Genomic DNA, 72089 nt, shown 5'->3' on the forward strand with positions numbered 1-72089 from the left:
CTTTGTTGCCCTTGTAGGGGCTTCTCTGGCCATCCAGTGGTTAAGACTTAGCATTTCCAATGCAAGGGGCTGGGTTTGATTCCCGGTCAGGGAACTAAGATCCCACATGCCACATAGCAAAAAAAAAAACAAAAAACCTATAAGTATGTTAGACCATATTACTTCTCTGCTCAAAATTGTTCAATGCTTCTCAATTTCTTACAACATAAAACAATGTCTCTACAGTTTTCTTAAGGCCTGTTAATCTAGCCCTTAATTACCTTTCTTCTACCATTGCTCTCTGTGTTCCGTCCATACTGGCCTCATTGCTGTTCCTCAAACATTCCAGGCTCACTTCCAGCTTAATAACATTTACCATTTACTATCTGTTTCCCCTACTGTAATATAAAGCAAATGATGGGGAAAAAAAAAAAAAGCAAATGATGATGAGGATTTCTTTCATTTTTTTTGCTGATTTTTACCCAAACATCTAAAATAGTGTGTGGCACCTAGTAGATCCCGTAAATATTTGTGGAATGAGACTCTAAACCTAATCATAGAGCATTCAGGGTATTAGTAAGGTTACAGAACAGACACTCAGCCACAAGAGACAAAACAGAGATCTGGTTATCGAAAACAGAGTACAGTATCAGAGTCTTGCCAGTAAAAAAGATTCTTAGAGGCCAAGTGTTATTGTTGGACCAGAGTTATTTAATGTGCTTTTACTAGAGATCAGAGTTTAACCTAGAGATTGGGCTAAGTGACGCAAACTGTGGGAAGCAGGATCTGATATTAAGCTCAGCCTGAAATGCCTCAAAAACATAACTTCAAAGGGTAAATATGTCTAATAGAACTTTAGGAGAAGCTCAGATGTGTACTTGGAAAATATTATTCCTACTAGAAATATTTGAAGACTTGCTATATAATACCATCAGGCTCCTTTAAAAACTGAATTCGTCAAGATTTTTAATGCCACTGAAGATGTGAAAAGGGGCCTTAGAAACTAACGGTAGAACTGTAAACTTTTCAATTTAAAAAAATGTGCTAAATTAAAGGAAGTGTAAAATTTACCTTTTTAGCCTCTTTAAAGTGTCCAGTTCAGTGGCAGTAAGTACATTTACATTGCTATGCAACCATCACCACTATCCATCTCCAGACGGTTTCAATACCACCCTTCTTTGGTTTTTTTTGATCAGTTTTTTCATTTATTTATTGGCCACACCACTGAGGCATGTGAGATCTTAGTTCCCTGACCAGGGATTCAACCTGTGACCCCTGCAGTGGAAGCTTGGAGTCTTAACCACTGGACCGCCAGGGAATTCCCAATACCACCATTCTTAAAAGGAAAAAAAAAAGTGCAACAATAATTTTTTTCTAAAAGTATTTATCTACATATATAATTGTTGGCTTAAAAAGAAACTTCTTCCTTCCGTATCCTGAAGGGATTAGTTATATAAGTAAAACCAGGAGAAAGTGTAAATGAAGCCCAGAGGCCCATCTAATTCCATGTGCTCTGTCTTTGAAGTAGAAAAACTCACAGCTCTGTTTAAGTAGAAAAACGTGTGCTAGACTCAACCTTTCATAACGCCAGATCTCATTTTTCTTTCAAATATACCTTACTAGGAAGGCTGCTTGGCAGGTCCTCCATTCTTTTATTCTGTGATAGCTGCCAATACCAGTTCTCCTGGCCTAGACAAAGGTGGAGCTCTACACGGAGGGCCACCTCATGTGAAGCCAGCAGCTGTCTGTGTGGGCTGAGGTCTCTTCTGGAGACAGAGGAGCATGCGGTACCCATAGAAGCTCTAAAACATGATTTCCGCTTTTCAGGGTAGTAATTACCTTGGTGTTCCCATTTAGGCCAGAGTTATAAAAGGCACAGAACATTTTTTGCCTGTCGTCCTTTGAGTGGCCCCAAATTGGCAAGTTCGATTTCTTAAAACACATCCCAGCTGCATGGAGAAGCTCACTTCTCCCTTGATTTCCAGACTTGACCTCTCTAAGTTCTCTCTTTCCCATCTCCCCACCACTGCATCATCTTGTCCTCATGCCTCAGTCTTTCTTATAAATTTGTCTCTACTGCTTCTCTTCAGACCTAGTCTTCGTATACATACAGTAGATTTTATCTTTCCTTTCTGGCCACACCACAAGGTATTCAGAATTTCCCTGTGTAGAGGTCAAACCCATGCCCCCTGCAGTGGAAGCTTGGAGTCTTAACCACTGGACAACCAGGGAAGTCCTTATTAGGTTTCTTCTGCTACATAACTCACTATCATAAGTTTAGGTATTTAAAACAACACACATTTATTATCTCACAGTTAATGGGTAGGGAGTCTGGGCACAAGTGGGCTCAGGGTGTCAGCAGACTGCCATCTCATCCCATTTGATTAATTTTTTTTTTTAATTTTTTCACTTCTGAATTATTATTTTATAATTTAGTGAACTCCTTTTTCTCTTTTACTTTATTGTTTTGGAGGCTAATTACTATACAATATTGTATTGGTTTTGTCATACATTGACATGAATCTGCCACGGGTGTACATGTGTTCTCCATCCTGAACCCCGTTCCCACCTCCCTCCCCATCCCATCCCTCTGGGTCATCCCAGTGTACCAGCCCCGAGCACCCTGTCTCATGTATCGAACCTCGACTGGCAATCCATTTCACATATGATAATATACATGTTTCAATGCCATTCTCCCAAACCATCCCACCTTCGCCCTCTCCCACAGAGTCCAAAAGACTGTTTTATACATCTGTGTCTCTTTTGCTGTCTTGCATACAGGGTTATCATCACCATCTTTCTAAATTCCATATATATGCGTTAGTATACTGTATTGGCGGAGAAGGCAATGGCACCCCACTCCAGTACTCTTGCCTGGAGAATCCCACAGATGGAGGAGCCTGGTAGGCTGCAGTCCGTGGGGTTGCCAAGAGTGGGACACAACTGAGCGACTTCACTTTCACGCATTGGAGAAGGAAATGGCAACCCACTCCAGTGTTCTTGCCTGGAGAATCCCAGGGACGGGGGAGCCTGGTGGGCTGCCGCCTATGGGGTCGCACAGAGTCGGACACGACTGCAGCAACCTAGCAGCAGCAGCAGCATACTGTATTGGTGTTTTTCTTTCTGGCTTACTTCACTCTGTATAATAGGCTCCAGTTTCATCCACCTCATTAGAGCTGATTCAAATGTATTCTTTTTAATACAATATTCCATTGTATATATGTACCACAGCTTTCTTATCCATTCATCTGCTGATGGATATCTAGGTTGCCATTTGATTAATTTAAAGCCAACTGATTGAAGGTCTTATAGTTACAAAGTCCCCAGACCTTTGTCATATAACATAACCTAATCACACAGTGCTATGTCACCATATACACAGGTCCCATTTAAAGAAAGGGAAATATAGACTTCATTGGTGGCCCGGTGGTTAAAAATCTGCCCGCCAATGCACAGGACATGAGTTTGATCCTGGCTCCAGGAACTAAGATCCCACTTGCCACAGGGCAACTAAGCCTGCGCACCACAACTGCTAGGCCTGCACACCACAACTACTAAGCACTCACACAACAACAAGATTCTGCATGCTGCAACTAAGACTCAGCCAAAAATAAATGAATGAATAAATACATGTTAAGAAAAAGATAGGGACTTCCCTTATGGTCCAGGGGCTGACTCTGTGCTCCCAATGCAGGGGGTCCGACTTTGATTCCCGATCAGGGAATTAGATCCTGCATGCCGCAACTCAAGGGTTCAAATGCCACAACGAAGACCTGGTACAGCCAAATTAATAAGTAATAAAAGTTTATAAAAACGAAAGAGAAATAAGAGCTTGCTTCCCTCACGGCTCAGATGGTAAAGAAGCTGCCTGCAATGCAGGAGACCCAGGTTTGATCCCTGGGTTGGGAAGATCCTCTGGAGAAGGGAATGGTAACCCACTCCAGTATTCTTCCCTGGAAAATTCCATGGACAGAGGAGACTGGTGGGCTACAGTCCATTGGGTCACAAATAGTCGAACAAGACTGAGCGACTAATACATACACACATACCAGAGGATGGGAATCTTGGGGGCTTAAAGGAAGAAATATCTTTCTTCTCTGAGTATCCAGAGCTATTCCAATTCATTTCCATTTACTAGATCTTCATAAAATAAACCAAAATTCTTCAAATTCCCACTATGACAACAGTGACTAAGGGTACTTTTTAAATACTTAGGCTTTGCTACTGTGTATCCATTGGAAGATAACTTAAATCTTCTAAATCTGTCTTAACCTTTCAAATATTGTATCTCCAGTAAAACAAGAAAATAATCTCTATATGACTATTCTCCATTTTCATTCCATTCATTGGCTCTTTTTAGAGAAGAAAACCACCCCCTTTCCCTTTTATTCTTGTGGAAAACTCATTCTATTATGTATTGTTGCTGCTGCTGCTAAGTCACTTCAGTCGTGTCCAACTCTGTGCGACCCTAGAAATGGCAGCCCACCAGGCTCCCCTGTCCTTGGGATTCTACAGGCAAGAACACTGGAGTGGGTTGCTTTTCCTTCTCCATTGCATGAAAGTGAAAAGTGAAAGTGAAGTTGCTCAGTTGTGTCCGACTCTGATCGACCCCACGGATTGCAGCCTACCAGGCTCCTCCATCCATGGGACTTTCCAGGCAAGAGTACTGGAGTGGGGTGCCATAGCCTTCTCCGTTATCAGATATAGGGTTGCAAATATTTTCTCCCATTTCTACCATTGATATTATGCAAATTTAATTGTTCACAATGTCTTTTCTTCTTTCCATCTTCCAGCTGAATTTTGGGATAGTGGAAGACAGAGATTATCACTTATAGTTCAGGGAAAAAGGGAGAAATTCTAGCTGAGCCATTTAGTATTTAGTTCCAAATGCTATTAGGCTTACTTTACAATCTAAGAAAAACTTGTCATTGATCATTTTCGCAGATGGAAAAATTGGTGCAAAGATAAATTCTCCACAATCACAGAATTAGCATGTGGCAAAGCTAAATATTAGACTCAGTTTTAACTTGACTTTGACAGTATTTGTCAAATGATTAGGCTAGGGTTATACAGACTATTGGACAATAGGCTTGACTGGTCTTACTTCACTTCATTGCAAATTCCTTGAACTTAGAAATCTGTATAAATCTACTCTAGGTATAATGTATTTGTGTTATCCTAAGTCAGGACTGGCCAGCGAAAACCAGCCCCAGTATATTTCAGGCTCTTTGGCAGAGATGACTTACAAAAAGTGGTCTGGAATTATGCTAATCCATCTGTTTACATATAAATTGAATTTATAAAAAGCTTATTACTTGTGCTAGCAAATATATATAGTTTCTGACTAATGTTGGCATATGTTTTCACACAAATGGGTTTTCCAGTAGATGGGAGTACATACTTAAAGAGATAATAAAAATTGTTTTGGAAATATTTAACTGGCAACTTTGTTTTTTCTGCTTTTAGTATAAAATACCCTAATTACGCCAAATATGGATGTTGCAAATATTCCATGTGTGCTTAAATACTCAAGTTGATTTTATTGAACTGGTACAAATGACTTCACTATCCCTATTACCATCTTGCTGCTGCTGCTGCTAAGTCGCTTCAGTCGTGTCTGACTCTGTGCGACCCCCGAGACGGCAGCCCACCAGGCTCCCCGTCCCTGGGATGCTCCAGACAAGAACACTGGAGTGGGTTGCCATTTCCTTCTCCAATGCAGGAAAGTGAAAAGTGAAAGCGGGACTCTGTGGTGGTGGTGGGGGGCGGGGGTGGGGGGTGGGGGTGGGGAGATGATTTGGGAGAATGGCATCGCCAGTCCAGGTTCTATACAGGATACAGGACGCTTGGGGCTGGTGCACTGGATGACCCAGAGGGACGGTATAGGGAGGGAGGTGGGAGGGGGGTTCAGGATGGGGAACATGTGTACACCCGTGGCAGATGCATGTTGATGTATGGCAAAACCAATACAATATTGTAAAGTAAAAAAATAATAATAATAAAATTTAAAAAAAATATCAATACTAGTATTGTGAGCATAATAAAAGCACTATATTTACAATAAATTTCAGAATATTTTTTTTAAAAAGTGAAAGTGAAGTCGCTCAGTCGTGTCCAACTCCTAGCAACCCCACGGACTGAAGCCTACCAGGCTCCTCCATCCATGGGATTTTCCAGGCAAGACTACTGGAGTGGGGTGCCATTGCCTTCTCCAACTGGCACCTTAGCCCCTGGTTATTAACTAGATCTGGCAATTCTTTAATCCTACCACATTCCTATTATGGGCCAGTGATCCTCCATCAGATCTAGTGTCACTCAGGCCAATCCAATAATCTGTCTGGCTTGTGGACTTGAGCCATTACTTTTTAAAACTCATGTTTTTCCCCCATCCTTTGATAATAAATCACATGATCAAACTGTGGCATTCTCTTTGAACATAACCATGGAAAGCTCCAGCTAGTGTTTTCCAGGGTTCACTCACTCAGTCATGTCTGACTCTGTGACCCCATGGACTGCAGCGCTCGAGGCCTCCCTGTCCATCACCAACTTCCGGAGTCCACCTAAACTCATGTCCACTGAGTCAGTGATGCCATCCAGCCATCTCATCCTCTGTCGTCCCATTCTCCTCCCGCCTTCAGTCTTTCCCAGCATCAGGGTCTTTTCAAATGAGTCTGCTCTTCGCATCAGGTGGCCAAAGTATTGGAGTTTCAGCTTCAGCATCAGTCCTTCCAGTGAATATTCAGGACTGATTTCCTTTAGGATGGACTGGTTGGATCTCCTTGCAGTCCAAGGGACTCTCAAGAGTCTTCTCCAATGCCACAGTTCAAAAGCATCAATTCTTTGGCGCTCAGCTTTCTTTATAGTCCAACTCTCACAACCATACATGACCACTGGAAAACCCATAGCCTTGACCAGATGGACTTTTGTTGGCAAAGTAATGTCTCTGCTTTTTAATATGCTGTCTAGGTTGGTTATAGCTTTTCTTCCAAGGAGTGTCTTTTAATTTCATGGCTAGAGTCACCATCTGCAGTGATTTTGGAGCCCCAAAAATTAAAGTCTGCCACTGTTTCCCCATCTATTTGCCATGAAGTGATGGGACCAGATGCCATGATCCTAGGTTTCCGAACGTTGACTTTTAAGCCAGTTTTTTCACTCTCCTCTTCCACTTTCCTCAAGAGGGTCTTTAGTTCTTTGCTTTCTGCCATAAGGGTGGTGTCATCTGTATATCTGAAGTTATTGATCTCTTTGCCGGCAATCTTGATTCCAGCTTGTGCTTCATTTTTTACCATTAGTATACATATTCCCCCCTGAAAATACTAGCTCTTCTAGCAAGGTTGAATTTATGCTCAAATTCTTTTCAATTGGTTACCCTAAGAAAAATCTATCAAGGTTTTTCTTCCTTCAGTCTCCTTCCCTGTATCATTAGTAGAATTCTTTGGTTGCATGTAACAAAAACATTAAAAAAAAATTTTTTCTGGCTGTGCCAGGTCCCAGCTGCAGCATGTAGGCTTTGTTTTAGTTGTGGCATGCAAACTCTTACTTGTAGCATGTAGGATCTAGTTCTCTGACCAGGGATGGAACCTAGGCCCCCTGTTTTGGGGGTGCAGAGTCTTAGCCACTGGATGACCAGGCAAATCCAAAGAAAAGAATATTTTTGTTATGAGCTAATGGGGGGGGGGGGATATAAAAGGGTTTTGTGTTTTAATTTATCTGGGCTGCAATGGGTCTTCATTGCAGTATGCAGGCTCGGTAATTATGGCGCTTGGGCCTAGTCTTGGCATGTGGGATCTTACGTTTCCTGACCAGGGATCAAACCCAGGTTCCCTGCACTGGGAGTCTTATCCACTGGATCACCAGGGAAGTCCCAAGATAAAAGTTGTTGTTGTTGTTTTTTAATATGAAATTCCTTAGCCAATGAAATGTGGAAATATGGAATAATCCTGTCTGTATTGAGAAATCTCTCACACACACACATATGCACACACATAGTGATCCAACCAAAAGATCATGTGTAAGGAGCTTAAATAATAAAACTGAAAGGAAATCAAGAAAAATTCAGATTCAGCAGGTCTTGAATAAGATTTCAATAACCAAAATTTACAGAATTCAAGGACAGTATTTATTAAATACTCAACTATATGCTAAGAATTATACATGTATTATAGTTTAGCTACTACTTAGACATTAATCTAGTAAAGCAAGTACAATTATTTCCATTTTTCTTATAAACACTCCTTTATGGCTTGCAGGTAACTTATCAAAGGCCATGTAAACAGTAAGTAATGAAATCAGAATTTGTATCAAATACAAAGGCCATTCTTTACCAAAAGTATGATAGCTGCCTCTGTGTATACACGTATGTTATCAGATCCCCTACAGTTTAAATAAACTAGGTCAGACATGGTCTCCAGTCACAAGATTAAAACGTAGTGAACAGTGCTATGACAGGTGTGTGCCAGAGCCTTGTCAGAATAATAGGAAAAAGGCTGCACTTCTTCAGAGACAAAAACATGGCAACAATTATTCAGCATGGACAGATATACTGAGATGAAAGGGGTAGGAGAAATTCCACATAATACATATTTTAGTGTCTGTCTTTCTGCCAAAAGTAATAATCATATCAGAATATATTATACAGAGATCAGTCTGTCAAGAACCAAGGAGTTTCAGCTTGCAAAAAGTGAAGAAGAGAAACAAGGAATGACCCATGTGGAACAAACCTAGAAATACGGACTCAAGTGAATTCACACAAAATGCAGTGGGCAGGGATAACTGACAGAAGAATGAATTACACCCCATGCTGTTTCATTCCCAGTTCTGGTGTTTTTATTTTAGAAATAAAGCACATTGAACTAAACACTGGAGAGCTACTGTTGCCTTGTTTTGTGTTACTTCTATCCTCCATTTGAAAAAGTATCCAGTCAAGATCAATCTTCATCCATTCTGTGAGACCAAAAGAACCTAGAGGGCAAAAACACATACAGCTCACTCAAACCACAGATTTAAATAGTATCTATAAATAGGATGAGAAAAAAGAAAAAGAAGATACACAGAGTAGCTAATGTAACAATAAAAAATAGTAAATTGTCTGCTGCTAAGTCACTTTCAGTCGTGTCCGACTCTGTGAGACCCCATAGATGGCAGCCCACCAGGCTCCCCGTCCCTGGGATGCTCCAGACAAGAACATTGGAGTGGGTTGCAATTTCCTTCTCCAATGCATGAAAGTGAAAAGTGAAAAGTGAAGTCACTTAATTGTGTCCGACTCTTAGCGACCCCATGGACTGCAGCCTACCAGGCTCCTCCATCCATGAGATTTTCCAGACAAGAGTACTGGAGTGGGGTGCCATCGCCTTCTCCAAGTAAATTGTCTAGACTGCTGCCAAAAACCATAACCATATCTTTTTGTAACCACCACATTTTACCTTGGTGATCTCAACTGACAAAAGGTCTAAGGTATATCATTCTTACTTCTCAAATTTACTTGACTCTTCTTCAGGATAAACTATTCTTATTTCCTGGAATTTTCTCTCTGCAATCAACAGTTCACTTATAGGTCCATTATTTTATCTATTTTTTTCAAGATGTTGCCAATACCACAGCCAAAATTTTGTTTTTGTCCCTGGAGTTTTGTGACTTATTTCAGTTAGACATCAAGTAAGCATATTTTTCTAATGACTGATTTAAACTGTACTATAGAGATATGGGCTTCCCTGGTGGCTTATAAGGTCTGCCTACAGTTCGGGAGACCTAGGTTCAATCCATAGGTCGGGAAGATCCCCTGGAGAAGGGAATGGCAACACACTCCAGTACTCTTGCCTGGAAAATTCCATGGACAAAGGAGCCTGGTAGGCTACAGTCCATGAGATTGTGAAGAGTCAGACACGACTGAGCGACTTCACTTTAGAGAGATATGTGCTATCTTACAAAAATCGACCTAATTTTAGACACTGAATTTTATATTAAGTTATAAATAACAGTTACACAAAAAATGTGTCAGTAATATTACTCCCTAACAATCCTATCGTATAGACAACAGTGTTTTATTTTAGTCAGCACCAAGAAGAGAAAAAATATCACAAAAAGTTACTGCAACAAAATGCCTGAACAAACAAAATTAAACTTAAAAGGTTCTTCCTCTAGTGCTCCAGACTACATTTTCTGTAAGTTATTCAATGAGCAATAAATTTTGGCTCTGATTAAGATCCAAGGTGTTGATTTTTTTTCATCTCTAAAGCACTGACATCTTCATATACTAACCAAAATGTGACAGAACTCTTTTTAAAAATTTAGAAACTATAATCTTATTAACTGAAGCCATGTATTCTTATGTTCCGTTCTAATATATGTAAAGCTGTGTTTAGCATTAATCGATTTTTAATAGGTGACTTTTTATACCATTTTTAAAAAACAGAAAATTCACTATGTATTTAAATGATGATATCAGTTACTTCAGCTTCATGTTACTGTAAATCCTTTATTCCAAGTATACACAATCAGTCTACTTAACTATCTACTTCTTCCATTACTAGCCTAGAAATCTGTCAGAAAAAGAAATTCAGAATATAATGTTCTATCTTTGTTGCAGATTGTTTTGTTTCCCAGAACAGAAACAAAGGTAGGCCAGAGGGGAGATGAAGTAAAATCCACAGGGACTGAGTGAGAAAGAGAAACACGGAGAGACAGAGGTAGGAGAAATACCAAACCAGTGGAAGCACAACCAGAGAAAGAGGAGAGGGAAGGAAGATCCAAATAAGCAAGAGAGAAGGCGGATGTGCAGAAGGGACTGATGGGCAGACAGTGATAAGGAAATGGGACTAGAAAGGAAAGAGATGGCAAGATCATTTTCGGCCCCAAACTTGACAATTACATAACTTCTGTAGTTATCCCCCTAATGCTCCCCCTAAAAATCGGAGGTTATATTTACTATGAGATAGCATAAATTTTTACCATCATTAAAGATCCCATATGGAATATGTTAGTAACTTGATGGGGGAAATCTTTTCACAATAAGTATCAAATTACCACATTGTACACTTTCTTAAAATTTTATCTGTCACTTATACCTCAATAAAGTTGAGATAAAAAAAATTTACATGTATCAATATACTGGAAATCTCTAATTTTACAAATATTGTTATTTTTCTCCCCTAATTTAAAGAATGATAGTAGTCTAGGACAAATTCATTCTACATCAAAAATTTATAGCCATTCATGGTTACACACCACAGTAATTTATGGAACACTGGTATCAGACTGAAAACACATTCTTGAAATTAACTTACCATTTTAGAGTCAAGATCAGCAATTGCAGTCCTGTTTCCATTTCTGCCCTGTTGCTGGACATGGTATATCACCTTCTCTCTCTTCTCCTATGCAGACTGCCAGTAGCCATCAATCTGAAGAATTCTTTCTTCTGCTGCCACCTACCAGTTTATTTCTCTGCTGCAGCAGAAGAGTATATAGAAAAGGTTCTCGCTTACTAGTCACATTAAAGAGAAAGCTTCCTTTGTTTAACATTTCATATTTTCACATGTGCATGAACTTCCTGTTTCCCTGAAACCTCCCCGCCAAAAGTTAAAACAACAAAGATCCCAATCACAGAAAATCAAAACAGGTATGATCAATGTTCATGCTGAGCTGGGGGAGGGGGAGGGGGAGAGATTCAGACACTCAGCAGTTGCCATCTCAAGGAGCCATTTCTTGTCTGTTAACTTTTCTTCTTCACCTGTCCCTACAAATAATAAATGCATAACTTAACATTTTGACTAGGTAGTCTACAACTCCTGCAAATTTTAAGTTCAGAGACTACCAAAAGACTCATGGAAGATGCAGCAATAAAGGAGTTTTTAAAAGTAATTCTAGAAACTAAGGGTGTTAGGTGCTTTACCTGCTTGAGTTTTCAATGTTCTGGACTGCTTATTGCCCAATGGCTCTGAATACATTAAAACACGAACACATACGCCACCTACATTTAAAATAGGGTAGCATTTGTATGCCCATATAAGCAATGGGTGTATATTTTTTTGCAAAAGAGTAGTAATTTCATTAGGTCTTTTTAAAAGGACCACCAAAAAAAAAAAAAAAAGGCACGTTTTCTCATACTGTAAACATACATAGAAGAATTAGGGCAAAAAAAGGGAGACACAATGACAAATGTAATAACTGTTGTAGAACTGGAAATTAATACCACAAAAATGCTTTTTCTCTTTTTTAGTATCCTGAGATTCACTTGTATTCGCATTCTCCTTGTTACTGAGGTCTAGGTTTCATTTATTCTTTATTAGCTACTGAAGAACAATATGCAAGAATGAGCTAGTGATAATAATGAACTAGTAAAAATGGCATGTTTTTGTTCCACCCTCCCACTACCTTTACTCCCGAAGTAAAATCTTTTTTGGTCAACTTAAAAAAAATAAAGCAAACACTGACATAAGCACTAAAGAAAGGCTGGTCAACAGTGGCACTGCAGTGACATTGTTTCTGCTTTTTCATTCCTTCCCCCATCTCAAGCCCCACCCTTTGACCTCTGTATATGGGATGAGCCTGAGCAGGAGAGTTGCTGATGTCAGGACTGCGCCGTTCCCACGGATGCTTCTAGAGGCCTGCTGTGCTTCTGGGAACTGGGGCACAGGGATGGCTGTCTGACTGAAACCTAAAACAACAACAATTCACCCCACCCCTCATGTTCCCAAACCACACAACAGCAGCCAGGTATATACGCTATATAAGGACCATCTAATATAGTTTGAATATGGTAAATCTGAAAATAATCATTCTTAACATGTAAGTGATCTTCAGGGAGGGGGAAGTTGGGAAGGCAGCGGAATGGAGGTTCACAAATCCTCCACGTTCGAAGTAATCACACAGTGCATACACTAATGCTGGCCATTCTTATCAGCAACAGAACAAGGTCCTTCCATTCAAGCCTATTTAGTATACATCATAAATTACTGCAGGAGTGCAGTGGGATTCCTTGGTTAGTAAATTTCAGTTCAAGAGATAAATATTTTAAATCTTAAGATGCTACGGGAATGATTATCCCTACCTCACAGGAGTGAACTGAAGCACAAGTTAGTAACTTATTATATGCCGTTAGCAGTAGAAACCACATTACAAGCCAGGATTCCCTATTCACTAACCTGGAGGGTTATCAGACTTAACAGTCTTCTTGGATAGGACATCCAAAGAGAAGTTTGGAAAGGTCCTGACTTCTGCCACTAAAATCCTACCTATCAGATAGAGGATTATCTCCCAAAACTCATATTAGAGCTAAAACTTCAGGAAGGACGGAAAAGAAGGAAAAGGATAGGTGGACTGGGATAGACAGAGGAGGGGATAGTATATTAACTAACAGGAAGGATGTTAAAATGGCTAAGTTATATTCCTATTTCTGCCACTAACTTTACTTCATGGAATTAATAAATTGCTTCAAGATCTTGTGCTTCAGAAGTGCCCTCCAATCTATTCAACCTATAACTTTTTGAATGTTTAAACTATTACTTTATGATGTCTGCTGACATCTACCTCTTTGTGAGAACTAGTGTTTCAGAAACACTAAAATCATTTGTTCTGAAATCATGCTGCTCCTGAAATAAACACTCTCTATTATCTTGGTCTCATTACCTTTCACTTTTATAATGAAGTCAGAGAAAGAGAAGCACTACTAAGGTCAACTGAGGGCTATGGTGAGTTTTTACCATATATATAACCTAGAACCTAATTTTACCTTTTCAAAACTCTAGTTTTCCATACCTGTCAACTCCTAATTGATGTCTTTATACTGTGAGCTCACTGTGTATTCGGAACACCAACCTCTGAAAAAGCTTAAGCCAGAGTAGCACAATGGAAGAAACATACAAACCCAAAACAAAAACAAAGCCAAAAAAGTCACACTCTGAAATAATCATAGACGTATATGCAAGAAACGGAAAGATCTAAATGGCTAAAGCAAATCCCCAAAGTTCTGAGTTCATCCCAACTAATTCAAACTTTACCCCCAAAGGTTTTTCTATAAGTAAATTATTTGCTAGATGAATTTACACATTGTTTTTTGAAACAAAAGTAATTACAAACCCATGGGTGCCTTCAAAGTACATAAAGAAAGGAACTTTTAAAAAGAAAGTAAGGTTAGCCTTGTGATGGAAAAAAAAAGGAGAATCAAATTACCTGCCAGCAGGCTGGGGTTGTGCCTGAATCCAAACCGCTGCATTTACCATTCACTCTACAGCTGCATTATTGGGGGAAGGGGAGTTTAGAAGGGCACTGACCCCGAAAGTTCTCAATACTTCTCACTCATCATCAGGAAGGGGGAAGAAGGAAAGTTTTTTCTCTGGGTATTTTTTTGTTTGTTTGTTTTTGTTTTTTTGGCTCCTGAAAAGGCTGGCAAAGAACAGTAATAGTGCAAGCAGTTAGAATATTTCTTTAAAAACAATTTAAAAAATGCAAAACATTATGGAATTTAAAACACCACATTTTCGTTAATGTAGAAAGAACTGTCACTAGAGTTAGGCAGCCACCCCAAAACAGCATGGCAAAAGGGCAATTGGTATAAAGGAAATAAAATATCACACAAAAATCCAAAACAAAACTAAAAACATTTCAAATTAAACCTGGAAGACTAGGAGATTCCAACAGCAGATTTCTGTCCACTACTGAAACATTCCAAAATCCAAGCTTCAAAGGCGCCTAAATGTATCTTAAATGAAATTTTGTTTTGTTTTGTTTTTTAAGAAAAAAAAAAAGAAAGAAAGAAAGAAAGAAAGCAGTACCTCGTTATAAATCCTGCAATGTATTACATTAAAAAATATCCTAGTACAACAAAAACAAATTTTAAAAGAAATTAAACAAACAAACAAACAAATAAAAACAGTAGCAGCAGAGGTTACCTGTCTGAGCACCTACATTTTCTTAGGAGGGGATCGTGTCTCACCAGCCATATAGCCCATAAACCTTCTCAAAAAGAGTGAGTGAGCCAGGAGAAAAATGTAACACAAGATTGGATTTCACAATGTCTCTAAGCGCCCCAGACCCCAAACTGGGGATTCATTGAAGGAAGAGAATTTCTTTTTCCTTGTTTTCTTCTTGAGAAAAAGAAGAGATGATGGTGAAAGTCAATGACTTCTTTCAATGTCTTCAATACCTTCTCAAAAGTCTGATAAAGTGGTTGATGAAAACAAGTCTCTCAATGGATTTTTTTCCTAAATATTCCAGGATGTTTTCTTATTTGATAGCATATACAGAAATATTTCAAAGTTCAGTGGAGTTAAAGCCAGCAGAAATGACCAATCAAAAGAAAATAACTATTAAAACTTTTAAATGGAATAGTTCATATCTGTATGTTTGTGTATATATATATAGTCCGCTTTTCATCATGGGTGACATAAAAGCAATATCAGAAAGAATTATGTTTAAATACAATTCAGAATTACAATTTTAACAATATATAATAGTTTTACAATAATTCAGATTTTTGCATGATAACAACTATACATATTTAGTTAATACACATTTTTAACTCTCATAATAGCAATAAAGATTTTAAGAAATTTACTAAACAATATGAAAATATATTTAACTTTCACTTAAATATCTGGGCTGGTTTATTTGGGTTCTTCCAGTATGGTTTGTTCATAGTCTTTACTTTTTTGAGAGAATTCAAGAGGACATTTGTGTTCTTTAACTCTAAGATGACCATCCTTGCCCTTCTCATTCTAACATATGAGTGTATGATCTAGAAGTAGGTTGGTAAGGCTATGTTTTAATAGAGTGTGAATGCACAAAAGATGGACAGTGAGCAAAAGTAACAGTGAAATAATCTCAGATATTTTTTCTAATGTAGTTGGTTAATTTGATAATTTTTTACAAGGCTAAACCTGTATCTTTCCTGGTGCCTTGTCCCATCCAACAGAAACCTTGAGTTTTTCATCAAATAGAGAGGGTATTCTACTTGTGTTTTAAAATTCACTGACCTACATACATGTGATATGTAACTATTCCAAGTATATGTGTCATAATCTATGTGGCAACCAGATGGTCTCTATACACGTATGAATTATGATTTAATTAAATGTTCTCCCTTTTCAGTTCTCTATCCCAAATAGTGTGCGTCTTCCAAAGTACGGTCATTCAGTAAAACAAGTACCAAGTGAGCCAGAGGTACTTATATATGCCACAATATGTCCCACGATAACCTGGTACAAGTCAAATTCTTTTAGATGAGATTAGAATATCCTAAAGTAAACCAGAAACTCCTCTTATACATCTTTTACTAAGGTGAAATGAGACACTGCACAGATTAGAGGTACTATTCTATTTGTCAACAATCAACCTTTCACTCCATTTTAATATTATTTAATTCTATGGAAAAGAAAACAAATTTTATTACATTCCTTTTTTTTTTTAAATGGGGGAAAAACTGTACAATAAGCATGATCAAACCTCTGTTAGAACTGGTTAATACTGATCTTATTGCCTCGAAGTCTCTCTAGTAAGTGTCCAAGAAATTATGTTTAAGGTCCATCTGAAGGAAAAAAAGCACTGGAGAGGCAAGAAAGGACTTGGGTAAAAAGCTTCAGAGGATTGTAGGGAGGTGGAACTTGCTGCTTAAAAAAATTACGTTGAACTCTGGATCATCTCTACTTCTTAACACACCTTCCAAACCATTCGTTGGAATAGTTTCCCATGTTTAAAGGCTCATATTATATGCAGTTTGGGGGCTTTTATGAATTCAGAAATAAAGAAATATAAAGAGAATATTGAAGGCTTCAGACTAGGGCTATAAGAGACTGCTAAGTCCCCAAACAAAAAATGTTCAGTCTACCCCACCGCAAAATCTATGTGTAACAGGAAAAAATGCACAGCAAGAAGCAGAGGGAAAGCATGTAGCCTTGAATAAATCATACACTGGACAGTCTAGAATCAAAGAAAAAAAGCAAACAACACACATATACACAAAAGCCTAAAAAGCATCTATTCTCCTCATATCTTCAGGTGAGTACCTCTACCCAGCAGAGTACAGTTATGAAAACAACTTGACTGTTTTTTTTTTTTTTTAAGTAAAAAACTGTGTTTCCCATCATGCTCCATTTTCTAGTATCTATTCTTTTTGATTGGTTGGTGTAAACAAAAAGCAAACACATAAACATGCATGCGTGTGCAAGCACATGCACACACATGCACACACACACAACACCCTCTTAAAATGTGAAAAATGCAAATAAATAATGATGGAATCACTTCAGTTTTATAGTCAGGAACTTATAGGCCCTTGATTTGCACCCCCCCAAAATATTTTTCCTTGTCCTTATTCTTTAAATGCCCAACCACCAAAAGAAAAAAGGAAAAAACAAAAGGCTTAAATGCACATGTTTCAAGTCAGTGTCTTGTTAACAAAAAAGGTAGCATTTTCTTCACTTTGGCCATTGTTAAAGATGCAGGCATAGATCAGGGAATGTTAAGACTAGCATGTATTAAAAAAAATGCAACATTAACAGAGCATATGTCTTTCAAAAAAGGCTAAAACACTAACAAATACAAGTCAATGCACATATTTTTAACTAGTGCAATTTTATCTACAATGGAGTAAATGTTATTTTGTGTGCCAGACATTGCAATACTGTTCATTTCCCTATTATCATGCAAACATGCCAATTTTGTCATTAAAGGAAATTTTTATTGGGTCACACTCACGTTGCCCTCCCACCCATATCAAGGGTTGAAAAAAGTCGCTAAAAGAGTCCCTCAGGATTTCGTAAATATGAAGATAAAGCTGCTAGTTAATAGTGTATAGGCTGAATTTTCAGATTTTTAAAAAAGAAAAAATTATAATTTAGGTGGATGTTTACCTCATCCATTAAAATGCAATATGAAATTACACTCCTGTGAAATTTGTACCAACTGTACAAAAACAAAAGGGACCATGAAAAAAATTATGATCTTCATGGCCTGAGAGCCTACACATTTCTGAGTAACTTAAAAGAGTAACTACAAGAGCCTGACATTTTTCTGTGTCTCACCTCTTCTGCCTCTCTATCTGTAGCATTTGTAAATAAAAGTAACAAATAGCAGAGATCATGTCTATCTCCCACTTCTTCCCTCCTAACTACTCCTACTCAATTTTCTCATCTTCCTGAGCATTTTTCATGAACAGCATTGCAAGTTGGTTTAAAAAAGAAAAGAAAAAGAAAGAAAAAAAGGAAAGAAGAAAAAGAAAGTTTTACAAGGGTTTTTGTTGGTTAATTATTTACCGGTGGAATCACTCCACCAGGAGTTTGATTTCATTGGCTAGCAGTTGGTTCATGTTGAACAGGCCCCCTGGGAGCTTGGTGAGCAGCTCTCGCTCGGTGGTTTCAGGGTCGCTGTCAACAGAGCTGGAACTTGCGCTCATGTTGTCGACAGCAGTGTTGGCTGGGGGACCCAGCTCCGGCTCACTAGTCTCACTGGCCGTGGACACCACGGAGAGCAGGGACATACGCCGGGTGAGCCGGCCAGAGGGCAGAAGGGAGGCGGCATAGTCCGCAATGATACCAGCTACATCTAGATTACAAGCCTTATCAAAGGCGATGAAACCTACATTTGCATTGGCCTCGCAGACACAGAAGGAGCCGTCGTCTTTCATCAACAGGTCAATGCCACACACATCCATTCCTAGGATATTAGACACCTGGATAGCTAGCTGCTTCCCTTGTTCACTCAATGAGCACATCATCCCGACACCACCTGGCAAAAGAGAAAAAAAGAAGTGATACATTTTTGGAGTAAAACTAAAGCGGACCTTAAAGGTAACCCCGTTAAGGTTAACCATCTCTTCAAAATCTTCTAAATCAACAGCAAAAACAAAAGTGCTATGCTAATGTAAAACTGGGACTCTGAAGTCTAGAACTCCTTCATTAGGGAATCCTCTTCCAAGCCAGTCTCTTAACAAATTGATGAGGAGTACTTTTTCAATATGTTATATTTTCTGAAGACAATGAACTTTGACTAAAGCCTATCTTCCTTGCAATAACATGGAACTTTTGCAAAAATACAGTTAAACTAATATTGTTATTGGTTTCTCTCAGTTCCAGATTTTGATTTCTAAAAATAATAGAGATGCATAACAGAGAATCGGAGAAGGCGATGGCAACCCACTCCAGTACTCTTGCCTGGAAAATCCCATGGACGGAGGAGCCTGGTAGGCTGTGGTCCATGGGGTCGCTGAGAGTCAGACACAAATGAGTAACTTCACTTTCACTTTTCACTTTCATGCATTGGAGAAGGAAATGGCAACCCAATCCAGTGTTCTTGCCTGGAGGATCCCAGGGATGGGGGAGCCTGGTGAGCTGCCGTTTCTAAGGTCACACAGAGTCGGACACGACTGAAGCGACACAGCAGCAGCAGCAACAGAGAACAGAATCTAGGAACACGGTTCTCTTGCTCAACTGCCCCTATTCTATGTGTCATCCCTAAGCTGAAAGGATCCTGGGGCTTAATGCAGTTGGCTGAGTGTAGGGGAACTCTTTGCTGGTATCTGAGAGAAAAAAATGAGAACTAGATTTTCTAATTTGGTGACCAGCTTCAGGAAGCTTTAGATAAGGACCAGAAAGCAAAAGAACTCTGACAAAACCTTGGCTTTAAGAGCTCAACAGAAGGAAAGTTGACCTCACTACTATATGAGTATTGCCTGACCCTGAAAAGACCAAAAGTCTTTTGCACACATGAGTAGGATTCAGGTACCCCTCCCCACCTGCCCACCACTATCACCACCACCACCACCAGTGAGGCTGGAAGAGTAAGGGAGAGAAGCCCAGGAAATAGGAGGGCTTCGTGGACACACTAGTAAACGAATTAAAGACTGCTTCTCGGCATCCACAGTACTGATGGATCTTTAATGCTCTGTAACCATTTGCAATGCTCCAAATAACCAGAGCAGAGCTCTGATGAGCAGAGCTCTGATGTGATGGAAGAGTAACAAGAACAAAAACAACAAGCCACCTACAATTTGAATAAAAGAAAAGCATTAAGTTCAAGTTTAGCACAAAAAAACTCTCTGAACTAAAACAAAAATGACTACCCAACTTAAAAACTTCTGTAGCAGAAATGAAGGAGAGTTGCTTTTGTGAGCATAACATATAACTTGGAAAATCTAGCTTAAGAAATATTTTGAAACACATACAAAAACACTGAGGTGAAGCCACAAACAAAAAATTTGCTAACTGAATCAGAAAAACTCCCCAAGAAAGAAAGAAGACTTTTCCTGAGGCTTAAAACAAGTAGGTCTGATAGAAACACCTTACTAAAATCCAGGTTGGACAGACTGAGAAGAGACACATATCTAAAAAAATCCTGACAAAACATTGAGCTTTTCAAGTAAAACAACCAAAAATAAGAGAACAAAACAAAAAACTTACAAAGAATATATATTACCTACCCCCCCACTTCACCCCCGCTGCCCAATCAGAGTAGATTTGGACATTCAGTTGTAAAAGTGTGAACTATAAAGCAGGCTTCCCAGGTGCCACTAGTGGTAAAGAATCCACCTGTTAATGCAGGAGACACAAGAGACACAGGTTTGATCCCTTGGTCGGGAAGATCACTCACAGTAGGAAATGGCACCCTACTCCAGTATTCTTCTCTAGAAAATTCCACGAACAGAAAAGCCTGGCAAGCTATAGTCCATGGGTCCACAAACAGTCAGACGTGATTAAGCATGCACACATAAACTATAAACCAGTAGAACTGAAGCAAGACTTTTACAATCAGGATCTTATCTCAGCCAATACATCATCCTCTCTTAAAAAAGAAAGCAGTCTCTGAGGTATCTATCACTTACATACATCATCCAGGGAAAATAATCTAGAAAAGATATTAACAGCAAATGACTAAAAAACTCAAGATATGGGAAGGAGCAGCTGGGGAATAAAGAGTGATGAGTAATAATTCTTGCAATATGGGTATGTGTGTGTGCATGTCCAGTTGCTTCAGTCACGTCTGACTCTTTGGGACCCCGTGGACTGTAGCCCATCAGGCTCCTCTGTCCATGGGATTCTCCAGGCAAGAACACTGGAGTAGGTTGCCATGCCCTCCGCCAGGGGATCTTCCTGACCCAGGGATCGACCTGTGTCTCTTTATCACAGAGCCACTGGGGAAGCCCCAATATGGGTATAATTAACCGTACATAGATAAAGACAGCCTAGGAATGGATAAAGTAAGCTCTTGATTCTTGAAACAGAAGAGATAACTCAATAAAAGAAATTCTAATCCATACTTGAACTAAAACTATTAAATGGTTTCACCAGAACAATGGAATATAAAGCCCAGGAAAGCAGAAATTTTTGTCTGTTTTGTACAATGTTATATACAAAATACTGTTAAAACAGTACTTGATGCTCAAAAATATTTGTTCAGTGAATAAATGAATCAAGAGGAGGGGAGCAGGAAGGAAAGTAAGACTGTTCTAATCCTCTCACTGGGGAGAGAGGGAATAAGAGGTGGTGCATTTTCAGAGTAGAGATTTCAAGGAGTCTGGACATGAAGTCTTACACTAGTGAAGGGATCAAGGACGACTCCAAGGATTTAGTCTAAACTCTAAAGATACAGCTGCCAATAAACAATAAGGAGAAAACAGTGTGTGGGACATACTAGAAGAAGTAGTTAGATGGGGAGTTCAGTTTTGGACATGTTGAGACGAAAATCTCTAACAGTTATCTATATGGCGCTATTGACAAGCAGTGACAAATGTGTGCCCAAGTTCAAGAAGAATGCCTAAACTGGAGAGATAAATTTGAGAACAGTAACATATAAATGGCATTTAAAGCCACGAGCTAAGTAAGATTACTAAGAAAGTAAAATAAACAGAGAAGAGGACAACACCCAGACTATGCTCTGAGGCATTTCAACAATAAAAGATCTCAGAAAATATACATCTAAACAAATGAAAATCAGCAATATTATCTGGACCAACAGGTTAAATAGGTGAGGACACAGCTTAAATGAACCTCAATTATACAGAAAGTAATACTGGGGTGGCCAAAAAAGTTGTTCTGTAACATCTTACAGAAAAACCCAAAAGAACTTTTTGGCCAATTCAATATAAAACCAAAGAGGGAAACTGGTAGACACTTCATAAGTGTGTGAATTGGTTTATTAATTGAGTCTGGGTGAAAGCAAATTTATACATACATAAATTATGTTCGTGTTAAGTCTATTAATGATATTTACATGTGAAAGATATATTTAGCAACTTATTAGGTAAAAAGATCTGAGTTATATACAAATACTCATTGAATAAGCTTAAATAACACTACTTTATATCATAGAAAAACTCCTGCATTGCTTTTTACCTAATGAGCAGTTGCTTTGCATCCTCCCATCTGTAGAACAGCGTAACATGGTGCCAACCACACGGCCTCCCACGACAATGACACGTACATCCCTTCCATGAGATTCTTTAACATACTTCTGGAACAGGTATGGAGCTTCATGGCGAATAAGGTGACTTAGATCAGCCAAATGGTGCTTATCTCGAGCCAAGAAAACCGCTTTGCCTGTGACCAAAAAAGAGAGTAAGAAATGAGTATGTCATCAAACTATATGCAGTTGATATCTGCTACCTATATCTTCTTGTTTCCCATTCTACTTTCTCAGAATCAGTTGTCTATGGTCACTCTCGCATTCCCCAATCTCTTAACAGAATTTATTCCAGTATATATTGTGAGGCTGGGTTCTTGTGAATTGTATTTCTTCAGGTTAGCCAATAATACTAGCCTCACTTATCAGTAAAACATTGTTCTGAGTTAAAACGTATGTTTTATATATTATACAATATTAAGATACTATATTTGCATTTAGTAAGATAGCAGTACATTACTACTTTTGTGCCAAGAGAAGTGTCTGTTTTTAAAACTGGTGCACTAGGATGACCCAGAGGGATGGTATGGGGAGGGAGGTGGGAGGGGGGTTCAGGATTGGGAACACGTGTACACCCGTGGCGGATTCATGTTGATGTATGGCAAAACCAATACAATATTGTAAAGTAATTAGCCTCTAATTAAAATAAATAAATTTAAATTAAAAAAAAAAAACATAGTTATAAATACTCTGACAGTCTTCTCATTAAGAGGAAGGGGAATCTATGTCCCATTGCTTGAATCTAGGAGGGGATGTAACTGCTTCAACCAACAGAATACAGAATAAGGAATTCTATCTGACTTTTGAGGCTAGGGTGTAAAAGGTCACACAGATTCTTTGTTCACTGGAGCAGTCACTGTAGGAGGCCTGAGACTTCTTGGCTGACTGGAGAAGTCAGGTAGAAATAGTGCATTGAAGTCCCAGCTGAACCCTCATCCAGTTATCTGTCAAGGCACTAAAGCTTGGAAGTACTTGGATTTATTAATCATTTTACCCCTTAAAAAAATCATTACTTAATCCAAAGTTATTAAGATATTTTATATACTGTTTTCAAACAACATAAATTGGGATGAGGATGATGGTGTTAGTGATCTAGAATCCTTGTACTGTTGAAAAGGAAGATAGATCATTAACTTGAGACTCAGTCTAAATTAAGTATGCATCTTAAAATGTCCAAGATAACCACTTAATGAACAGAAATAGCTTCCAGCAGAACTCAACAACTCACAAAAGCCTTCCACAAGTCTGAGGTACCACACACCTAGCAATTTCCCTACAATTCTTTAGAAGTTCTGAAGAATAGTTTCAATATTATGTATAATAGCAACAATTCATACACACCTCTATGACCACGTGTATTCTTCACTACCATTGGGAACTCCAGTACTTCTGCTTCATCAATCATTTTAGCAAAATTTTCATGACCACCTGGTTTGAGCAAAAAATAAAATTTAAGAATAGCAGCAGAGGTGTTTTATGATAAATTTTATCTAAAGTCAGCAAGACAAAGAAGGTAGAAGGTAAGAACTTAATGGCTCAATTTTGTCTTCAGTTAACTATCAGTTTAAAACTACTTTTTAAGTGGATAAAAACCATTAAACTATAAACATTGTAATATCCAAATCAAAGAAGTTAAAACAAAGTTTCCCAGTTTTATTAACATTTTTTATAATTTTTTATTTTTGGTTGCACTCCATTTTCACTGCTGCATGTGGGCTTTCTCTAGTTGTAGCAAGTAAGGGGCACTCTTCATTGTAGGACTTCTTATTGTTGTGGGCTCTCTTGTTGCAGAGCACAAGCTCTAGGCACATGGGCTTCAGCAGCTGTCACATAGGCTTAGTTACTCTGCAGCATGTGGAATCTTCCCAGACCAAGAGTTGAACCTGTCCCCTGCATTGGTAGGCAGATTCTCATCCACTGTACCCCCAGGGAAGTTCTATTTTTCATATTTTCATCCTTTATTCTTCCACCACACAAGTAATAGAAGCCCTAAGATCAACTTTAGTATACAGCATTCTATTTGGATTAAGAAATAGAAGAGTGAGTCAGTGGGGAAGACTCATCCAAAGTTGAAAAAATGCTAACATGCATGCGTGTGTGCGCTCTTGCTCTTATCAACTACACAAATTAATTTTTCTTTTCTCTATTATAAACTAGAGTTCATTCTACCATGAGCTTTTCAGGTAACCCACAGGTTATATCTTGTTCTTTCTGTTTATACTTCCTAGAAACAAATGATCGGAGAAGGCAATGGCACCCCACTCCAGCACTCTTGCTTGGAAAATCCCATGGACGGAGGAGCCTGGAAGGCTGCAGTCCATGGGGTCGCTGAGGGTCGGAAACGACTGAACAACTTCACTTTCACTTTTCACTTTCATGCATTGGAGAAGGAAATGGCAACCCACTCCAGTGTTCTTGCCTGGAGAATCCCAGGGACAGGGGAGCCTGGTGGGCTGCCGTCTATGGGGTCGCACAGAGTCAGACACAACTGAAGTGACTTAGCAGCAGCAGCAGCAGAAACAAATGATAAAGAGCAAAAATGGATTGTAGTTGCAAAAAACCAGCATGGCTGACTGAATAATCAGACTAAGAAAAAGTTCATTAAACAACTGCAATATCATAAATTTGTAGCTTAAGAGAAATTATGATTAGCCAGTCTCCACATTTTAAGCCAGATTTGGTTAATATACTTTGCTCCTTTCCATTCTCTTAAAATCAGTACTGTAGACTGATGAGGTAAGCTGCAACATTTTAAAAGAATAAAGAACTGTTAGGAAGAAAGAATTATTCAATTGTCTCTTCTTGTGCAATTGCTAAAAAGAGCAATGGTATCTATATATGCCATACAAACTGGTGGAGTTCCCTTCTTTAAAATATTAAAAATAACAAGAGGACAGGAATTTCTTTTTAAAGCCTCTCCAACTTTTCAAGCATTCGGCTGGACATTTTAATGAAAAACTACAGTGATTTATAGTAAGCCTGATTCTTTCCAAACTAGAAGAACTGGAAAGTCAGGAATATATTAACACAACAACGTTTATAACAGTGCTACTTCATCAAGTGTGGTCCAGGAACCCCTGCCTCTGTGACTTCTTTGCTACTGATATGTGTCCAGAAAAATATAAGAAGAGTAAACACAAGAAAACAATTTGGCATTGTTCTGATATTTTTACAGTACTTTATGCATACTGTAAATTGGTTTTAGAGCACTATAGTATTAAAAACCACAGTAAATTTTTTTAAAAATATAAAAATGGTCCTCTCCCACAGACGACTTCAGAAGCAATGGTTTAAAGCATATCTAGTGTCATTTTCTTTCATTTTTTTCAAAATATGAAAATATTTATGAAGCATTAACATGAAAATGGTAATGAAGATAATCAGAAACTATAGAGCGATTATCAGATTCTTTTACCTCAGGGCTTGTCAAACTGAGGACAGATTTGGCTCATAGCCTTTTTGTAATAAAGTTTTACTACAAAATAGCCACGTTTACTGTTTAAGCTTCGTCTACTGCAGCTTTCAGGGTTCCCTGATGGCTCAGTGGTAAAAGAACCCGCCTGCCAATGTAAGAGATATGGGTTCGATCCCTGGGTCAACAGATCCCCTGGAGAAGGAGATGGCAACCCACTCTAGTATTCTTGCCTGGGAAATCCCATGGACAGGAGGGGCCTGGCAGGCTATAGTCCATACGGTCACAAAAACGTCAGACACGACTTAGCAACTAAACAAAAAACAGCAGCAGCAGCTTTCACAATACAACAGCTTTACTGAGAGTCACAAAAGAGAACATATGGCCTGGAAAGCCAAATATATTCACTATCTGACCCTTTACAGAAAGAGTTTGATAAGTCCATTCTACCTAAACCAAAGAAGTGAAGTGAAGTGAAGTCACTCAGTCGTGTCCGACCTTGTGACCCCCTACCAGGCTCCTCCATCCATGGAATTTTCCAGGTAATAGTACTGGAGTAGGTTGCCATTTCCTTCTCCATACCAAAGATAAGTCTCATAATTCTACTGCCTAGTTTGTTAAAACTTAAAGTCATTTCTATAAGAAGTTCTTTCATGTTCACAAATTTCCTTGTATCACATAACCCTATCAGTTTAGTAGGGCTTTCAATATTATCAGTGCTCTAAAACTGAGGCAATAAAGTCTTATTAGTAAACTCACCATAAGAAAAAGTATCTGGCAGAGGAACGCCATGACCTGCCAATTCTTGAAACGTCCAGAACTTATTAACACAGTTCAGGATGGCTTGAGGTCGGTTCATCAGCCTGCATCCCATCTTCTCTAGATGGCGCAAAACAGTGATGTCACTGTCACTCTGCACCCAAGGGGTTGGTACTCTCACTACCACCACCTGCGGGTAGGCAGTGATTAGTTCTCCATTGATACGCAGACCTGAAATACACAGGGATAAAACCAAAACCATCAAAGGAGAATATACAATAAAACAGAGAAATAGATACATACCAAAGTTCAGGTCTCAAAACTAAATCTACTATTCTGCTAACATTTTACTGAGACAGAGACACATTCCTCCCTAAATGATTTTCTTTTGTAAGAAAAAGAAATTAATGAGAAGAATTTATGTACTGGGTAAATAAATTCTGGTATATGCCAATACAATGAAATATTATGTATTCATTAAAAAGACTCTATGAAGAGATTTATGACAGTCTTTTTTATCTCTATGAAGACAGAAACATGTCCAGATTTGCTTTCAAAAAGCAAATAACTTTGTGTTTACATATGCTTTTAGTATTTAAAAGAGCAGTTTCTTCAGTTTTATCCAGTACCATTCTATTTTTGAAAAGGTCCCAAATAATGGAACAAGGTACTCGAGTTGCTTCTTAAAACCTATATTCATTAAAATATATACACTTATCCCATCCAACATCCCAGGTTATTATTAGTATTTCCCCTAATGTTAACTAAGTAAAGAAAAATATGTAGGTAATTTTGACAAATATTTTGTTTGTATCATTTTGTGGCACTTTCTTTCATCATGTAAAATTATACCAGACATCTAAGCCAATGTAAATATAGCTTTATTGGGCTCAGTGGAATTATACTTTAAGATACACCATATAATCAACCCCTTACTCATGGATATCCATTCAATAAATATTAATTACTATGTGTCAGGTTCTTCTAGAAGTTGGGAAGATTGGTAAATAAGGTATATCAGCTACCAGGAATCACCATGCTACATATTACATACCCAAGACTTTTATAGGGAGAGTGTGTGTGTACAACATATTTTCTTTATACACTCATCTGATTTGTCAATGGACATTAAGTTTGTTTCTATGTCTAACTATTATGAATAATGCTGCTATGAGCATGGGGGTAACAGATAAATCTTCAAGATAGTGATTTTGTTTCCTTTAAGTAATATTCAGAAGTGAAACTGCGGGATCCACAATTCTGAGTCAAAGAGACTATATCTGTTCTGATAAGGGAACTGAGCTTGATATTGCCTGTTGATACATCCCTATCTTTTAATCCTTTCCTGTATGGCAGTGGCTAGACACACTTCCCAGACCCCCTTACCAGCAGGATTCCAATTTGGAAAATTCACCAGTGAAAGATAATTACACACAATTTTAAAGGTCAAAGTAGAAGTCATTATTCTCTGGGGGCAGCTATGGGTAGCGCTGTGGTCATCAGCAGATGTGAGGTTTTTGGCCAATGGCTCCAGGCGTTCTCCTCATAATCATGCTGCTAGAGATTAGCAGCAGCAGATTTCTGCAATCCTGCATTTTCTCATTTCTTTGGCTTTTGTGCTGACTTGCCTCAACAGGCAAGATCTAAACAGCATTTTCCTTGAAATCAGAAAAAAGCCTAGTGACCAAATGAATGGAAAAAAGGTGAAAAGGGAATTTGGTTTAGGGCAGAAGATGCTGACTCTGGATCATAGATATGATCTTGGTGATAACATAAAGACATCAAAGTAGAACTATTCTGCAATAGTTGAAGTATGGATAGGAACTATACACATATGTATACAGAATTCATACCTGGTAGGTGGGGTTGAATGTGCACCTACAGGAATCAGCCGAAGACTTAAGAAATAGGGACATATAGGCTGAAAAACGAAAAAGAAAAAACGGAAATTCCTAGGACCAAGACCTGATGAATCTCAGCAACAAGAAGGAAGCAAAAATCTGAAGAAAAATCAGTCAAAAAACTCAAAAAATCTAGTCTTAAGTATTATTATGAAAAATAAGAAAAGTCGGTGTTACCAGAAGAAAATAATCAAATTTGTTACATGAAAGGTAAAAAGAAGAGTGAGCAGAAAAAAGATACTTTAATTGTCAAGAGAAAATTCATCTTCTCATTTCCCTAAACTGGAGTTTTTGCTACTTTTAAGACGGGATTAAAGGTAATGGAAGTATTTCACTCTAAGTCTGCTGCCAAAAAAAACTGGGAATACGGGAGTACTTTACCCAAAGCAGTCAGATCTGCATAGTACACTATAATGGCTATTACTGAGGATGGAAAGAAATTCAGTGCCTCCTGTGACAAAAACACTTTATTACTCCAGGCAAGCAGAAGGTGATCTGAGGCTACCCAGAAACACAGGGGCAGGTACAGATGAATGTGAATCCCCAAAAAAGGCAAAGTACTACTGATCTCTTGGGTATTTTTAGTAAATACAACTTATCTTTGATGTAGAGCTTACGAAACTGAAATACAGGGCAAACGACTCTTTTCCTTAGATCTCTGTTATTCATTATACACAGGTACAATTGCACTCTACTTATTATGGCCACAGCTATTCATTCCAAATGAATGTGCCACCACTCAGTTCTGCTTTCAATTCCACTTCTTTTTTGCTTATCATCTTAAATGGTAACTTATGATGCTATTCATATAACTTTGCTTTGTACTGCAATAGAGATTTCAATATAAATATTTTAGATGTAAGTTTTGGATTAAGTGTATGATTAAACATCAAAAGTCAGTAATGAGTTAACCTTAGAATAGCAATGGGGCTGGGAAAAATTTCTGTTCCTGTATTTTTTGTATAAAGTATATTATGTATTAAAAGGCTGCTGCTTTGTCGCGGCAAAGTGAGAAGGTGCTAAGGGATAATTATTCTCCTAGTAGAAAGATTCCTTTGGGATATTAATCTCCTTGCCAGTAATTAAGTGGGAAATCTCACTACACCTGTGCTTTTTGAGTCTAGTTTGGCTACATGATCAAGTGTTTTTATCCTCAGGGAATAAGAAACAGACAACTGATAGGCTCCCTGCTGACTGGCATTTCTTTTTCTTCCATCCTTTAGAGTTCAAGAGTATTCATCAGGATTTCAGGAATCTTTTAAAGCTGACATAACTAAGTATTTTAACTGGAAGTGAAGGTGCTATTTGTACATGATTTAAAAGCCACATAATCTCTGTGCCAAAAATCAAGGAAGCACTCAAAGATTTAAGACAGATGAATTATGACAACACTAGACAGCCTGAAAGGGCTTCCATGAATGGAAGGGGTAGTCGAAAACAAATTTTGGACCAGAAATCTAACATATTCTTTTTCAGGCTGTGAGTTCTACCTGGAAATAGCAAGTAGGCAGGATAACAGAGTCATAACTTCTGAGCACTCCCTACACCCTGCTAAATTCACATTCAGTTGTTTAGGTCAGTAATCTAGAATACTAATCCATTACTTAACTGACAAAGCTATTAAATTCACCACATGTAAAATCTTAAAAAAAAAAAAAAAAGACCACATAATTCTAAATGCTTTAAAATACTCAACTCATTGTAAATCTATTTTTCATTATTTTAAATAGGACATTAAAAAAAAAAAGACTGCAGCAAGAGGGCTTTGGTCACATTGGACTGCTGCCCATCATAAATGTAGGTCTATCTCCACATCAGAAAGGTCTTCTTAAACTTAAAGGAAAAAAATAAAAAATAAAAAATCACTGGCTTATTTGTCCCACAGGTCCCAAAAATGTAGAAAGAAACAATTGCCCAAATTTTGAGAATAGGGCGATTAGTAATGAAAATCTGTAGTACCAAGGGTCAAACAATTCTCAAGAGTTATACAAAATACTTAAAAAGTCTTTATTAAGGCTGGGTTATAACTCACACATCTAGAAATTATCAAGTATCAAAAAACCAGGCATAATGTAAGAATCCATTCTTTTGAGAATATATATGTGTTTCCTATCTGCTCACCTGCTTCCCATCAAAATAAATTTTATGTTTCCTATCAAACCATCCCTCTTTAATATCCTCAGCAATCCTTTTCCCCCTCAAATTTGTTTCTAAGACTTGTCTCACTTTTAATCCCAGATAGCAAAAACAAATTTTCTCCAAAGATGTCCTCTTTGGAGAATGACTAGGAACCAGTAACATTTCTTTCCCAGGTCCCTCATCAGTGGTCCAGAAAGAAACAAAAGGGGACTACTTTAAAAGTGTGCCTCATTATCACTGAGCACTGCTGACAGTCATGTGTCTGAAAAAAAGGGAGAGGGAGAGAGAGAAAGGAGAAAGAGATGAGGAAAGTAGAAAGCAAACAAACAAGCATTCAGATTATGACTGTTAATTTTAAAGACATCTTTTATTGAAGGCAATGACTGGCTAGCTTCTGCTCTAAGTGCCTTTAAAAACTATAGAATCTGGAGTGAAGATAACCAACTCTATCCCCAAAAGGAGGTAAGATACAACAAACACCGAAAAATGTGATGCCACTAAATACTTCTAATTAAACTCCTTACATTTTATAAATGCTGGTATTTGAGCTCAGCATGTTAAGAGTACATTCTCTTTACCTTTTCTATAGTTTACAGTGGTAGGATGAGGTAGCCTGATGGCACATGTGTTAATTGTTACTAGTAATATATCTTGGGAACTTGATTATCCCCTTTTGTATTCAGCTCCCAAGCAAACTTGGTTTACTTAATACTTGATGCATAAGGTCTCAGTATTGGAAGCAAAAAGATATAAATATATTTTTCTCATTTAGCATGAAAAGTTTTATGAAATTTTTTCCCTTACTATTATCCAAGTATGAAATACTATCTCTATACATTTTCTTCCCCCCATAAGATAGCAATCTACTCTGAAATAGTTAAAGATATATATGGAGAGAAAAGAAAAGTGGGGAAGTGTATCATTTTAGTCATTATTAATGAAGCCAGTCATAAAAATTTACTGCAGTTTTCCAGCAACAGAGTAGTAATGACAAGGCGAGAGGGGAAGCAAGGTATCTTTGTGGTGTCCTTTAAATGTCAAGTCTCACTTTCTACTTTGAAAAAGAGTAAACTTTTTAACAGCCCCAGGTTAAAGTCAACTATATAAGTCTGTTCCAACCTACTTTGGCAAAGTAGAGCAGGTGACATAACTACATGATATCTAGAACTTTTTTATGTAAAATTCAAAATATAAATATATATTTATATAACCTTAAATAAAATTTAAAGCTATAGAATAATAAATTACAAAGAAGGAAACAGTGTTAAACTCACCGAATACAGAAAACTCTGAAGAAACCAACAGGGTAAGTAAATTAAGGTTCTTCATTCATTATCAAAGGTAGATAATGAAAGGACAGCAAAGGCAAACACAGAAAGTGAACAGACCTATTGCAACAACGACCCCATATCTGATTCAAATCCAAGCTCTACTGTTTCTCCACTGTGTAACTCCAGGCTAGTTACTGAACCTCTCTGTGCCACAGGTTCTTTAAAATAAGAATAGTAGAAGTAATTCCTTTATAAAGTTGTGATGAGAATTAACTTTGTTAACATTAGTTTGGAAGTGCCCGGCAAATAATAAGCACTTAATAATTTTTAATCATCTCTGCTATCCATCTTCCTCTTTTGCACAAAGGAGACTGAGAGTCAAAATAACAAGAAATTTCCATTAGAGTAAGAAATACTACCTTGTTCAAAGCTATATCCCCCAGCACTATCTGGAATATAGTAGATACTCATTATTATTATATTGAAATTTGAACTTGTCTCACCATGGAAGGCGCGGGACACACAACTCAGCATGTGGAATCTTACTCAGTTCTCCAAACAAGGATCAAACTTTTGCCCCATGCACTGGAGTTTTAACCACTGAACCACCAGAGAAATTCCTCTCACCATTTTTTAAGACACAGAGCATGTGTTTTACGTAATGTCTGAAGACATACTGCCTAAAACAAGATGTAAATAACTAAAACACCAGAGGTAAATCAAATCATTAACATCTAAGAAAAAGGAAGAACAGAAATTAATGAACTAAAAGCAAATTCCCTGGTCAGGGAGCTAAGGTCCAGCATGTGGCGAGGTTCAGCAAAATAACTGTGCTTCCATAATGGAGTGGTTATCACATTCACCTCACACCTAAAAGGTCCTCAATTTGAAGCCAGGCAGAAACAGGCTTTTTGGGGGGCTTCTCTGGCGGCTCAGACAGTAAAGAATCTGCCTGCGATGCAGAAGTCCTGGGTTTGATCCCTGGGGTTGGGAGGATCCCCTGAAGGAAATGGCTACCCACTCCAACTCCTGCCTGGAGAATTCGAGGGACGGAGGAACCTGTTGGGCTACAGTTCATGGGGTTGCAGAGAGTCGGACACGACTGAGTAACTAACAATAACTAAAAATCTAAAGAAAAGAATGGCCAAGATAAAAGTAGGTTCCTAGAAAACTAATGTGTTTGTAAAAAGAAATATAATTTTTAAACTGAAAGTTTTCTGCAGCAGTATCTAACAGACTGCAAAGGTTTATCTTCAACAGACACTTGAATCAGTTTCGTTCAGTCATTCAGTCGTGTCCGACTCTTTGTGACCCCATGGACTGCAGCACACCAGGCTTCCCTGTCCATCACCAACTCCCGGAGTTGACTCAAACTCATGTCCATTGAGTAAGTGATGCCATCTAACCATCTCATCCTCTGTCATCCCCTTCTCCTTCTGCCTTCAATCTTTCCCAGCATCAGGGTCTTTTCAAATGAGTCAGCTCTTCGCATCAGGTGGCCAAAATATTGGAGTTTCACCTTCAACATCAGTCCTTCCAGTGAATGTTCAGGACTGATTTCCTTAAGATTGACTGGTTTGTTCTCCTTGCAGTCCAAGGGACTTTCAAGAGTCTTCTCCAACACCACAGTTCAATAGCATAAATTCTTCGGCGCTCAGCTCCCTTAATAGTCCAACTCTCACATCCATACACGACTACTGGAAAAACCACAGCTTTGACTAGACGGACCTTTGATGGCCAAGTAATGTCTCTGCTTTTTAATATGCTGTCTAGGTTGGTCGTAACGTTTCTTCCAAGGAGCAGGCGTTTTTAAATTTCATGGCTAGAGTCACCATCTGCAGTGATTTTGGAGCCCAAAAAAGATAAAGTCTGTCACTGATTCCATTGCTTCCCCATCTATTTGCCATGAAGTGACGGGACCGGATGCCAAGATCTTGGTTTTCTGCATGTTTTAAGCCAACTTTTTCACTCTCCTTTTATCAAGAGGCCATGGTTCCAAGTGAATAAAAGTAATTACTTAATCTCCAGTTTCATCACTGTGTGCCTTGGGTTATTAGAATCCCATTCTGGAAAGGTAGTCTTAATTGATTTCTGCCCTATCTATGGCAAGTAACCAAGTCTCTGAAGGTCTATTGTTGGCAACATGCTCTCTGGAATTAATTTTTGTATTGGGGAAGTTTATTTGATTTGTAAGCAATTAAAATATCTCTAGTTAACTTGAGCAGGAAAAATAATAATGGATGTATATAGGATCATGCACAGAATTGGGAAAAAAAAAAAAAATGATGTAAAAACCAGGGTAAAAAAAAACACCAGGGCCATTCTGGGAATCCAGGAAGCAAGAACAACAACCTATAAACTCAACAAGGTGCCACACCAAAAATAACTAAATTCCAAAATTACTCCTTCTATCCTTGAGTCAAACAAACTTTCATCAGGTCCAACATTTCAACTTTTTATTAAGGAAAATTCTACATAGAAAATAAAAATATAATAAATCCAATGTACTATCACCTGGTTTCAACAATTATCAATACATGCCCAAACTTGTCAGAGTAGTCTTGCTCATCCCTGTCCTCTTGATCCTTTTCCTTTCCCTAAAGGTAATCATCGTTGTTCTTGTTGTTTAATCTCTAAGTCACATCCAACTCTTTGTGATTCTATGAACTACAGTCCACCAGACTCCTCTCTTCATGGGATTTTCCAGGCAAGAGTACTGGGGTAGGTTGCCATTTCCTTCTCCAGGGGATCTTCCTGACCCAGGGATCAAACCCGCATATCCTGCATTGGCAGGCGGATTTTTTACCACTGAGCCACCTTGGAAGCCCATACTTAGAAAATTATAGTTTATCCTTTTATTAATTATTTCTTAAACCAGCAAAAGTTAACACTCACATATCCTTAGAAAATGGTACCACACTATATATAATGCCCTTTTCTTAACAATAATTTCACCTAATAATACTGTGTTTTATCAAATAGATTTTCAGCATGTATTATAAAATAAAGACGCTTGGGCACCCACAATTTTCTTAACTGCAACACAAAAGGCACTAATCAAAAAAGGAAAAATATAAACTGTACTTAATTTGAAACTTTTACTGACCAGAAGACGTCATTAACAGAGTGAAAAAAGCAAGCCACAGATAAAAGATATTCATGGTACACATAATCCTATAAGATACTTGTTCCCAAAATATAAAACAACAAAACAAGAAGATACACCTCAATCAAAAATAAGTATAGAGAGGATTCTGGGAAGATGAAGGAGGAGGAAGCATCAGGACTCTGTCTCGTCATCTAGACAACCCCTCGTCAATTTGCTGAAGGACCACAACTTTCAGAAAAAGACTGGGATCATAAACGCAGTTAAATTTTGATCAATTTCAGAACAGCAGCAACTACTCATCCCCCATTCTCTAGCCATACTGTGCACTTGGTTCTGGAGCAGCTGATACACCCTGCAGGAGTCAGGGTGGGTACAATGACCTGCCCTCAAAATATCTGGGATCTCTGCTCTGATGGCTGGATGCAGCTTCTGATCACAGAGGTGCAGACAAAGAGGCCATAGTACTTTTTGTTATACCATTCCCTCCACTGGGCTTCCCAGGTAGTGCTAGTGGTAAAGAACTCACTTGTCAATGCAGGAGACATAAAAGACTTGGGTTTGATCTCTGGGTCAAGAAGATTCCCTAGAGGAGGGCATGGCAACTCACTCCAGTATTCTTGCCTGGAGAATCCCATGGACAGAGGAGTCAGGCAGGCTACAGCCCATGGGGTTACAAAGAGTTGGACATGACTGAGTAACTGAGCATGACAATGACATTAAAAGAAACTATGGGGGGCGGTGGAGATAAATTTGGAGCAGATATATTTATATATAACTGATTCACTTTGCTGTATACCTGAAACTAACACAACATTATAAATCAACTATGAAAATCCCATGGACGGAGGAGCCTGGTAGGCTGCAGTCCATGGGGTTGCTAAGAGTCAGATACAACTGAGCGACTTTACTTTCACTTTTCACTTTCATGCACTAGAGAAGGAAATGGCAACCCACTCCACTGTTCTTGCCTGGAGAACCCCAGGGATGGCGGAGCCTGGTGGGCTGCCGTCTATGGACTCAGACACGACTGAAGCAACTTAGCAGCAGCAGCATACCTAATAAAAAAAATTTTTTAAGGGGGGAAACTACTTAAAGATACTCAAAGAATGAAAAAAGGCAAGGAAACAATGTGTGAACAAAATGTTAATATCAGCAGACAGAACACATAAAAAGAAACCAATAAGTAATTCTGGAGCTGAAAAGAACAATAACAGAAATGAAATTGACATAAAGGAATTCAAAGTGGATTTGAGCAGACAGAACAATCAGTAAACTTATGCATTGTTGGACTCCCAGGAAGACTGTGGGGAGGATCATATTTGAAAAAATAGCGGCTGAAAACTTCTCAAATTGGATGAAAGACATGAATATAAACATTCAAGAAGCTCAACAATCTCCACCTTTTGACAGACACATGGTGAAATGCACTATAATCAATCTTTCAAAAGACAAAGAAAATTTTGAAAAAAGAGAGAGAGAAGCAAATCACCACATTCTATGGATCCTCAATAAAATCACTGGCAGATTTCTCATCAGAAACTTTGGAGGCCAGAAGATAGGAAGTTAGTATCTTCCAACTGCTAAAAGAAAAAACTGCCAACTAAGACTCCCAGCAAAATTCTAATTCAAAAAAGACGCATTCACAGAAAAGCAAACACTGAATGAGTTTATGAGCTGCAAAGTGAAAAGACAGGACATTTGTCAGTTAACTCAAAGTAGTATGCAAAAACAAATCTCTCAATAAAGGTATATAAATAGTGTTTATTATTATTTCTTTTTTTAAGTTATTATTTCTCCACTTAATTCCTCATCTGTTTCCTCATCTATAAAATGATACTATTACCTTCCTTATAGATGGTACGAGATTTAAATAATTAAAAAATATTCAAAATGTGAAAAAAAAAACAACCAACTAGGAATTCCTGGATTCATATGATGTACATCAATGAAGTCTTTAATATAAAATTAGATTCAATGTTATAAGGAAACAAGAGTTTCTCAAGGTTTTATCACGTTAAGATGATAAAGGTAGTATTTGTGAATGACAGAGGGCTGGAGAGGAAAGACTGTGAAAAAGAGATATGGGGCTGTTGTGTCATGAAAATGTTGGGCCCTAAGACCCTGATCCAGGACAGTGAAAAGTTGAAGTTAGAATAGTTGTGGCTTAGAAGGAAAAAGCAACAATATTTTGTGGTATAAATGGCTCTTAAGAATGGATTAAAAGGCCAAAAGGCAATGTTAGAGAGACAGAAAAACTGAAATAAGAAGACTGTTTTAGGGGGAAAACATGGATTCGGTTTTGACAGACTGGCATGGAAACAGTTGAGAACAAAGTAAAAATGTCCATTAGGCACCTAAGAAAAAACCAAGCACAATGGTTTCCAACCTATGAAACTTCTGAAAAATAGTGATCTTCTAACCTCCCAAATCTTTCTGTAATGTGCCTATTTGACAGAAGCTAGGTCACATGAGGAACACAGGGGACTCTTGGAAATGCAGCCTTTAGTATTTCAACCTTTAAAACACAGAAACATACACCAGAACCCTGTGGAAGTTGTGTTTAGTGAGCTAAATACCACACTGTCCTTGAGATCTCTTCTCACTCAGACTTCAAGAACATGCTTCTAACATAAAGTATCTTGAGTTTTTATTTTCAACAACAGTTGTATGGGCCTTACAATTATAAAGTTGTAAAAGCATGTAACAGATACTAGATAAAAGATTTCAAGAGAAATCTATCTGTTATAGGTACAGGAGGGTGCAGTGACATCCAATTCCTTTCATAATAATTTTACATTTATTTGTGTGATCAACTGATGAATGTTAATGTCTAATTTTACATGCCATACCAATTAACTAGCACAAAGTGGGTACTCAATATTTAATGAACGAATAACACACGCTCTACCCCAGATTTTTCTGAATCTGTGTAAGGTGCTGGAACTGGGCACATGTATTAAAAAAAAAAACTGGACTGAAAATAACATGGTATGCATTTTTCTTATAAAGGTAGTAACTACTTATTAATTCAAGTGAAATAATTTAGAAATATTTCTAATGCAGTTATTTGTACAGAAACAATAACTGCCGAAAGATAATGAGAATGCAATAAAAAATGTTAAGAGGACTGAGATAAAGAGACAGTGATTGCTAAAAGATTCTACTTATTTAAACCCAAGAGATCATGGTATAAATCAGGCAAGATTCTGGATCTATTATTAACTAGCTCATGAATGAAACTACCCTACAATAGCAGACCTGTACTTTGCTTTACTATTGTGCGAGCTCAGTTGCTCAGTCAAACTGGACTCTTTGTGGCCCCATGGACTGTAACTCGCCAGGCAAGAATACTGGACTTGGGTGCCATTTCCTCCTTCAGGGGATATTCCCAACCGAGGGACTGAAACCACTTCTCCTGCATCTCCTGCATTGGCAAGTAGATTCTTCACCACTAGCACCACCAGTAACCACCTTTCCCTAACAGAGGTGACCAATTTAGCTGTAACAAATCCTAACTTTTCCAAAGGAAAGATGTCCTGAAAGATAGTCCCAAAGAATTTCCAACACATTTCCAAAATATCCTCCCCTTGTAATCCGAAAACAATATGAACTATTAGAAATATTTTTTTAAAAACTCATCAGTTAAGACACTTTTATTCACTAAAAATACTATTAATATTTTACACTATACATATAAAGTATTTGCTAAAGAAAAAAGAAAAGAATAATCGCACATGGATTTTGATTAATTTACTAGACAGACCCCTGACTGGAGTACAGATTCCTTTAGAGGCATCTTAAAAACAAGGCTTTTAAAAAACTAGAGGACAATAATAATGGGGAAAAAGTAGGAGGTTATCTTTAACTTCCCTCACAACTATTTAATAAATAATATAATGAGGGATTTAATAAATACTGCTGTTTTCATTTCTTCTGTAAGATATACTAGATTTTTAGACTAGATGATACTCAGTAATAATAAAGCCTATTATCAGATCCTTTGACCTAATTATTCCTAAAACAAAAAGAATCACCAAATTCTAGGTAAAAATCCAAACTGTTACTTAACTATAGACTTACCCAGGTTTCCTTGTTCAACTGTTAGCACCAACTCATCCATCACCACAGCCCTAAAGTCCAGTTCCTCCTCACAACATTTGGCCTTTAACGCTCGTAAGATCTCTTTTTGGGGATAATCTTCCCTGATTCGACGATCTGTCAAGAACCACAACTTGGCAGCCACAGAGCTACACATCTTGATCTGCTGTTCTTCCTTTCCTGGGATTACTTCGTCCTAAATATAGACTCCTCCTAGATGGAAAAGAATAATACACATACAAAGTAAATCAAGAAATCTTATTTTCTTTTCCTCTCACACACACAAATAAACACTACAATTATATACTAACCATAAAAAAAATAGGAAAAACTATATCCCTGTATCTTTTCCATCACTACAAACTCAAAGAAATAATGTACATTTGTGCAGTTACTGTTCAATTGCTTTCCTTATTCCATACATGTATGTATAATTTGCTGGGCTTCCCAGGAAGTGCTAGTAGTAAAGAACCTGGCTGCCAATGCAGGAGACACAAGAGACTCAGATTCTACGCCCTGGGTCGGGATGGTACCCTTGAAGAGGACATGGCAGCCCACTCCAGTATTCTTGCCTGGAGAATCCCATGGACAGAGGAGCTTGGTGGGCTACAGTCCACAGGGTTGCAGAGTTGGACACGACTAAGCACACACAGCACGTGTATAATTTACTATAAACATCTTTATAGGTATGTTTAAAAATGAGAAGGTAGTACCTATATTACTAGATGAGCATCACTACTGATGTCAATCACCATTTAATCAAAATTAAAATTTGAGAATGAATGTGGCGGAAAATTTTTAAATAACCAAAATAAATGCCAAAGCTCTTCAGTAAAATTTATTTTTCAGTCAAGAGACAGCATGCTCTTACTCAATGTTTTTATTCTATCTTTAAATAGAATTTGTATTAAACAAACATAGCTTGTTTACTAGAATGCCACCAAAAAAGAGAGTGCTACTTCTCAAGAGTTTATATCATGAGTAAGAGAATTGGAAATCATTTTCATGAAAAGTAGCAAAAAGTTACAAGTTTTACTAACAAGCATTAATAGGTGATTTTAACAAATAAAAGATTTCTAGTATTATTCCACATGACATGGCAAAACTAATGCAAAAGGAAAGAACAAGGGGAAGCAATGGCCCTACACATAGATTGCTTCATAGCAGCTGCAATTGGTACCATTCGTGTGCTTTTGCCAGTCTAAACCAGAAGGGCCTGCTCCACAGATGCACACAGTAAGAGCAGAACATCAAGGGACAGAGGCACTACCATATGCTTACACACAAAAAACACTCACACCACCCACTCTGTCAAGACCTTGACCCACCTGCCCCAGGACCCACCGTCTCAAAGGCATCAATCACTGGATACCAGTAAATAAGCACAAGAAAGAGGTTTAGAGCTCAATTTACACACTAGGAATGTGGAATGTGGGCTTCCAGACCACTGGAAAAGGTCTCACTTAGAAGAAAAAGCTCCACAAGTCACACCAGAGAGATGCCCAGTTTCCAATGAGAGGGAAACTATTAATATAAAAATGCCCTTAAAGTGTTTACAATGGTAACATTTGAAACACCCACTCATTGACTTCCAATACTCAATATCTCTGTGCCTCGACTCATGCTGAAGTCTAGACCACTGTCTGTTTTTATGATTGATTTCACTGCATGAAACTGCCCTGCATTACTAGTTCAGTTGTGGCCCCAGTAGAAATCAGGATGGGGCTGTGGTAGCCACTGGTAAGTGGGAAGCAGTTATGGTAAAATCAGCTCTCAGGAAAATGCCCAGGCCACAAGAGTAATACACGATGCTTCCAATGATTCTATAATCACACAATAAAAGGCATCCCAAGACTGCTGTCTCATAGAGTCTGCAGACTCCTAAGAGATGGTGCTTGTGAGCCTACCTTTTGTCTGGCCTCATGGCCACAGCTCTGACAGCCTCACGTAGTAAAGTTTGGGTGTTTCTATGCTGGTACACAACCAACAACTAACTACATGCTCAGATTAGGCTCCCTATCTCTTTTCATTTTCTTTTTAATGAAGAGGCTCTAAATCCTCTTGCACCCAGGGTTCTAAGAAAGAAAACGATGTTCCCTCTCTGTCAGGGTGAGGTGAAGTAAAGATTGCCACAACTGGACCCCAGCTTTTCAAGAAGGGGTGCTTGAACCCCCTAATGTAGAACTGGAAGAATGCTATTACCCTGCAGAAGAAGGTAGAGACTACATTGATGATGTCAATGGCTATGGATCCTCAAAGCCCACCTAAGTGGCAGACAACATGGGGGTTGTCAGCCTGTGCTGCACTGATGTATCTTCATGCGGAATACTTAAAAATCTTCAGAATATTATGTTATGCCCTGGTTTTTTTGTAAAGTTTTGCAAAGGTATGTGGTAACACTGTGTTCCAACTCAGTCTTCCTGTACACCAAGTAAATGGCATCACCAGGTTATAAAAGGCAAAGTGTGCTTAACCATCCTTAGCTTACTGTTCCATTGGTGTTGGTATCTTCAAATGACACCTGTCTAGATTTTTACCTACTACAATCTTAGTCATCTTCAGAGACCACTTATTGCCAGGGAGTCAAAGGGTACAACCTCTTCTTTGCCCAATGGTCCACTCCGGTTTTCATAGGAAGGTTAAGTGGCTTGGTGCTCAGGGATGCTGCTACAGTGGCTGTTGGTCTTTTTCAGGCTGTTCCATTGGAGTCTACATCTAACCATGTGACAGTGTAACCCAGGAAACACGCAGGTGAGACGCCAACCACAAAGGCACAGGCTCTGTGTCCCCAACTGTCCCCACCCATATGGGCCCTCCTGGCCTGAGAGGCCACCAACACATTCCTACGGGCCAGAGACCAATAGATTGGTGTCTCCTTCCCTATTATTTTAAAACATCTACTTTTCCTTTTTCCCAACCTCTTAACATGAAGGAAAACGATAAAAAGTCAAAAGTATAACCGTAAATCTACATAGTCTAGGAGCCCAAAATATGGCAATAGAAGGACTACCTTGAAGTTCAAATCATATTCACTATTTTAAAAGACAGGAGGGAATTCCCTGGCGGTCCAGTGGTTAAGACTCTGCTTCCACTGCAGGGGGCACGGAGTGAATCCCTTGTTGGGTAACTAAGAACTTGCAAGCTGTGCCACATAGCAATCAATCAATCAATCAATGACAAGAAAGGGTCCCTTGTAAAATAAAATGGTTTCCCCCTTTTCCCCTGACATTTAACTGAGTAAGTCCAGCTACCCAATAACATATCTGTATGAGAAGAGTTTATTCTCCAAAAGTGTAAGATAAACACAGCATTTGCAAATGCCCACATACACATAGGAGCTTATTTTTCCTCTTAGAATGTAAAATCAGATCTAACTCTCATCCTCTTCATCTAAAAGTACCAAGGAAAATGATATATAAATATCAGATCCTAAGTGAATGCCAAAATAGTGTTTTTGAAATAGAAGAAATTTATAAAATTTTATATTATTATAAAATTATAATATTATTATAAATTTTAAATTAGAGAGTTTTCCTGTGAAAATTATGGATAAACACACAAATTTATCTTTATCTGCTATCTTCCAATAGTCCAGGCAAGGCTAATTAAATGAGAATCCTAAGATGCTTCTTCATTCATTTTTCTTGAGAGGCCTCTTCCCAATGGTAATTATTCTGCTAAGGAAAAAGCAAAATCACAGTCTACCATCTGATTATATTAAGGACATTTTTTACTACTAGAAAAATTCTTTATTCCAGATAAGATACATCAAATGAACTCAGACTAAAAAGACAGAAAAGGAAAAAATGTTGGAAAAAACATATATACACTTACATAAAAACTAGGATTTACTCCATTTGGCAATTACTACAGATGTGCTTTCAATGACATCATTCTGTCCTGGATGTGAAATACAGGAGCTGGATCCGGTTTATACACACAAATAACAAATGTGTGAACAGTCAGTCTTTGCCTATTATCTTCTCTAACTCTTTTCTCCTGTCAGCTCTCCTCCTGTACATAATCCCCAGGGCTTCATTCTTAAATCTTTCTTTCCCTTCTCTAGAAAAGTCATTCTCAGCCCAGTTTCAACTACTATCATTGACCTACTAAATATATTTTTCCAACCAGGAGTTGAACTGAATTTCAGATCATCTTTTAATGTGCCTAATGGGCATCCCTAACTCAGTGCTCCCACTACTGCCTCAGTTAAGCAAGCAAAGAACTATAGTACATATTTATTGAATCACTGGATTTGCACAGTTCCAAGCCATGCTGTTTAAGAGTTAACTCTGTGTGTGTGTGTGATGATATATATTATAAACAGATGATCTAATAGAATCACAATGTTTAAAGATGTTGAATGGCATGCCTTATCAAACTCCAAATTGAATAATGAATTATTTTAAAACTGAAAGTTAAATGAACACTGCTGCTGCTGCTAAGTCGATTCAGTCGTGTCCGACTCTGTGTGACCCCACAGACGGGAGCGCACCAGGCTCCCCCATTCCTGGGATTCTCCAGGCAAGAACACTGGATTGGGTTGCCATTTCCTTCTCCAATGCATGAAAGTGAAAAGTGAAAGTGAAGTCGCTCAGTCGTGTCTGACTCTTCGAGACCCCATGGACTGCAGCCCACTGGGCTCCTCCATCCATGGGATTTTCCAGGCAAGAGTACTGGAGTGGGGTGCCATTGCCTTCTCTGAAATGAACACTACCTTCAAATTAAACCTTGGGTATTACTAGTCAAAGCTATGGTTTTTCCAGTAGTCATGTATGATATGAGAGTTGGACTATAAAGCAAGCTGAGAGCCAAGGAATTGATGCTATTGAACTGTGGTGTTGGAGATGACTCTTGAGAGTCCCTTGGACTGCAAGGAGATCCAACCAGTCCATCCGAAATGAAATCAGTCCTGAATATTCACTGGAAGGACTGATGCTGAAGCTGAAACTCCAATACTTTGGCCACCTAATGGGAAGAACTGACTCATTTGAAAAGACCCTGATGCTGGGAAAGACTGAATGTGGGAGGAGAAGGGGACAAGTGAGGATGAGATAGTTGGATGGCATCACCGATTCGATGGACATGAGTTTGAGCAAGCTCCGGGAGTTGGGAGTTGGTGATGGACACAGAAGCCTGGCGTGCTGCAGGCCATGGGATCCCAAAGAATCAGACACAACTGAGCAACTAAACTGAACTGATTACAGTAACCATTTACAGATTAAGAAATGTACATTAATACAATTAAGAAATGCACCTATTTTTTTTTTATTAAGTGATACTAAACAGCATAGCCTGAATATCCAAAGATGTTCTTTCAGTCCCAACAACCTACTAAATCATACTACCCGCCTATCATACTACCCAAATCATACTACCTACCTATATTGACTTCAATTAAAACTTTTAACACCTACTTTCTTATGCTTAAGGTTTTTAACCAATGATCTGATTATCAATGCTTTTCTCTCAATAAATTCTAATGCTTCCCTCCTCCCCTCCAAGCCCAACAAAACAATTTGGAATATATATGAAATTTATCCTTTTCCCTTTCCTTGTCTTATCCAAAGGTCTCTATAAGAGGTGGGACTGTATTACTGTTACAAATAAGAGTGGGAATAAGAGGCAGAGGGACAAAAGCATTAAGAAGGATGAGAGAAAGGAAGAAACACTTTAGTATGTATGTGTGGTGGTGGAGTGTGCGATTTATTAAAGATACAGAAAATAAAGAACTAAAGAGCCCCTGGATGACAGTAAAAGTGGAGAGTGAAAAACCTGGCTTAAAACACAACATTCATAAAACTAAGATCATGGCATCCAGTCCCATCATTTCATGGCAAACAGATGGGTGTAAAATGGAAAAAGTGACAGACTTTCTTTTCTTGGGTTCCAAAATCACTGTGTATGGTGACTGCAGACTTAAATTGAAGAAAGTAGAGAAAACCACTTGACCATTCAGGTATGACCTAAATCAAATCCCTTATGATTATACAGTGGAAGTGAGGAATAGATTCAAAGGATTAGATCTGATAGACAGAGTGACTAAAGAACTATGGACGGAGGTTTGTGACATTGTACAGGACGCAGTGATCAAGACCGCTCCCAAGAAAAAGAAATGCAAAAAAGCAAAATAGCCGTCTGAGGAGGCCTTACAAATAGCTGTGAAAAGAAGAGAAGCAAAAAGCAAAGGAGAAAAGGAAAGCTATACCCATGTGAATGCAGAGTTCCAAAGAATAGCAAGGAGAGATAAGATAGCCTTCTTCAGTGATCAGTGCAAAGAAATAGACGAAAACAATAGAATGTGAAAGACTAGAGATCTCTTCGAGAAAATCAGAGATACCAAGGAAACATTTCATGCATAGACTGGTACAATAAAGGACAGAAATAGTATGGGCCTAAAAGAAGAAGATATTAAGAAGAGGTGGATACACAGAAGAACTATACAAAAAAGATCTTCACGATCCAGATAATCACAAAGGTATGATCATTCACCTAGAGCCAGACATCCTGGAATGTGAAGTCAAGTGGGCCTTAGGAAGCATCACTATGAACAAAGCTAGTGCACGTGATGGAATTCCAGTTGACCTATTTCAAATCCTAAAAGATGATGCTGTGCAAGTGCTGCACTCAATATGCCAACAAATTTGGAAAACTCAGCAGTGGCCACGAAACTGGAAAAGGTCAGTTTTCATTCCAATCCCAAAGAAAGGCAATGCCAAAGAATACTCAAACTACCACACAATTGCACTCATCTCACACACTAGTAAAGTAATGCTCAAAATTCTCCAAGCCAGGCTTCAGCAATACGTGAACTGTGAACTTCCAGATGTTCAAGCTGGTTTCAGAAAAGGCAGAGGAACCAGAGATCAAATTGCCAACATCCACTGGATCATCGAAAAAGCAAGAGAGTTCCAGAAAAACATCTATTTCTGCTTTATTGACTATGCCAAAGCCTTTGACTGTGCGGATCACAATAAACTGTGGAAAATTCGCAAAGAGATGGGAATACCAGACCACCTGACCTGCATCTTGAGAAATCTGCATGCAGGTCAGGAAGCAACAGTTAGAACTGGACATGGAACAACGCTGGGTTGAAGGAAGCACAAGCTGGAATCAAGATTGCTGGGAGAAATATCAATAACCTCAGATATGCAGATGACACCACCCTTATGGCAGAAAGCAAAGAAGAACTAAAGAGCCTCTTGATGAAAGTCAAAGAGAGTGAAAAAGGTGGCTGAAAATTCAACATGCAGAAAACCAAGATCATGGCATCTGGTCCCATCACTTCATGGCAAATAGATGGGGAAACAATGGAAACAGTGACCGACTTTATTTTTCTGGGCTCCAAAATCACTACAGATGGTGATTGCAGCCATGAAATTAAAAGACACTTGCTCCCTGGAAGAAAAGTTATGACCAACCTAGACAGCATATTAAAAAGCAGAGACATTACTTTGCCAACAAAGGTCTGTCTAGCCAAAGCTATGGTTTTTGCAATAGTCATGTATGGATGTGAGACTTGGACTATAAAGAAAGCTGAGCACTGAAGACTTTATGCTTCTGAACTGTGGTGTTGGAGAAGACTCTTGAGAGTCCCTTGGACTTCAAGGAGATCCAACCAGTCCATCCTAAAGGAAACCAGTCCTGAATATTCACTGGAAGGACTGATGCTGAAGCTGAAACTCCAATACTTTGGCCACCTGATGGTAAGAACTGACTCATTTGAAAAGACCCCGATGCTGGGAAAGATTGAAGGAGTGAGGTGAAAGGGAAGACAGAGGATGAGATGGTTGGACAGCATCACCGACTCAATGGACATGAGTTTGAAAAAACTCCAGGAGTTGGTGATGTACAGGAAGGCCTGGCATGCTGCAGTCCATGGGGTCACAAAGAGTCAGACAAGACTGAGTGACTGAACTGAACTGATGGTGACTGCAGCCATGAAGTTAAAAGATGCTTGCTTCTTTGAAGAAAAGCTATAACTAACCTAGATGGCATATTAAAAAGCGGAGACATCACTTTGCTGACAAAGGTCTGAATAGTCAAAACTGTGGTCTTTTCAATATTCGTGTATGGATGTGAAAGTTGGAGCATAAAGAAGGTTGAGCACCAAAGAAATGATGCTCTCAAACTGTGGTGCTGGAGAAGACTCTTGAGAGTTCCTTGGACAGCAAGGAGATCAAACCAGTCCATCCTAAAGAAAATCAACCTGAATATTCATTGGAAGGACTGATGCTAATGCTGAATCTCCAATACTTTATTACCCTGATGCAAAGAGCCAACTCATTGGAAAAGACCCTGATGATGGGAAGGATTGAAGGCAAAAGGAGAAGAGGGCAGTAGAAGATGAGATGGTCAGACTGCATCACCAACTCAACAGACATGAATTTCAGCTAACTCCAGGATAGTGAAGCCTGGTGCTGCAGTCCAGGGGGTCTGAAAGAGTCAGACACGACTCAAGAGACTGAACAACAACCACAAAAGAAAATGAATGATAAAATGAAAATCTCAGAAGAGTCTCAAACAATCAGTTAGTAGTGTTGGGGGCTTCCCTGGTGGTCCAATGGCTAAGACTCTGTGCTCCCCACGCAGGGGGCGCAGATTCAATCTCTGGTCAAGGAACTAAATCCCACATGCCACAACTAAAGATGCCATCTTTCACAACTAAGACCCAGGGCAGCCAAATCAATGAATAAATATAGTTTTCTGAAATACGCCTGTTACCCCATTACCCACAAAACGACTGTCCCTTTGAAACTTGTAGAGATACTTCCTCTACAATCTCATCCTTTAGTTAAGATGCCACTTTAACAATAGTATCACTGTTTGGACACCATTTTCATTAGCACATTAACTTGAAGGTAGACTGAAATGCTTTGAAAGCAGGAGCAGGAGGTTAGGTATTAATCAAAGATTACAGTGATATAAAGTATGACAGTCCCCTCATTATTCTTCAAAGCGTATACCTCAAAAACAGAGCAAATAGCTAATTTTCCAAATTTTATATGACACATTCATTCATACTCTCTCCATATAGCTCTTTAATCTGTAATACCCCTTTTTAAAAAAAGTATATACATGATTTGGGGGGTGAAAAATTGAGAGGACAGCCATTCTTCTGTACAGACTCAATAGGGACCCTCCATCAAAAGACATAAGAAAAACAGTAAAACACTGTCTACACAGAAACAGAAAACAATGAAGGTAATAAAGAAAGGGAACACTTTGGAATATATAAACAAGCATCTATAAATTCCCCTTTTTATACATATGCAAGACAAAAGCAAAACAATGCATACAAGTGGGGTTAAAAACATTCTCCATTTATAGTTCACAAAACATTTCCCACTTTGCCTTTTTTTTTTTTTTTTAAAGATTTTTGTTGTTGTTGTGGACTATTTTTAGTCTTTATTGAAAATTTGCTACAATATTGCTTCTGTTTTATGTTTTGGTCTTTCAGTGGAGAGACATGTGGGAGCTTAACTTCTCCACCAGGGATCAAACATACACCCCTACACTGGAAGGGTAAGTCTTGACCACTGGACTGCCAGGGAAGTCCCTATATTTTGTTATTTAATCTGCACACAATTATGTGAATGTCATTTAGTCCGTACATAATTATGTGAGAAACACAGACATAACATATCCCATCTTAAAGGAACGACCTGCCCAAGATATCACAATAGCAGATCCAAGATTAGGATTCAAGTTTTTTAATTTCTCTGAACTATTTTGATACTTAAAGATATCGAAGGGAATTTAAATAAAGAAAATAAATTCACTTTTGAGTGATTACATGTACCAAATACAATGCTAAGACAGTTTATTTGTATCTTCTCATTTAATCCTCACAACCATCCTCATGACACATTATTATCATCATTTGGCAGGTGAAGCTAAACTAGCAGAGAGGTCACTTGTCTAAATTAGAAAGAGGAAGAGCCCAGAGTCACTTCAAATTCTACATACTCAATAGCAGAGACTGCCACTTGCTTCCCAATATCCACTATCTACTTACTCCTCAGCAATAATGTATCTGATATTTAGCTGAGCAAAGTGCCATAGGACTAAGAACCTTTATTTGTATTCCCTAGGTTTTCTCAACAACTTAATATGATCAAAGCATTGAGTCAAAGTATTGCACTCCAACTTCCAGGAAGCATACTAAAGGGATGTACTCTTCCTTGATCCTTGCTCCATGGTTGTTATGTATCTCTAACATCCATTTGGAGTAAGTCAACTCTAAAAAGCACAGCTACATGTTAGAAGACCTTGACTGCCCAGTGCCATAGCCTTAAACTGTTTACTATCTCTTTTTCATGAGGAAGAAATAAGTTTAACTTATGTCAAAGATATCTGGGGATTCCTTTATAGTCAAAAAAGATAAACTACTAAATATACAAAAGTAAACATTCAATTGCATAATACATTTAATTAATGAGTGTCTACTATGCACTTTATCTGAAGACACTAAAAATCATGGTAAGAAATGAAGTCTGAGCCCTCAGAGAACTAAAAATGACCTGATGTTAAAATGTCATGAATAAGAAAAAGTGTTCAGTATGACTAAGCACTAGGAAAATGCAAACAAAAACATGAAACTACCTCCCACACAGGATGGTTACTATCAAAAAGAAAAAAAGAATAATAACAACAGAAAATAACAAGTATTGGGGAGGATGTGGAGAAACTGGAAGCCTTGCAAACTGTTGGTGGGAATGTTAAACAGTGCAGCTGCTATGGAAAACAGTATGGCAGTTCCTCAAAAAATTAAAAATAGAATCAAAACACAATCCAGGAATTCCACTTTTAGGTATATACCCAAAAGAACTGAAAGCTGAGTCTTAACGAGGTATTTGTACACACATGCAGCATTATTCATAAGAGCTCAAAGGTGGATGCAAGCCACCTTTATGCCAGATGAATAAATAAAAATGCAGTATACACACAATGCCTTTGAAAGACATCAGATTCTGTTACATGCTTAACATGAATGAATCTTATGCTCCAGTACTAGAGTACTCAAACTCACAGAGACAGAAAGCATAATGATGGTTGTTAATGGCTGGGGCACTGAGAGATTGGGGAGTTAAATGTTTTATGGGTACAGGTTGTCAATAATGCGGGACAAAGAAAAGAATTCTGGAGATGGCCATGGTGGTGGTTGCAAAATATGTGTATACTGAATACCACTAAACTGTTAAGATGGTCAAATTTAGGTGTATACTATACCGTAAAAAGAAAACTGGAAAAAGAAAAAATTGTCATGGACAAATTAACATGCAAATGCTCACACATTCCCAACTAAAGGGCCTGAAATGCTACCTTTAAATAATCTGTAGGTTAGTTACTAAAATTCCTAGAATATTTTGTGGTATAAAGAAAACCTATGTTTTCTCTGGAATCCAAATAACATTTCTAATGATTTCACTTAACAGAGAAATGTTACATCAGAGTATCTCTGGACGTGGCACAAAATTTCAAAAGTTTCCTGAGATGCAATGCACAGAACAGTTCAAAGTTCATCACATTTAACATGTTAAATGTTGGGCCTTCTTTCTAAAGTTTCTTTCTGGACACTATGCTGAAAAAAACAATTAGGAAACTGTTATTATATTCAAGAAGACTTTATGGATATGGTTAATTACATCACATGTCAAAGGAATAAGCTAACAACTGAGAACTCCAAAACATCAGGGAAGAATTCCAATGCTGCTATAATTGGGCAAACTCACATGTATTTTCAAGATGCAGTTTTCTGATAAAGTATCAAAAGACTGAAATAATGCCAAATACGGGACAGCAGAGCAGTAAGACAGAACAGGTCTGATCTTATACAGCCAATCCATGCTCTATCTTTGTATTTCTAATAACATGAAGGTAAGAGCTAGTATTAGAAGTGGTTAAGAGAGAAAGACAGAAAGAAAGGAGGACTGTTAAGAAGATGACGGGAAAAAAACATTTAAGGGGCAGTTTTTGTTTGTTTGTTTCTATCACATTTTGTGGTGCGCTGTCACTTTTGAAAGAAAAGTAGTAAAAAAAAAAAAACTGGCGTAACAATATTCACACAAATTTGTTCTGCTAACTCATCAATTCACAGATAGAGTAGACTCCTCAAGACATTGAAGAGAGAAGTGACTGACAGGGCAAAGGACAGAGAACAATGAAATTAAACTATACACTTTATGAGGACAGAATCCCCATCTATTTTATTCTCAACTAATATCCCCAGTGGGAAGCACAAAACCTCAGAAAGGACAGGGTTAAGAGGGAGTTACTTTAAAGAAGTTTGTTTTACTGAAGTATAACTGGAGATGAAAAAAACATAGCTATTTTCAATATTAAATACCAACACCAAGTAAAGGGCCATATAATATCTAAATGTAACTTAGAAATTTAAGTTTTCAGTTTCTCATAAGAAACAAACAACCCAAACCTACTGCTACTTCCCATTCTTGTTATACAACTGATATTGAAATAATTACTTTTGTTAACAATTAAAGTAGGGGCTAGGGTTAGGGTCAGAAAGGAGAGGAAAAAAGATATAAGCAGGGTTCCATGCAGACCAGACTCTAAGGGAGTAGAGCTGGCTAGCTCTGTGGCTTTTGTCCTCCAAGTCAATTTTGAAAGGGAAAAAACACTGGAAAAGAAAACACTGAAACTAACACCATGGCATCAGTTACGATGAAGCCAGAAAATCAGTCCTTGTCTGCAAGCTGAACATTTACACAGATATGTACGGCACATAAATCTAAAGTATATAATATACAGATATTTTTGAAGGTATTATTTCTTAATGACCCTAAAAATATCACAAGCAGGAAAATTCCCAAGTACTGAAAGACAATTTACCCAACCTCTGCACCTAATCTCCCCTATTCAACCTCTCTTGAAACAACTGCACATGCCAGTACAGCTAACATTGAATAGTACTACTTTTTTCACTGTCCTTATCATAATCTACACCCTCAATTAAATAACATTTCTAAAAGTTCTTTTCTCAAATGCTTATGATAATCCCACTTTCAGAGAGCACTCTTCAAAAACCAACCAGTTTTTGAAGTCTCTACAAATCTACATAAAGTCTCTACATAAAGTCTCTACAAATCTACATCACTTATGTACTCCCCCACCAAGAAAACAGCTATCAGCAAACAACATACAATAAAACTCAATTTTCTCTCTCTTCGTGGGTTGTTCATGGGTACAGAAGTTCTTTCTCCACCCATTTTCTATATTTAGCTTTCTGTCTGCCTCCCAGAGGAAAGTGTTATGTCCCAAAGTGTGGAACAATTAATTCTGCTCTGTTCCATTCCTCTGACCTGGCCCAGTGTTCAGTCCTTCAGCTCAGAGGGAGGAGAGAGGACTTGAGATCACTCTAGTGACTTAACCAGTAGCAAATTCCAGGTGACTACAAATAGGGGAAAGTAAGAATTGGGAGATAATTTGAAAGGTATGTTTCATCTTGTGTCCCAAGAAAGTAATGCACTAAGCTTGGTTGATGTTCAGAGGAAAAAATGAACCTTCACTTTAGAATTTTCTTTACAATATGGCTAAGAAGTGTTAGAATGTTTATAACATACTGCTGGTAATTTCCCTCTGGTGAGCAAAAGCGGACAGAATGAGAAGGGAAAAGGGAAAAAAAAAAGGACAATTTCTTGTTGTTACTCTCCCCTCCATCCCTGAAACAGGAGAAATGATTAACTTATCCAACCAGGAATTGGGCTTCCCAGGTTCGATCCCTGGGTCAGAAAGATCCCATGGAGTGGAAAATGGCAACCTACTCCAGTATTCTTGACTGGAGAATCCCACGGACAGAGGGGTCTGGCGGGCTGCAGTCCATGAGGTCGCAGCAAAGAGCTGAACACAGCACAGCACGCATGGATATCATAACCAGAAACCAAGATCAGTGGAATTTTAGCTGGTAGCCACAAGTCTTGAAGTTTGATTTTAACAGCTCCTTACCCCCTGCAGAGAGAAAGGCAGGATGAGAAAACTGGCTCTTGACTAAGTAGAGGATTCTGAATGTTACTGAACAGAAGACTGAATTTGCTGTTCCCCTTCTTGGTTCTCAGAATCACACACTGCCCACCTCCCCAACAAGGAGACTCCAGCATCGGGGGGTAAGGATAAGAGAAGGTGAGAGAAAACAAGGCAGACAGAGCAAGAAAAACATCAGCCATGTTGCCAAACTAACAACTAAATCCATGACACAAAAGAAGGAAACTAATAGCTAACCAAGACAGAATGGAATAAACAAAAGATCACGTCAAAACAGAATAGGCCTCCTCCCTTTGACACACCAACCAAACAATATAAAAGAAATTTAAACTATAACTACCTTACAACTATATGAGAGCCTTTCATTCCGAAAGTTAGAAAATGAATGGTGACTCTCCATGACTGAAATTTCAGAGGCTGTTTTTAATCCAAATGAATATTTTAAAGTGTGTGGACAATCAACTGATTTTTCAACGACCTTGAAACTATGCGATGTTATCAAAGTGAGGTTTAAAATAAATAATATTTACATTTTAATGGTTAGTTAAAAGTTAAGTCGTCCAGAAACATAATCAACCTATCAAGCCCACAAAAAGAAAATCTTCCATATTAGGCTGCCCAGCTTCCATACAGATTTCAAATCTAACCCAACTCCACAAAGATGTGGGAACAAGTCTGGTAATTAATGGGAAAACAGCACAATGAAAGAATTTACAAGGAGGTTACATGGAGCACGGTTAGTACAAAAATCCCACTCCCAGAAGAGAATCAACGCCTCATCTCTATTCACACACATACGGGGGATAAAACAAATCTGCTACCAGAGATGAGGACAAATTAGTAAGGCAAATCTGAAGTTATTATCCTCTTAACTATTTTGTATTTATGGGGGGAGGGGGTTAAAAGATTTGCATCATGGTCAAATGCCTTTAAAAAAAAAAATCAGGACATCCAATTATTAAATGTCACCCCATTCTTATTCAGAGGACTGTCAAAAGGAAAAGGGGGAATGGCTGTCACTTTTTCTAAAACGTGAGGAGGAAAACGTGAAATCAGAACAGAATTAACTGCAGGACTATCACCACCCCCGCCCGCCTCGGTCTCACACCACAGGAATCCGTCTGATGGCACCAGGCGAGGCAGCGATTACCGGGCTCCCGGGGACAGGTTAGCGCCACGCGTGTGCGGCTCGGCCGCGCCTTCCCGGTTCACCACACCCCCTCGACGAGGGGGACCGCACTGCTCCGCGCCCGAAGCCGCCGCCGCCTCCCTCCCTCCAGCTTGCCGCACCGGCATCCTCAACCCCTCTCGGCGCGCACTCCCCGCCCGGGGTCCGCCTCACGCCCGCCGCCCCCGGCTCTGAGGAGACCACCGGCCTCCACAAGACTCCGTCCCCGGCGGCTCCCGGGCTCCGGCCCGCTCCTCCGGAGCAAGTTCCGCCCCAACTCGGCCGCGGTGGGCGGGGGTTGAGGCGAAGGGCGGGAGGGCCTCCACCTCTCGCCACGACCCCCTGGGAGGGACGCGAGGGTCCATCTCACCTGGCTCGGGCGGCTCCTCCCTCGCTCTTGGACGGCGGCGCCGGGCTGGCGGCCTCTGAGGGCAGCGCGGGCGGCCGGGCGGGCTGGAAGTCCGAGAAGGAGGGCAGGAGAAGGGGGGTCGGGATGCCGGGAGCCGCCTCCTTTCTCCGCTGCCGCCGCCGCCGCCGCGGCTCCAGCAGCCAGGCCCGACGCCCTCGCCCACTCACCCCCCGCCCCCTTGCTCACGGCCGCGCGGTTGGTGCGGCTCTCCCTCACCCCCACCCCGGCAAACACTCAACCCCACACACGCACACTCACCCCCGGCCGCTCCTCTCTCCCTCACACTCCCTTCACACTCCCTCACTTGCCTGGCGTGCGCGCGGCTGCGCGCGCGACCCCGCTCTCACAGCGCGCGCGACGCCGGCGGGGGCCGCCCCGCGCTCCCTGAGACCCAAGCGCCGCGCACCGCCCGCCCGCCCGCGTGCCGAGGACCCGCGCGCACACCCGGCCCCGCCCTCCAGACGCTGCTGCGGCGCGGCCGCGGGCCGGGGGGCGGTGGCCGGCGAGCGAGGGGCTGAGCCAGCTAGCCAGCCAGTCGAACCCGACCGAGCGGATCTGACACCTGCGTCGGGACCCGCCCCTCAGGCGCCCCGTCCCCTTTCGCAGCCCTTGCGGCCTCTGGGGTCGAGGCGAGGCGAGGCGGTGGGCGCGCGCACCCGGAGGGCTATGGGAGCTCGAGAGCGCTTCGAGGACGCGCCTTCCCCACCCGCCCCCAAACCGTCCTCACTGAGAAAGGGAAACCGGTGGAGGGGCGAGGTCTGTTCCCAACCCGAAACCGCGTGGTGAATCCCTTCCGTTGTACATAGTCTCCCCTCCCTCACAGCCCCTCCTCGGGCCCCACTTAGCCCACCCCTGACGCGAGCCCCCCGAGTCCCCGGACGCGGTAGGCGGTGTGCGTGTCCACCCCTCGGCGCCTCCCGCCCGGCCCCGCCCACCGCCCGCGCTCCCCTGCGGACCCCGGTCCCCGCGAGTCCCTTCAAACGGTGGTCTCCACTCCGGAGGCAGGAGGCAAAGATCTGGGGACAAAGATCGTAAATACCTCTGAGGTCCTTCTCCGTGTTCAGAATAAGGACAATGCCTCTGTATAGTGTGAGGCCAATTTTTAACTATATCCTATGTTCTCAGGGCTTTTGGCAGGTTTTAAGATGCAGGCGGGGCCGCGTGGCACAGCCAGCTCTACCACTTAGAAACCAGTGTAAACCTTGGGCAAATGAAGTTACCTAACTTTCTCTGAGGCTTTGTTCTGAACAGCGTATGTTCCAAGGTTGCTGTGAGAATGAAATGTGATAATACACTTGAAAGCATTTTGTAAATTCTCAAGCTTTGCGTAAAAAGGAATGTTCACTTCAGTATGTTTCTTCACAGTATGGCTGAGACGGGACAGATTTTTTAAAAGATGGTGCTGGTAATTTCACGCTGGTGAGGAAGGTCCAAAAACTCCTCTGCAAAGGAGCGTAAGAATATGAATCTGTTGAAAACAACCCAAATGTGAGTGGGGAAGGAAGATGTGTATAGATAGGACAGAATACTATTCAGCCTTAAAAAAGAATGAAAGAGTGCCCTTTGTAGAAAGGTGGATGACCCTAGAGGTCAAACCAAAGACCAATACCATATGATATCCCTTATATGCAGAGTCTAAAATATGATACAAATGAAGTAACTTATCTACAAAAGAGAAACACAGACTGAGAACAGGCTTCAGAGAGTGGAATTGGGGGAGAGATGGCTTGGAAGTTTGGGATTAGCAGTTACAAACTGTTATAGTGAATGGATACACAAGGTCCTACCATACAGCACAAGGAACTATATTCAATATCCTGTGATAAACCATAGTTATATGGAAAATAGTCATTTCCAAATAACCTTACTTATTTCTTACCCCCAGATATCGCCAGCTGTGCTACAGTTGTGTCCTGACAAGTCAGCCTTCTTGCAGATCACAATAGCTTCTCAGTCCCCTCAGCCAACAAATTCTTTTCAGCATTCCTTCCCCAATCTTTACAGTCTGCTTTTTTATTTATTTACCACAGAGTCCCCTGACTGAGAAATGTAGCATGATTTAGGGTGTTGTACTGCTGTTACTATATGTTATGACACTGAGTGTAACCTAGGATAGTGAACAATTTTCATCAAAGATACACGTAGAGGGGCAAAAGTGCCATATGACCTGTTGTTGTCTAGCCGCTAAATTGTATGACAGTCTTTTGCGACCCCATGGACTGTAGCCCACCAGGCTCTTCTGTCCATGGACTTTCCCAGGCAGAAATACTGGAGTGGGTTGCCATTTCCTTCTCCAGGGTATCTTCCTGACTCAGGGATCAAACCCACATCTCCTGCATTAGCAGGTGGATTCTTTACCACTGAGCCAACAGGGAAATACATATGATCTACTACCTTCAAGAGAAAGGGGGAAAGGTCTACAGAACTAAAATGTTACTATATAGTCCACTGTGATACTATCTCCTGGAACATAAAGTACTTCTCTTCAATCTGAAGAGGAAAGAGAATTATTTTGCAATCAAAGCTTGATCACAGAGATATGACCACAATGAGCCCAAGAAACACAGGGAAACTGGCACAGAGAAAAGGTTGCAGACATGCCCAACAGAGGATCCCAATTCACAGTGCCATGAACATCCAGGAAAACCAGGTTGTATAGGTGAAAGTGTGGATAGGGATTATTAGACTAGTAACTAACTAGCTGCTTATCTTTTTAAAAAATGCTATCAATCATTCAATACACTATCACTATGTGCCAGACACATCCTAAGAAATTCAGAAAACACAGCAACTTTGCTTTCACGTAACCTAGTCAGGGAAACAAAAAAACAAACCTGGGAGTATATTTTTAAAAAACAAAACCGGTGAGAGACTTACCTGGTGGTCCAGTGGCTAAGACTCGGACTTCCTTTCCTGTTCGGGGAACTAGATCCCACAGGCCTAAGACCTGGTGCAGCCAAATTAAATACATAACTTTAAAAAAAGAAAGCACAAAGCTAGTGGCATGACACTGTATTTTTAGCATTTCCATAGTGGGAAAGCAAGGTTCAGTTTCTTAGGTTCAATCATAAGTTCGAAGTAGTTATAGGTTTCATAGGTTGATGGTAGTTATGTCTGGACAGGTAAGGACTCATCTCTTCAGGAACAATGTAGTTTATCTTGATTTAATCATGCACCATTCTAGTTTATCTTGATTTAATCATGCACCATTCGTTTTTAACCCATAAATTAATATTCTTCAGAAGAGGGTCAGTTGACTCCCTTGAGAAGCCATATTATTAGTAACCTCACATCTCTGGAGTCAGATAAATCTGATTTATCTGATTTGAAATCCTAGCTTTATTTACTGGTGTCATGGGATTGTCACCTCAGTTTTCTTGTCAACAAAATGAAGATTATTTCATTGAACTTTAAGGACTCATGAAAGTGAAAGTGGCTCAGTCGTGTCGGATTCTTTGCAACCCCATGAACTATACAGTCCATGGAATTCTCCAGGCCAGGATACTGGAGTGGGTAGCTATTCCCTTTTCCAGGAGATCTTCCCAGTTCAGGGATTGAACCCAAATCTCCTGCATTGCAGGTGGATTCTTTACCAGTTGAGCCACCAGGGAAACTCAAGGATTCATGAGGTAACATAAATATAATGCACTATATAGAAACTGCACATTAGCTATTATTATACATGGCTGATACCAAAATAGTCAAATACCAAAGAGAAGTTATACAATGTTCAGACATGTGGTGATAGTACAAAGATACATATTTACTGATGTCCCTTTGATTGTGAGACCAACTCTACCCTGAATAATATGTGAGACAAAGTTAAAGTACATCCTTTTCATAAAGCAAAACATTTCCAGATTTTTGTTCTTAGACATAATAGAACCACTGGGGAGCTTACATCAGAATATCTGGGGTTGGGGTCCAGACACCAGTATTTGCTAACACACTTCTGGGAATTCTAAAGACCAAGGTTTAGACAACAGAGATGCTGGAATTATCTGTATGACTTTATTAAAATGCTCTTGGTGGACAATGTGAAAACAGTAATGGGGGAGGCACATAAAACAGAAGATTTGATGAAACAAAATCTCCCAACCAAGTTGCCCAGGTTCTCTCTGATTCCACTAGAGTTGCCCTAGTGTATAGTTACATCAGTCAGAAAAGCATAACTCATCTACCACGGAGACTGCAGGTCAAGCAAAAATCTTTAAGTACCCCATAGCCACCATCTGGTGCATGTCTTTACCTCCTGGGGTTAAAGACAAAGAAACCAGCTGGGATTTGATCAAAATAAAAGGCCCAAAGTAGTAAAGAGAAAACAGGAAGGAATCCAGGATTGTTATCAGTACCTAAAATAGTGTCCACCAGTAGGATATCTAATGTGATTTTTGTGGGTGGAGAAAAGGTAGTGAGTCTTCTATCAGAATGGACACAAGCAAATAAGGAACAGTAGCAGCAGCTGCAGTCAGTCTAGCTCTCCTCAGGCTTCCTCTCCCAGAGTCAGCCGGCTAGAACCAGCCTGGCAACAACAGTCTTCACAGTTAAACCCTGATCTAGCCTTTCTCCACCCACGTCCCTCCTCCTTTCCCTCCACTCCATTTCTGCACAGTAAGCTGAGCGCCTCTAACTATGCTAAGAAAATGCAATGCCAACACAAAGGAGGATGGGGTGGGAAGAGCCAGGAAAGACGGTACATTGGCTGAATCACAGAAGGAAAAAGTGTAAAGGAAAAAGACTTAGAAAGAGCACGATATAGGTTTTTTTTGTCCCCTTCCTTTAGTTGTATCTGCCCACTGTCTCTTTTACTATACTACACAAGAGTACACAGAATGTTTAATGCAGATTCCTTAGCCTTCACCTTTGACTTTCTGAATTTGCCAGAGGATCTGCATTTTTTTGGGGGGGGGGCGCCAAACACAAAGCTTATAGAATCAGCCAATAGCCTGCAAGCTTACCACGTAATTCTTAGACACAGGAAAGTTTGAGAATAGTGTCTTAAAGAAACAAGCCATCTGTAAAATATTCTTAATTTAAAGCACTCGGCATTTATAAACTCAATGGAAGCCCCAAGCAACCTTGTAATGTTGAGTAAATATTGTTAGTCTCTTCTAACAGAAGAAAAAATTGAGGCAATGAGGTAACATCATTGGTGCCAATTTCCCAGTCTCCGGATTCTCTATCCACTGGAGTTTATTAAAAGTATCTCAATCTAGGCTTCCCTGGTGGCTCAGTGTGTAAAGAGTCTGCCTGCCAATGCACGAGACATGGGTTCGATTCCTGGGCAGGGAAGATCCCACATGCCACAGAGCAACTAAGCCCCTGAGCCACAACTATTGAGCCCATGCTTTAGAGCCCAGGAACCAGAACTACTGAAGCCCGTGCACCCTAGAACCCATGCTCTACAACAAGAGAAGCCACCGCCATGAGAAGCCCACGTACTGCAACTGGAGAGTAGTCCCCGCTCTTTGCAACTAGAGAAAAGCCCAAACAGCAATAAAGACCCAGTAATAAATAATAAAAGTAAAATTTTATTAGTAGTATCTCAGTCTAGGAAGAATGGAAGAAGAGAGAATGGACTAAGCAAATGTGGAAAGGTAACAGCATGTTCTCTTTAAAGAAATAATAGGGGGAAAAAGAAATAGGGGAGAACCCTCCACTCAGGGCAGAGAGTCACCTGATTGAATTTGGTGACATTTCAACCATAGAAATGATATCTAACCACACATGAGCTGTTGGATCTGCCATGAATGTCACCAGTAGCACCTTGAATGATTAACAAATATTTACAGATTGAATGGATGAAAGAATGAATGAGTTCTGGGATCATTCTAATGACCTGGCACCATCTTGATTGCTCTGGTCCTGTTGCTGCATTTTTCACATTTAAAAAATTAGACTAGGGCTTCCCTGGTGGCTCAGTGGTAAAGAATCTGCCTGCCAATGCAGGAGATGCGGGTTCGATCCCTATCTTAGAAGATCCCACGTAGCATGGGGCAACTAAGCATGTGTACCACAACTACTAAGCCTGTGCTCTAGAGCTGGGAGCCACAACGGCTGAAGCCCTAGAGCACTCAGCAACAAAAAGGCCACCAAAATGAGAAGCCAATGCACTGCAACTGGAGAGTAGCACCCACTCTCTGCAATCAGAGAAAAGCCTGAGCAGCAACGGAGACCTAGTACACCCACTAAGTAAATAAATAAATAAAATTATAAAAAGTTGGACTGGGGAGCTCCATTCATTAGTCTGAGTTCATGTAATTATCTTCTATGCAAAGAAACAGAACAATATCTATTTCTTCATTTTGTTTTTAAATCATTCTTGCTCTCTTGGGTTTCAAACCTGTAGTGATCATTAAGCTAGATTTATTTAATCTTCCTTACTTTTCTCTTAGGTTAAATAGAAAACTCTACCTGACTCGCCCAAACTCAGTTTGGGATTCATCCTGGCAGCATGAGGAAACACTGAAAAGATAGAAAGAAAAAAGGAAAAAGAAATTTTATGTCGAGTGACAGTGCAATTACTAGGCAAATCTCTAATATAAAAGTTCCAAACCTTCCTGCTAGTTTTCCAAAAGTTTTCTGGACAATTAGGACAGACAAGCTAGGCCAAGATTATTGTTGTTCTTTAATTGGTCAGTCATGTCCAACTCTTTACGACCCCATGGACTGTAGCCCTCCAGGCTCCTCTGTCTATGGGGTTTCCCAAGCAAGAATACTGGAGTGGGTTGCCATTTCCTTTTCTAGGAAATCTTCCGGACCCAGGGATCAAAACTGTGTCTCCTGCATTGGTGGCGGATTCTTAACCACTGAACCATCTGAGGAACAGAGAGTTTGAATAACTTGTTCAAACTCACACAGCTATTACTAGCTAGCAAGTGGCAAAGCCATGATTTGAATTCAAGCATCAAAGTACATACTCTGAACCAACTTCTTATAAACCCTCAATGACTGCACAGTTGATTTCGTCAGCAGTTTCCTCCTACTACTTAGTATGTAAAGTAGTATTAGGATAGCAATGCCTGATATTTTGACATGTCTCTAACATAACATACAATTGATAAATAACGGTGTGTGTGTGTATTAGAATTTGTCACAAAGAATCTAGGAATCCATCAATCAAACATATAAAGATTCAACCAAAAAACTATTACTGTTACTGTCTGAATATGTATAGATTCTACTGTGATCAACAAAGTACCAATTCATTTGTCATAGATGGATTTGCTAAAGTCACAGATTTTTTATCATTAAGCTTCTCAAACTTCAGTTGCTGAACAGAAAAACTACTATTTTGTGGGAAATTGTGAAATGCTTTGAGGTTCAAAAGGGACCCATTAATAGGTTGGGGCAAAAAAGGATTTAGCAGAAACTCAGGATTTACTAGACAAATCAGGGTTCATGCCTGACAGAGAGGGCAGAAAGTAGGTCAGTGTCCCTGGCAGTCAGAGCTGGTAGAGAGTAATGTCACCCGAGAAATGGCAGGGGGTGGGGGGGGTTGGGGGTGGGGAATGGAATTTAAGGTGGAGAAGTGGAGAGACCCTTTGAGGTGGGGAACTGTGGGGGCTGGAGGGGAGGAATTTACAGAGGCCAGCTTAAAGCCTGCCTTTCACCAGATAATGGCAGAAACAGCTGAATCTCTGCTTCCTCCTCCTTTTCCCCCAGGCTGCTTTCTCCCAGGCCTTATTCCCTACCTCGGATCAACATCAGACCCCCTCTGCTGGAGACAAAGACACCAGAGAAGGGAATGAGGGAAAAGACAAGCCTGAAAAGGAATAATTTCCATAAAGGAGAGAGTGGTGAGGAGAGAAGTGAAGAGAATTTTAATCAAATCCAGGGAAACATGATGAGAAACAAGAAGGAGCAAGGCAGATGAAAAGAAAGGGAGAAGATGGCTGAATAAAATAAAAGACATATTAATGAATGGAGGACAAGTAGTACCGGAAATACAGTTATAATAATCTCTAATGTTTTAAAAATGAAGCAAGCAAAGAGCTGAGGAAGACATCGTAATGACTGCAATTTGAAGCCATCCAAAATATGTAGTATTTTTGCAACAAAGCAAAACAAATAGGGTCCCAATTAAGACTTCCCTCCCCAGCCCACCTCCAAGTTCAAAGTTATGCTATTTATCCACGGAGATCTAGAAGTTCTCACTCCAGGTGTAGGTAGTCCCTGTCAAATTGTTAATAATCATAGTAATAACAATAACTACTTCTGGAATGCAGAGACTGTATTTCAACACCCCTGTTTTTGAAATATCATGGACTTCATGAACTATTTCAATCACTGAACAATTATAAAGAATTAAAATGAAACAAATTCCTGATCAAAACTGAATGTCCTTGGTTTGAGCCTATCCAGGGATGCCCGTCCCCCCCCAAAAAACCCCCAAACTGGACATCTTTCCATTACAGCCAATAGCTCTCTGATCTAACAACAGCACCAAAAAAAAAAAAAAAAAAGCCCCTATCTCTCATGTAAGAACTGATAATGTTCGTTTCTGGATAACTGTTAAGTTTTAAACTATCCCCTGGTGTAACCAAAATATATGTGTAATGTACCTGCCAAGATGAATTGTGTCTAGAAAGAAATAAGGGAGGAAAAACTAGGAAATAATCTCATCAAGGTACCAGAGGAACTAAAGATATATATAGTGTATATATATATATATATATATATATATATATATATAGTTCCTACATCGGGAAGAATGTTGCTTTTCTTTCTCGCTTCCTTACAAATTTCTTCCAAGTAAGGAATTTTTCGTGCTTATATTCTGTTTCTCATTCATTTCTCCTTTCTCCAATTTTTTTTTCTTTCTCTTGTTGCAACAAGCTTCTCTATTTCCACCTCAAGTTGCCCCCATATTTCCTTCTGACTTTGTTGCACCTTGGCTTAGTCAGCCAGACTTCCACTCCACTCTGAGAGCTGGAATCTGAAACAGCGCATTTGGCAAAAAGTCAGTCACACATACCACACAACCACAAACAAGCACTCTGACTGCAAAATCCTTTCAACGGTACATTCCTGTTTCTTGCAGTCAGCAGTTCACATAGACCCGCGATCTGAAATAAGCAACGCATACATTCACATGCATTCTGCATGCACATGGCCTCCGCAGTCAGCTCACAAAGACACAGTATCTGCAGAAAGGTCTTGCAGGCAGCATACACAGGGAGCGCATTCCCCGCCCCCTTTCATGGCTCTTCCTGACTGGCTCTTTCTCCCAGCCACCTCCGCCCCTCCCGCTGCCTGGCAGTGACTCCCCTCCTTTTCCGGCAGTTAAGTAACTGCGGTACCATCCATCACTCCCCCAGCAGATCCTCGGGCGAAGCGATTGTTTCTTGACGCTCTCTTTTCCCCAGACTGGGAACTTGCTCTTGCAAAAGGACTGTCAGAACAGAAACTTCTGGAACACAATACTGTGGCCTGGTCCCTAGTGTACTAACTTGTTTGCACAGTTTAATTTTGCCGTGGGAGGCTTGGAGAGAAGGAAAAAGGAGAAAGGAAACAGAAGGGAAGGAAGGAGAGAAAGCCGCGGGAGGCATTTCCATGAAGACAACTTGAACAAAAGCAGAGAAACAAGAGTTAGGAGGGGACAGCAGAGGAGAGACCAAACCGAAGTGTGAAAATAAACGGAGAAACTAAGAAAAAAGAAGTATAAAGGCTTATTGAAATTTTTGTTACCCACTGAGTAACTGAGGTGATTCTAGAAGGAGGTCAGAAGATTCAGTAGGTGAATCAGAGATAAAACAATCTCCTGATGAGATTGTATCGTTTGCAATTTCTGAAAAAGACGAAACAGACAACAGTCACAACAGGAACACAAACTACTCATTTGAAAGATGCTTGGAAAGAAAGTACATTGAATTTCAGTTAAACTAACAGATGATCTATCCCAAATAGTGCAGTTTTTGAGATATACTAAAATTATTAGTGCAGGTCAAATTTATTTAACCATCGTGCATTTTTTCTGGCAGTCACACTTTCAGAGGATTCTGACTCAGGCTCTCAGGTTTAAGAAATACTGGTATGAAGAAATCTGAAGTCCTCGCTTTTAGGAACACCTCCACCTGGAGGTGTTCTTACCCCATTTGCAGTTTGTAATCCCCACGCCAGTCACGCCAGTTCACGCCAGTCACACCAAACTGAAACTCAAGAGTTTTCATTGTGATGTACATTGGATTATTTTGATGTACTAAGGCTTGACAACCACTTTTCCTCACAATTCTTTCATGGAGCCCTCCCTAAATCTGCATGTGTTAATTAAATTAGGGAGCCATTAGGATGAAAGGCCACCAAGTAGAATATAAGTAAGGTCTTACATTTTGACCAACATAATACATCCCACCAATAATTTTCTTGCTTCTCCCTTTCCCTTATAAAAATCTCCCCAACTCCCATAGAAGCTGCTCAATTAGAATTGATTTTTGTTCATGTATACTCGTAAAATACTCAGATTTAAAAAATCTGAGTCATGGCACATGACTGTAGCTTGCCTTGGTGTCTTTGTTTTTAGGCTTCCCTGGTGGCTCAGACAGTAAAGACTCCACTTATAATGCAGGAGACGGAGGTCTGATCCTTGGATTGGGAAGATCCCCTGGAGAAGGGAATGATAACCCTCTCCATTACTGTTGCCTGGAAAATTCCATGGACAGAGGAGCCTGGAGGGCTACAGTCCATGGGGTCTCAAAGAGTTGTACACAACTGAGCAACTAACATTTTCACATACTCTTAATATGCCTCAGTTGGTCTCTTAGCTTTCTGTTGTCAGCTGAGGGAACAGAAGGAGCTCCTGAGTGACCTCCTAGAGAAATGAGAAACCATGTAGAAGTACTCACTTAGCCCCTTTAAGGCACAGCTTCTTTGGAGGATGTAGCTGAAACCCTCTTGGATCCTTGCTTATGAGCTGTCAGACTTTATCTGAGCATTTCATCTTTCCAGATTGGGTCCAGAAACCAGCCAAAGTCAAACTGGGTCCAACTTAAAACCAGACTGGATTGGGGATGGGATTGGATCTGACCTAAACTCAACTGGGTCCAGTGTGAGCCTGCAGGTGAATAAATTTTAAGACTGAACAAGTATATTAATCTCACCAAAGATAATCTTGAATTGCAGTGGCCAGAGTGGGGGATCTTTTAACTTTTAGATCCAGTCAAGAGATACCCTAGACAACGAGGACTCCCAGCCTCTCTCAAGAGTAGAAGGAAAATTATTTATCCTCCTCTACAGTTTCTCTGCTTCCCAGGTGGCTCAGTGGTAAAGAGTTCGCCTGCCAATGCAGGAAATGCAGGAGATGCAGGATCAGTCCCTGGGCAGGGAAGATCCCCTGGAGGAGGAAATGGCAACCCAATCCAGTATTCTTACCTGAATAATCCCATGGACAGAAGAGCCTGGTGGGCTACAGTCCTTGGTGTCGCAAAAGAATCAGGCACGACTTAGCAACTAAACAAGTTTCTCTGCCTGCCTGGGGCACTCAGGTTTTCGGTTCTTAGGGACATATGCAGGCATTTCAGCCCCAAAATATAGGTGGACAGAAACATGGGCTGTTTGTGGCTAGGGTCCTACTTACTGTTGCTGGATGTCTTTGGGTTATTTTTCGAAGTGGCTCCAGATCTGGGAAGGTATTATCTTTAGCATCCTCTTTGGAAACACCTCTTGGATCCCTGGGATTGTTCCAAACTACCAGGAAAATTTACTGTTTGTCCCAGCTGAAACCTGACAAAATATTTGAGGGAGGGGAGGAGAAGATCTACATTTTTTTTAAAGTAGGCCTGTGGTCAAAAGTTGGCCTAATTGGAAGTAGCTTTAAAAGTCCTTTTTTTTTTTTTTTTTAAAGGCATTTTCTCCTAAGCTAAAATGAAACTATGTACCCAAAGGGAAAGAAAAACATGCTGAGGTCATTGTGGAAGCATTTACGAAAACATTCCAGAGACCCACAGCTCTAAATCTAGAACACAGGAATCTAGATTTCCATCTTAATTCATGTATTTGGGTGGGTGGATCAGCCTCTTGATTTCATTCAGCCCTATTCTTTGAGGATTAAAAACAACCATACTTGCCCTTCTAAGTAAGTCCTTATAAGAACAGAAATTCGCCTCTGGAAGGAATTCAAAGCCCAGAGTAAAGACTCACTCCACTCTGTGGAGTCAGTCAAGCCCCTTGGGAAAAACAGGCCTGCTAACCTGTTTACAGGATTCTTGGCAGCCTTTGCAGGTAAAGGAAGGTCACTTCCTGCCAGGCCCTCAAATCTGGCAATTATCCCTAAATCTATAACTCAGGTCATAGTTGCACAACAAAAGTCCTGACGCTTTCTTGCTAGGATGGTCTTGGATAATAGAATTGCTTGATGTTACTTGTCAGCTTAACAAGGAGGAAACTGTGCCACGGCAGAATGCCTCCTGTCACAGTTGGATCAACACCACTACACTCTGGTATTGTGCTAAGTACACAAGATTAATGAATAAGCCACTTGCCTTTGGTGGGTTGATGACCCTTCAGGTACATTCCCTGATTTATTTGATAACAACTGGTTTGGTTCATAGGAAGTTCTGATTAGGAATATACCTCTCACTCTTGGGATTATCCTCCTTATAGTCTGTGAAAAACTGACTCATTTGAAAAGACCCTAATCCTGGGAAAGATTGAAGGCAGGAGGAGAAGGGGACGACAAAGGATGAGATGGTTGAATGGCATCACCGACTCAATGGACATGAGTTTGAGTCAACTCTGGGAGTTGGTGATGGACAGGGAGACCTGGCGTGCTGCAGTCAGTGGGGTTGAGTCAGAAAGACACGACTGAGCGACTGAACTGAATTGAATAATAACCATGATTGGTTCCTTGGTGCACTGTGTTCTCTCACAGGTCTTAAATGCACATTCATAGCCATCAGCTGCGTGTCAAATGGTCTCATTGTGCTTGCATAACAGAAACAAGATAAATAACCAAAAAAAAATTTTTTTTTTCCTTTTTGGCCGGGCCATGCAGCTAGTAGTTCCCCCAACCAGGGATTGAACCCCAGTCTTTGGCAGTGAGAGCACAGAGTCCTAATCACTGGAGTGCCAGGGAACTCCCCCCAAACAAATTCTTCTGTGAACCTGACATCTTAATCAGTATCACAATGAGACAAAAGCAACTTAATTCTGATGGTGACTGAGAAGTTCTGCTAATACCAAATTTTTGGTGAATCTCCCATGTACAAGAGGATGGTCAGAAGGGAGAAATCATTAATTAATTAAGCAGGGAGCCATTAGACTGTGGAGGCTCTAATTCCAAGGTGGCTGTATATAAGCAAACCAAAATCTAAGCCTGTAAATGCCTCAAGGTTACGAAACTGAAACCTAAGCGTAGTTGCTGTTCAATGGCTAAGTTGTGTCAGACTCTTTGCAACCCCATGGACTGCTGCAGCACACCAGGCTTCCCGGTCCTTCACCATCTCCCGAAATTTGTTCAGACTTACGTCTATTGAGTCATTGATGCCATCCAACCATCTTATCCTCCTCTGTTGCCCCTTCTCCTCCTGCCTTCAATCTTTCCCAGCATCAAGGTCTGTTCCAATGAGTCAGGTCTACCCATCAGGTGGCCAAAGTTTTGGAACTTCAGCTTCAGCATCAATATTCAAGGTTGACTTTCTTTAGGATTTGATCTCCTTGCTGACCAAGGGCATCAGTTCTTCAGCACTCAGCCTTCTTTATGGTCAAACTCTCACGTCTGTACAGGACTATAGAAAAACCATAGCTTTGACTATACAGACCTTTGTTGGCAAAGTGACATCTCTGCTTTTTAATACACTGTCTAGGTTTGTCATAGCTTTTCTTCCAAGGAGTAAGCCAACCACAAACAGCCATATAGGCCTTAAGTTATAGCCAAGCAATAATTCTCTTGCTTTGCTTCTGCCTTTTTTCTACAAAAGTCTCACTCCAAGAAACTTTTTTTTTTTTTTCCTACATACCAAATGTGTGGGTCTGGCTCTCTGACATTTCCCAATTTCCAAACACTAGCTGGGTATCCTACAATTCAGTTAGACTGTAAAATTACGTAACCGGAGTTAGCATTGGATCTCTCAAGTCTGGGGCTTAGTGCCACAAGACTGCTTCCATTTCTGCTGCCAGTTACAAGTCTTGCCTCCTGTACTTCTGAACACCGGGCTATAAATCAGTGTTCTCACAATCTTTTCCTCAAGTTCAATAATTTTGTTAAATGACTCACGGAACTCAAGAAAGTATTTTACTTTTTCAGTATTACCCATTCATTGTAAAGGCTAGAAACAGGAGCAGCCAAAGGGACGGGGCGTGTTGGGCAAGGTATGAGGGAGGAATATGCAGAGCTCTTGTGCCATCCTTGGGCACTGTACCGTGTCAGCACTGGGATGTATTCCCCACAAAATACACTCTCCAAACCCCTTCCATCAGGTAATTTTTATGGAGCTCCCTTACATGGGGGAGGATTAAATCATAGTCCATCAACAATAATTCACGCCTCTTTGGAGATGGGGAGATGGCTGAAAATTCCAACCTTCTCATCACATGGGTAATTACCCCAGCAATGAACATTCATCCCATGATGATCCTAGAGTCCCCAGCACCAGTCATCTCATTAGCTTAGAATAGACAAGTAACTTCTGATATTCCCAGGGTTTTATGTGCTGTGTACTAGGAGGGAGGGAGACGAGGGCAGCAGAGACCCAATAAAATAAACTACTTTGGAGATGCAAGAGAAGAGGGTTCCATCCTTGGGTGGGGAGGATCCCCCGGAGGAAGAAGTGGCAACCACTCCAGTATTCTTGCCTGGAAAATTCCCATGGACAGAGGAGCCTGGTGGGCTACAGTCCATGGGGTCATAAACAGTCAGACACGACAGAGTGACTGAACACACAGGTATAAACCTAAATACAAAAATGATCAAAGGAAACCATAAACTCTGAAAAAAGAGATCAAAGAAAAACTAAATGAGTCGCTATCTCATGTTCATGGATAGGAAGACTTCAATATTGTCAGGATGTTAGTTCTTTCCAGTTGATCTATAGACTCAATATGATCCCATTCAAAATTCCAGCAAGTTATTTTCTGAATGTCCACAGATTGACCCAGACCAAGAACAGACAACAAAATGGAGGACTGAAACTAACTGACCTCACGATTTACTATTGAGATCCTTTGAACTATAACTTGCTTAATAAATGATAACCCGTAACCTGCCTTCATTGACCAAGCTTGCTTTAATTGTTCTTGCAGATTGCATATGCTCAAAACTTCACGTAGCTTAGATGAAACATCACAAGACTTCTTTAACAGCCCTTATAAATTACACCTCTGATGTATGCATGCTACACTACAATTGCTTAAATTGTTTTTCAGAAACAGGGAGCTAGTCTTGTCCAGGTCAAACCAACCACTGGCCCTGATAACCTTTGACATCAGGGGGTCAAAACTCCCACCCTGGGATCATGCTGCTGCTGCCGTTTTCTGAACAAGCATCCCATGAGAAGCACGAAAATCAGATACACCTGCACAGAACACTGATTACTTCATCTTTACCTTGCCTCCCGTCTCTTTCCCCTTAGGAAGCCCCACTTCAGGCCACCTTGCTTCTTTGTCTCATAAACATCCCAAGCTCTTCACCTTTGGGGAGGTGGATTTGAGCTTGGTGCTCCTTGCTTGGCTGCCTCATGAATATACCCTTTCTCTGCTGCACACCTCTGTGTCTCAGCATTTGTCTTTCTGTGCATCAAACAGTATAAAGCTACAGTAATTAAGGCAGTGTGGTATTGGCAACAAAAGATCAAAGATACATCATAGAGTCTAGAAATAGGCCCACATAAATAACAATCAGGTGATCTAGAACAAAGGATAAAAGGCAACACAATGGAGCAAAGACAGTCTTTTTAAGAAATGGTCCTGTGACTTCCCCGGGGGGTTTAGAATCAGTGGTTTAGAATCTGCCTGCCAATGCAGGGAACACGGGTTCAATCCCTGGTCTGGGAAGATTCCACATGCTGCAGGGCAACTAAGCCCGTGTGCCACAACTACTGAGCAGAAGCGCTACTGAAGCCTGCAAGCTCAAAAGCCTGTGCTCTGCAACAAGAGAAGCCACCACAACGAGAAGCCCTTGTACCACAAATAGACAGAAGCCCCCACTCGCCACAACTGGAGAAAAAGCCCTCGAAAAGCAAAGACCCAGCACAACCAAAAATAAATAAAAGAATAAAAATTTTTTTAAATGGTACTGGAACAACTGGACATCCACATGCCCTCCCCTCACCCCACAAAAAGAATCTAGACACAGACCTTATGCTCTTCTCTAAAAAATTTAGCTCAAAATGTGTCATAGACCTAATATAAAATGAAAAGCTATAAAATTTCTGGAAGATAACATAGATAAATGACCTTGGGTATGGTGGTGACTTTTTTAGATACGAAGTCACTGTCATTAATAAGCTGAAACATCATTAAAATTCCAAATTTCTGCTCAGCAAAACATGGTCTCAAGAGTATGAGAAGACAAGCCACAGACTGGCAGAAAATATGTGCAAAATACATACCAGATAAAGAATAGTTATCCAAAAGATACAAATAACTCTTAAAAATCAACAATAAGAAAAATAAACAGGGACTTCTCTAGTGGTCCAGTGGTTAAGAATCCACTTTCCAAAGCAGGGATTTGGGTTCAGTCCAGGGTTCAGTCCAGGGTTCAGATTCGGTCCCTGGCTGGGGAACTAAGATCCCACCTGCCATGGAACAACTCAGCCGGAGAGGTCCAACTACTGAGCCCAAGTCCTCGAGAGCCCACCTGCCACAACTAAGACCCGATGCAGCCAAATAAATACGTAAATATTAAAAGAAAACAACTGATTTTAAAATGGGCAAAAGACCTGAAACACGTACCTCACCAATAAAAATATAAGATGCCAACTAAGCAAATGAAACAAACGCTCCATATCCTATGTCATTAGAGAAATGAGAATTAAAAAACAATCGGATATCACTCCATGCCTATTAGAATGGCTGGATCCAAAATACTGATAACGTGAAACAAGGGCAAGGATGTCGAGCAACAGGAACTCCCATTCACTGCTGAGGGTCCAAAATGGTACCACTAATTTGGAAGACAGATTAGTTTCTTATAAAACTAAACATACCCTTACCATATGATCTAGTCTCAAGCTCCTTGGTATTTATCCAAAGGAAAAACGTATGCAAAAAATTGCACATGTATGCTTATTGCAGCTTCATAATGCCCAAACAGAAACAATCAAGTAGGTGAATGCACAGTTTAACTGTTATTCCACACTAAAAAGAAATAAATTACCAAGCATGAAAAGGCATGGACTGAACTTACATGCATTATGATCAAGTAAGAGAGGCAATCTGAAAAAAAAAAAACACATACCATATGATTCCAACTATCTGTATTCTGGAAAAAGAAAAAAAAAAAAACCTAACAGGCAGCAGAAA

General features: G+C 39.8%; 1 protein-coding gene across 6 annotated transcripts; it reads right to left on the reverse strand.

The window, feature by feature from the left end:
* Positions 1-8081: 8081 nt before the first annotated feature.
* RIMKLB (ribosomal modification protein rimK like family member B) lies at positions 8082-55755 on the reverse strand. 6 transcript variants are annotated; one of them, XM_061417979.1, is made up of 7 exons: positions 55672-55755; positions 39037-39267; positions 26537-26767; positions 23707-23793; positions 22299-22502; positions 11262-18696; positions 8082-8940 (listed from the first exon to the last, which is right to left on the reverse strand). In XM_061417979.1, the coding sequence occupies exons 2-6, from the start codon at positions 39209-39211 to the stop codon at positions 18233-18235; spliced, it is 1161 nt and encodes a 386-aa protein (XP_061273963.1). In that variant the 5' UTR covers positions 39212-39267; positions 55672-55755; the 3' UTR covers positions 8082-8940; positions 11262-18232. The 6 variants fall into 6 exon arrangements, with proteins under 6 accessions (XP_061273963.1, XP_061273961.1, XP_061273960.1 ...); XM_061417977.1 differs by lacking the exon at positions 55672-55755 and adding an exon at positions 54941-55023; XM_061417976.1 differs by lacking the exon at positions 55672-55755 and adding an exon at positions 54891-54973.
* Positions 55756-72089: the final 16334 nt, after the last annotated feature.

Source organism: Bos javanicus, chromosome 5 (genome assembly GCF_032452875.1).
Source record: "Bos javanicus breed banteng chromosome 5, ARS-OSU_banteng_1.0, whole genome shotgun sequence".
NCBI lineage: Eukaryota > Metazoa > Chordata > Mammalia > Artiodactyla > Bovidae > Bos > Bos javanicus.

Coding starts and splice junctions, on each gene's coding strand:
- RIMKLB (XM_061417979.1), bottom strand. CDS start 39,211: ATGTGTAGCTCTGTGGCTGCCAAGTTGTGGTTCTTGACAGATCGTCGA. Junction 22,503..23,706: donor GAATACACGTGGTCATAGAG/GTGTGTATGAAT, acceptor TTTTGGTCACAG/GCAAAGCGGTTTTCTTGGCT. Junction 18,697..22,298: donor GCAAAGCAACTGCTCATTAG/GTAAAAAGCAAT, acceptor CTCTTTTGCCAG/GTGGTGTCGGGATGATGTGC.